We start from the raw sequence: 70978 nt of genomic DNA, 5'->3' as shown, positions 1-70978 counted from the left end.
TTAAAGGTGCCACAGGACTCTCTGTTGCTATAATCAGTAAGTGCATTAATTGATGCAGGCTTCCCAAATGTACATTTCTTAAGCTTCCAGGTCTTTTTGATCATCTCTAGACTTAAAACAGGAATTTAGTCCACAATATGGGATGAGAGACTTGCAATGTGCTTAAAAATAAGCGGTCTGAAGTGTAACCAGGGAAGAGTATTTCTGCTGTGCAGTTTCACACTTCTGTATGGTGTTAGAGGTAAATATGCTAAGTACCGTAGGGGACAGATTCGGCCCCCCTCCTCTGTAAGTGTAGTGGGTCTCAGAAGCAAAGAACCCAGGGCAGTTTGATTCTGTGGAGGGCAAGATCTGGACAACACCACACAACAAACGTGCCCCATGCATACAGTGGAACCCAGCTCTATAGGAGCTCCGTCCACTTCCCTGAGCAGCTGAGTTAAGGGATGTGAGGAGCATGGTGAGGCCAGTGGATCTGCCACGATGCCATTGGCCATTCAATCTCATGGAGCAATGGGAACTACTGCAACCTCAGGGCAGCAGTAGTGGCCATGGTTGGCTCTGCTGCAGCTTTGCAGCAAAGGGGGAGGCAGGGAATTGCAACTCTGCCCCCCTGGGTGGGCTTGGGGAGAGGTTTAACCCATAGGCTGAGTTGCCTCTGCCCTATTGACTTCAGCGTGCCTTCGCAGCATAAGAATAATTCTCAACGATTTTGCAGGCTTACTATTATTTCTAGAAAGCACATAGATAATGCAGCGATAGATACTTTCAACAGATTTAATTCATTAAATAGTCTAGAAGGGAGAAACTTGTCTGCAAAGAATAAGTCACCAATCACCTGTAAACCCCCACCCCCCCCCACACACACACAAACAACACAAGCGTATTTCATGCTGTTTGGGATATTTTCTTAGCATAGAGTAAGGGAATCTGCTTCAGTCTGCTTTACATTGATAGACTTGATGCTGGCACAACCAGTGCCTCCGTCAAATGCAGTACTATGAGCGTAATGCCACTGAAGTCAATGGGACTTCGTAAGTGTGGAATCTGACTCACTCTCCTCAGATGATTCTAAGTTCATACTGGAGTGCTCGTCTGCTAAATCTTCCCCATTACTGTTTGTATTTCAGCCTCGGTGTTATATTGCTGGCTCATATCTACTTTATTTTGCAAATAATACCAAAACACACATTATTTGGCAATCTTGGGATCCTTCCGTTGTTATATATTTGTAAGATTTTGTAAGGATGTGTGCCTTCTTACTGATCATAAAATATAGAGCCTTGCATTAGTTCAGTTTGCATCCTAAATCATGCAGCAAAATAATAATCTGTTTCTCTAAATTAATTTGGATCATGTGTCAAGAGCAGGGAGGGGTTCAAGCTAAAATCATGTATTCAGACACTGCAGAAAAATCCCCAATTTTTGCAGCTTGGGCCCAACTCTAGCTATGAATTTTGCTCCCAGCAAACTTTTAGCATTGCCATTATCATGGTCAAAAAAACCAACAAGATTTGTATAGAACAGTAAGAACAGAATTTAAAGGGAAATATTTTAAGCCCATTGTAATGTGACTACAGCTGAGTTTCCATGAAAGCCAAGGTAATTTTTTTATTAGAGACCCCTGCAAAAATGCAAAATCTGTTAACTACCAACTTTGGAAGTTTAGGAACAGAAAAGGTCAAAAAGTCAAAGTTCCTCTGAGCCAATGGCTCAGCAAGTTGACATGGTTGAGGGAGAGCAGTTTCATAGCCAACGGTACACAAGAGAATGATGTGGCCAGCAGCACATCAGCCCGCCTCTGACTGCCTTAACACGATGGATCTGGTGCCCATTTTGCAGTTGGGTGAACTGAAGGTGGCCTTTCAGTGTGAGATCAAGCAAAGTTCTTCTGAACTTCAGGATTGGTATGAGAGAACTTTAGGAAAGCTCAGAATCTGAACTCACATCTAGAATCAAATGTTGCATCTGGTTACCATACTGTTACCCTGGGCTGAACCAAAATCCCAGACCTGAACACCTTCGAGCTTTGGGAGGGAAAGTTTTTGAAAACCTTATATGAATGTTATGGTTTGCGCCTATCTCTGAAGTTCACGAAAAGAAATAAAGGGCACAATGCATGCATATATTGACTTCAAAAAGATGTTCATCTGCCTAAAATTGAGGAGCGAATGAATCTCATTCCCATTGATTGTTGAATTCTGCCAATGCTGAACAACTTCTATGTAGAACAAATGGGTAAGGTCACAAGCTCTGTGTGTGGAGACTCAAAGATGAGTAGACACCTATCTTTGGATGTTTAGTCCAGGAATGGAGTTAGCCACGCACAGTGATTGTCAGAGCCTGAATTATAAATAGTTAAGAGACAACGTCCCTTCCTTCCTCTTCTTTCCTTTCCTTCTTCCTTTATTTTAACTAAAGGAATTTTGTTCTTTCTCTTCCCTGTCAATCTTTTCTCAGTTCCAACCTTGAACTGGGTGGTGGACAAAAATTCAACGTAATTGATTTGCCGTCTGAAGGGCATTTTAGGCACTCAGACATCTGCACAGATTCAATGCAAGGCAGCTTGCGCAGCAAACACACAGACACATAAAATGACATTTCTACTAAAAGGGGGCTTTGAACGCTTGGGGCATTCATCCCAGGCTCCGAGACCAAATTCTCCCCTTGGATAACTCCAAGAGCTCCAAACAATTTCTACATCACAAGATTCATCTGAATAAAGTCTCGATATTTTTTCAATATATAGGAGTCTTTCAGAGGTATATTTTTCAAAGCACAGCGTAGGAGAAGCACACATTTACCGTTGTTATTACATTAACAGATTCGCATTCCGTTATCTCTCACACGCTGTATGGTAATGTACGTTCTTCCAGGTCCATTATGAGCACTGTTCAGAGATATACATGTGTATCTCCCATCAGTCGTGACAGCCATCACACACCAATTTTCACCAGCTGAGGAACTGGTGTATCTTCCCACCAATCAATGGAGCTGTGCTGATTTACAGCGTCTGAGGGTTTGGCAGTGCGTGCCACATTTCCTGCATGCTGCACTGAAAATGTATCCAGACGTGTGGTGTTTAGTGTCGTCTGATAGCTTTTAAATTCCACCCTGTCATGGGTTTGATTTAACTTTCTGAAATTTCTTCAGCATAATTGTAGTCATTGCCCCCTCCCTGTAGTTTTCTTCTGTGTAGTGTCTGTGTATTCTTATCTCCATTCTAGCACACCCTGTGTCTGCTTTCAAGAGCTTTGTCTCTTCATGTGCCGCATATGTATGCCTATCTTAGCTGGTAAATTATATACATCCTGCTAAATACATTAGATACCCTAAAATTGGGTTCCCATTCGCTTCGTCCCTGGACAACTTCAAGTTGCACACAAGTGTGCATTTTATGTGACTGTCCATAAACTTTCCATTAGCAGACAACTCATACATGCAGTAGGGCCAACAAATGCGTTTTTAACTTAATAACTATTACCAAATCCTTGGAATGTTGGCTATTAGCCACTTTTAAACCTGCACTGTGAGGGAACAGCGAGGTTCTCCAGCCACATGCTGCCAAATCAGCCATTTCCCCTTTAAAGCTTCTGTTAGCTGCACAGAGCTTGACAAGGAGTGACTGTATCTTTCACTGAAGTTTCTTTTGGGCCATACATTATTTAGGGACGTTTTGAATGGAGACGATGATGCCGCTACTAAAAATATTTTTAGTGTGAATTTAGGTTCATTGCCATTTGTAGAAGAAGCTGCAAGTCTCGTGATGTTTCTAAAGGGTGTGTGCGTACCGAGAGACAACTCTGACTTTCTACCATTTGATAAGCTGGTCAATTGCATTTATTTATAATCAAATGTTGTTTTGGGAAAATCCTTTTTATTTTTTATTATTATTTAAAAACAAATTAAAGACATATTTTATTTTTGATACAGACACAGCCGTTGAAGTAGCAGTAAAAAACATCTCCACAGAGAGGCACATGGCTTTGAAATGTTTTGGTATGTAACATAACTGCATTGTTATCAGGTCTTAACTTTTGCACAGAGAATATTTCTTGTTGTTTTAAAAGCAAAACCACTGTCAGTTTTGAAAAGGTTTTCGGAAATGTCCAGTATTCACATAAGATGGTAACAAAGGGTAAAAAAAAAATTAAATGTTTTAATTCATTTAACAAGCAACATTGTTTTATCTCTCTTCTTAACCAAACAAGAGTTTCTTTGATTTTTTTTTTTAAGTCAAATTTAGGATTCTGCTGTTCAGAGCAGGGAGGTCACAAGGCCCTAATGCATTTAGCATTGACTGCCCTCTCTTGTAGTGCGTCTATTAGTCAGTAATTTGATTTGTACCTATTCATTTGCAGTCCCTGCAGGAGCTCTGAGCTGGCCCCAAGTATAATTGGTGCTGTCTCTATTTTTACATCATTAGATTAGCCCCGACTCCTGGCCACTTGTTGTCTGCGCTTGTCTGTCCATTTATACAACCTAATGTAACACAAAATTCATTACTGATCACATTACTTTCAACTCTGAAGCCAGCCTTGTGATAAACATTTTGTTAACCCTTTCTTGCCAGTGTGCCGGTTTAGAGGACAAATGCACTTTCTCTAGGCAGGAAAATCAATATAATAATAAAACAAAGTGGAATCACATTTCTAGATTTGTCATTCCTCCTGGAGAAAGAAATGGAAAAAATGTAGGAGGTGATTAAATGATTACCGTATCCATGCATCACCTGCTAGCATATGTGAAATGAGCCCAGCAACATCCTTCCTGTCATAATATGAAGAAGTGGCACGCTGTAGGGCCAGCACTTAATTTGAAACTTAATTTCTTACTCATTGTTCTCCAAGTGTTTTAGGTCTTCTGTGCAGACTATAATCAAGTTATGACATTATTGGAACTGGACATTTTCCTTCCATTGCTTTGTCTCAAAGCAGTTAGCAGGAAAACAATTGACTTTCTCCTTAGAGATTTGTTGTTGTTGTTCAAATGATTAAGTAGATTAATTCTCTTACCGCAGTACATTGGTGTTCCACATGAAATTCTGAACAACCCTTCTTTTTCGTGTGGCTTCGTTCATGTTTGTCTGTCCTATACACTCTTATCCTTTTAAAGCAGTAGCCTTTTGGATCACTGGGGCTTTTGCCATTGATTTCAATGGGAATGGGAGCAGGCCATTGGAGGGATTCGTTTGGGCCTGATCCTTCAAGGAGCTGAGCATCTTTTTGGCTTCTATGCTTGGGGGTGCTCAGTACCTTGCAGTGTCAATCCCTCAAGATGGCATTTGCTACTTAATGAAATATAGGTTGGTACCCGCAAAATCTATTGATTTTAACAAGTTTCTAAAGTCATTTTCTAATTGCATTGCGTGGTTTGGAGCACCGTCCATTTGGCTTTTTTACATGTTTATTCCTTTATTAAATCTTCCTTTTAAAAGACAAAGACAAAGCTCTAGAGAGTCTACTAGAGGGAACAATCCTGCACTGGCCAGGGGGTAGAAGACTGGGTAGCCTAGTAGGACTTCCCCATCTCTAACTCCAATAATTCTGTGGTTCTTTTTAGTGGCGCTTGCAGCTATTTGTATGTAGGCTGCAGCTTGGGGTCTGAGTATTTCTGGGTAGGGGTAAATGGCTCCCACCATCCAGCAGTTGAGACAGATTGATGTTTTGTTAGCCAAATCCTGCTCTGACTAGTGGTATGATAGCAGAGCGAGGATGAAGGCATGTGCACAGATCTGGCAGGCCAGGGCTGCATTCCGTGAGATGGGTACATGTGTACTTTGCAGGTTTCAACATCTCTGCATCCACCATCTGCTGGCTAGCGCCCGCCGCTGATAGCACCACGGCCCAATGCACTGGGGGTCAGAAGACCTGGGTTCCAATTTCAGCTGTGCTACAGACTTATTTTGGGCAAACAGCTGTGCCTCAGTGTCCCCATCTGCAGAATGGGGATAATAATACCCACTTAGTAAAGTCCTTTGAGCGCAATGGATGAAATGTGCTACGTAAGTGCTAGAGGACTGATTCACCACTCCAGTTTTACACCAGTGTAAATACACAGAACTCATTACATCAGCCTAAAACTGGAGTCCAGCAGTGAAGAATAAGGCTGAAAGTATTCATTGGTATTAACAGTAGCCAGCTTGGGGACAGAAGGTACAGGCTAGTGTGCTATCTTAGCACAGGCCTGTGCTTTATGGAGGGATCCTGCCCTCTTGCTTGAACAGTGTAAAGAAGATCCCAGAGCCCTCTCACCTACCTCCTTAGACACCAGCTCAAGGTATTTGAGCCTTAAAGGGCAAATCCCTTGCACAGATGCACGAAGTCCCCGGAGTAGCAGGACTGAATGTAGTTCTGCTGCATAGGGGGCAGGTCACAAAGAGGCCACACCAGGAGACTGTACATCCCCTCCAGGCTGCAGAGCACTGCTGCAGACTTAAGGGAAGGGTGATATTAGCAAGTGAGTCCAGATCACGCCGATCCCCTGGCCAAAGCCCTTGTGCAGTGAGTCTGTAGCAGGCCACCAGTGTTGTTATAGTCTGGCTGGTAGGAGAGGAAGGATGGTCCAGCAGTTAAGGTGGTACCTGCACTTCAGTTCCCTGCTCCACTTTGGGCAAGTCATTTAGTCCTTCTGGGTATGTCTACCGTGCAATTAAACCCCTGTGGCTGGCCCATGTCAGCTGACTCCGGGTCTCAGGCTGAGGGGCAGTTAAATTGCTGACCCCCAACTCTGGAACCCTCCCCCTCCCTCATGGGGTCCCAGAGCCCCGCCTCCAGCCCAAGCCCCAAAGTCTACACCACAGTTAAACAGCCCCTTTGCCTGAGTCCCGCAAGCCTGAGTCAACTGATATGGGCCAGCTGCAGTTTTTAATTGCAGTGTAGACATACCCTCTGCGCCTCAACTGTAAACTGGGTATAATAGCCCTGCTCTTCTTCACAGGGTGTTATGGGGATAAATATGTTAAAGATTGTGAAGCATGAATGGAGGGAAGGGCCTATAAGTATTTTAGATAGATGGATGGATGCTGAAGTAATGGTTGTAGAATGTGGGGGGGGAGGCTGGCCAGATTCCAGGTTGGTGAGGGGAGAGGATTACATCTATCTATCTATCTATCTATCTATCTATCTATCTATCTAATCATCTCAGTGTTTTATACTGTTGCCTATCGCCATAGTATCTGAGCATCTTCCATTAATGTAGATTCCCAGCTCATATTTTATACACGCTTTGAAAATCGGTCCCTTTGCTTAACTTGAAACAATATGCTAACAGTAGCTAAATCCCCGTTCTGGCCTCTGTGTAGCATCTACGCCAGCCTCTGGTCATTAATGTACTGTTCTCTGTATCGTGAAAAGGAAAAGACCCAAAGTTATTGAAAAGCCCTCATAAAGTATGCATTGTGCTCATTAGGGAAAATAGGAGAGAAGGAAATAGAATGGAAACCATTTAAGCAATGCATTGTTAAGCAGGAGAACTTTGAAATGAACACTTCTTATTAGAAAGATACAATAAAGTATGAGTCACATTAGACAACAAAATAAACATTAACACGGCGAAATCCTTGTCAATAAATGGAAGGTCAAAGACCAAAACAGTTAAAATGCACCAGTAGGGGCCAACCTCTTGGCCCTGTGGTTTTTGTTTCATGCAGCCACAGAGGCCCGTGTTCCGCCGCTGCGTCCGGTCTCTTGTTCCTCAGACCTGCAGCCACCGGGAGTGCCGCGGAAACAGCTCAGCTCCTGAGATAACGGAAGTACTGCACATTTAGGAACAGCATTGATGGGCAGCTCTGAAGTGCCATCTGAGCCTCCTAAACCAAAGGAGGGCAGCATCAGTCTGTGGCATGGAGAGAAATAACAGGACTTTTCATAGAAGACCCCACTTTCCAGTCATAGGTGTGCAGACCCTTTTCTACTACGGTTTCATAGCGTTTGCTGCCTGACTTTGAATTAGGACACCAGTCATTTCCCTAATATGTTTCTTGAAAAGGATATCAGATAAATAATAACCTGAACTTTCTGAAAATCTGGATTTGCTATCCAAGCTTGGCATTTAACATAGAGTCTAAGGACCCTCGCTGTCTTGGGCCCACAGCCCCATCTGATGACCCATATTTTTTCACCCCTCCTCTGGCACACTGGCTCAGCAGGCATAGCTAGCAGTGATACTGCCATTGTAGTGCTTAGAGGGGAACTAATCAGGAGGAGAGTGGGAGGTGGCCAGGGAAGTAAGGAAGGATTGACCACCAAATGAGGACAGCGACAACGGGGAGGAAAGAAGAAAGTGATTTACCTTAACAGAAGGCCTTATTGTAGATCAGCTGATCCAGCCCTTGCCTATCACTTCAGCTACTTCCTAATGCTTGGAATTGTCTTTTCTAGAGGCAACACTTCCGTCTGTAACCAGCAGGAGGTGATGTCTCTAAGTCAGACCCTGGGAGGTGCTAAGCACCGTTAGCTCCCTGGAAGTCAAAGAGCGTTGCAGTCATGGTATGAAAATATTATCCTTCCCTCCATTCCTACCCTCTGCCATGTATCATAAATAAAACAATAGACTTTTATTCATTAACATTTATGGGAAAATGTTAATATTAAACTGTAAGTGAAAAGCCATATCTTACTGAATTCTTCTGCTGTGTTATTGAGAGTCTAATTACATTTTGCATTTAAATAAAAACCAGATGACTTTCAGGACACTCAGGCGAGCATTCTGTAAGTGAGAATTTATCTTGCGATCTAGGTAAACAATGTCTCATCATTTAACAGTTATTATAAATAATGGGGTTTTAAGCACTTTGCTGGGAGTTCATATTGGCTCCATACGGGTTGCACTAAGAGAGAGAGAATTCAGTGACATCTTGCAGGCATCCGGTCAGAAGAGATTATATCCTGAGCTCTCTTCTCATGCTGTAGCATTTTTCATCCTACTCTGTTTATAGTTGCTAAATGTTCTATGCTACTATCCTTGGACAAAAATAATGCAGATATAGTTTTGCAGGCACTATTCGTTGCAAATGGAAAAATCTGCCAAGCCAAAGTGACACTCAGCAAAAATGAAATTTGTTTAGGTCTATAGCATAATTCCATACAATTGCTTTAGGGAGTCATCAAAAGAAATATTCTTTTTAAAAGTTGGTTAGATCAGAGATCTTCAACTTTTCTGCCCAGGTTAGAGAGGCACAAGGTAAAATAGATCTGTTTTATAAAATAATCTTGGCCTTTTTTGCTAGCACCTCCTTAAATTACACCAAATTCCATGACGATACAAGGAATAGATTAGAGAGAGATTAAAACCTTTAACAAAATTTAAAATCTAAATGACTTCCCCCCGTTTCTGCTCTTTATTTCCTTTTTACACTTCATCTTAAACAATGAAAATAGACAGGTCTGTTTTTCTTTCGTTGCGAGCCAACTCTTAATGCTTCACTTTATGGTTCTCATACATTAGCAGGATTTTGATTCATTAACATTCAGTTACCAGTGGTACTTTTTCCTCATAAATTGCAAAATCTTCTGCTTTACCATGTCACTTTTCATATTGTGTCCCCCAGTAGAGAGGGAATTGGTTTTCCCCTGCTGATAGAACTAGGTAGGACAGTGGAGGGACATTTTAAAACAATCACTCACAGCTGTTAGATAAGGAGAGTAGGGGTGAAATCATGCCCCTTTGAAGTCAATGGGAGTTTTCTCATTTACCTCAGTGGGGCCAAGATTTCATCCTATAGGCCTGATCCAAAGCCCTTTGAATGTAATGAAAAGACTCCCATTGACTTCAGTGGCCTTTGTATGAGGCCTAGGTTTGTATCCATGCATCTCTACCAATATTAATCCTAATTGGGGCCTTTTTGTCAGTGCTGCTTTATAGGCTGACCAGCAAGGAGAGTAATACTACAGCAGTTTCAATTCTGGAAAAGTTAGAGAAGGCCCTCTCAGCAAGTGCATTCATAGTTCAGTGTATGGGATTTCCCAAAACCTCTTAATCAAAGCCATATGATTTCCAGCAAACTTAGTAGCCATGTGAATCTAACACAGCATCTAGAATTGGCTAGACTGGTTATTTTAGAACACGGAAATTCCATTAATGCCATTGGCACAGGCAGCATTTGGAAATGCATGCTTGTTAGAAAGGTCTCTTTCCACCAAGGAAGTTGTTTGTAGTGTTTTTCCTCCAAAGGCATGTGAGCCCTTCTCCCAGGAGCACTCCCATAGTAAATGGCTTATTGGCTTTTCCATTGTTCAATAAGTGTTTTCAAGATCTGCTCAATAGTTGAACTTTGACTGTTATATTGTATACTGTGGTCTTTAAAGGGCCGCTGGGGTGGGACACTGCACCTACAGCTGTTCCTGTTGGCGCGTTTTGTCTGGGAAAACTCCAGGCAGGAAGAATGCGCCCAAGGGGCCACTACGGGAGAGAACACCGAATTAGCAACTGTTCCCACCCATTGCAAAGATGTGTGCTCCCTCAGCTCGGCCCACATGCTCCACTGTGGCATGTGGTGGTGGAGGGAGGGGTATGAAAAGACTTCAGCGGGAGCTATAAAAGCAGAGTACATTACAGAACTTCAGTCCAGAGGAGACCAAGATGTGGGTGACTGTTTCAAGAGAGAGATAATGGCAGCCTGCTAGCCAGCTTGAGATAATGGAAAGCCTTTGAGCTCTCATGCCTACCTCAGAATCCAGATGTGGCCTTCTCCCATGTGCTGAATAGGAAGTCCCACAGAGTCCCTCCTTGAAAGGCTCCTTATGCCCCCAGTGCTGTTCCAATTCAGACCACAAAACACACCCCACAGCTTCCTCTTTCTACTGCCAGAACACCTGGTGCATGCTTTAGTCTGGTCAGGGAGATCTTCCCAGAGAGTTCCCTGTTCACGTAGAGAAATTCCCTGGTCTTACATGAATTCTTCTAGACTTCAGCCAAGAGTTATTCTCAGCGACATGCTTGTTCAGGCTGCAGTACATTCACACATTTGGCCAGGTTTTAAAATGTGGAACTTCTTTAAAAAAAGCCTAAAATGTTAAAATTGATATTTTAATGATTTATAAAATAAGATTTTTCTAATTAAAATGGATCCTTATTTTAAGCAGTTGACAGCTGCTCTCTGCTCTCATGAGAACAAATATGAATATGCTGCGCAGATGCATCTAAGTTAACTGAGGGCCAAATTATGCCTTCAGATTTAGCTTCCGTCAGAGCTCCTTTGCACGTGTATTTCCAAAGGTCAGAGTTTGGTACTATATGGGTAAGACATTCTGCAACCAATAATAAAAAGATAGGGCCTGGTTTGGATTTTAAAAGAGTCTTGAGACATCTTTTAGTTTGTGCCTAAAATAACTGAATCCACAGGGTGTTTGTTGGTTTGTTTGTTTTGACAGGCACAATTAAACAGGGAAACTAATTAAATAGTTTATTGTGGGTGCAATTATTTGTGGGCCTGCAAAAATTAAAGGGCATTTCTGAAAATCAGGCCAAGGTTGAAAAACTCAAGCTGCTTAAAGCAACGCCATCAACTTTAATCTGTAAAAACTGACTAATTTGAAAAATGTTGAGCTCCTGGTGGAGCAGGCAGCCCAGGTGTTCACCCCTCTTCTGCCATTTCTCTTCCCCCCAACCCCAATGACTCATCTTCACTTTCTAGCAATGGGGAAACTTGTTTGAACTAAGTATGTTCGTACACTCCACCTTTCCAGCCCTCTCTGCCTCTAGGCCCCTCTTTAGAACCAATCTCAAACAGAGTCCCTTTTGAGGTGTTCGTGAAATATTTGGATACACATTTGGGGTTTTCTGAACCTCCAGTTCCTGGGTGGGACTGGAACTAGGATGGTGGACATACTATAAAAAACAAAAAACCTCTCATGAGATTTCTATCTTAATTTTTTAGATTCAAGAGGCTCAGATAGTTTAAATAAGCATCTGGGACCAGATCCTCAGCTGGTGTGAATTGTTGTGACTCCGTTGACTTCAAGAACTATTCTGAGTTTCACCAGTTTGTCATCTGGCCTCCAAACTTTCGTCTGCTTCTCCAAACCAAAGCCACACTCTGAATCATTTGAGCTTTCGCCATCAGGGCATCCTTCTCCCTCAGGAGAAGAGCACAGAGTCCTTCTATAGCTCTCCTTACAGAAGGGTCACTGTGTCATAGGTGTTCTGTTATTGGAATCTATACCAGGATGATTTTGCTCTGCAGTACTCCAAAATGAATTGCAAAGATGAGGGACTCAACAGTACTGTTTTTGGCAGAGGTACACACTTTAACATACACACACACACACACACACAGAGAAAACAAAACTGTAACAGCACAAAATGTGTCCATTTCCTGAGTTATACAGTACCTTCTTTTTCTAAATTAGGATAGTTAGGGGATCCAATCAGACAATCAGACGGGGGGGGGGGGGGGTGAAGCAAGTTTTAGACATGAAAGAAATTGCAATGGTTTTGAGGTTTAGGCATGTCTGAAATCTCTCGTTCAGCGTATCAGTGAAATGATGCCCAGACTGTGAGGTAATCACCATATTTATTATGTTGACATTCAGGAAGCTTTTCCATGATCAGATTGTTTCCTAGGACTGTTGAGTTGGGGATGGAAAAGCAGGCAGTGCTCATCTTCTCACTCGTTGATTGTCTTGAGCTGCTGTGATCAGATGAAAATAAGATGTGCTGTCGTATTGTGGGGGACACAGGGTCCCAGTGCCACAAGGGGCTGAGTGCGTTCAGCTCCTGTTGACTTTAGTGGGAATTGAGGGTGCCCTGCGCTTTTCAGGATCACGATCGTACTGAATAGACATGCTTTGGGCCACAAGAAGTAGGGGTAAGCCTGTATATTTTCTCCAAGACTTTTGGGCAGGACCAGGCAACCTGGAGCTCTGTTTCCAGCAAAGTGGCAGAACAAAGTTTAACAGCATGGAGTTGTTAAGGGTTGTGAACATACAGAATAACGTTTGAATTTGAATTTCCCTGGTAGAGGGGTCTCTAATGAGCAATCAGAGGCACTCCCACAACCCTAGAACAAGAGACCAGAACCAGCGATTTTAATATAGTGTTTTCTCTGTAAATGCTTTTTGGTCTCAAATACACAGATGGGCTGCTTGTGTAATTGAAGATAAAAGATAATTCTGCTTAAATACATGAAAAACATATATGCACACTGGCTGGCAGCAGGAAAACATATATTAAATATGAGAAGGTACATTGTAGATCTCAAGATTTGAAAGCAAATGAAACCAGTTGGGATATTGAAGAGTAAACTTTTAGTAGCAGCATATTGTGACTTTGAAGTTTGGGGTTGTTTTTTTCCCTCCTCTTAAATCAAAACAATTACATCTGCTTCTTCATTTACAGGGGGGAGAACACACACTTTTGGAAATCTTACATGAACAGTTAGTACATTTCACACTGTGTACTTCGGCTACAGAAATCTGTTTTCGATAACTTTTAGATTGTTCTTTTAGCTTTTGAAACTTCACATACTAGCTAAAATGAGCAACTTGTCTTCTGAAAGTGCCATTTAAGTAGCAAAATGTCCTAAACCTCTTTATAAAAATATACAGCTGTATGAAACTTGAGATTAGTTTTTAAAGCACTGCAGTCATCGTGAAAGTGCCTATCATGAAGAATATTGTCTCTCTAAATGCTTAGTTCTTTATCTGGTGCACTTTTAACCTTCCATAAAATGTTCAGAGCCTGGCTGTATGCCAAAGATTTGGGAATCTTACTGTTTATGTACCTAGTTGTTGGGGGTGTTTGGGGTTTTTCTTTTTAAAGAAAACACAACAAGCTCCATTTATTTTTGCAGACAGAATGCTTTAAAGGTGCACACATGAAAATGTTTTATTCTTGTCTCAACCATCTCATCTTGCTTAAAGTCAGTCCAGACATTTATGTAAATGCAGATGTCCTCTTAATTTTTGTAACTGTTATTCATTTGGCATTTTAGCATTGAAATAATGCACTACAGAGTAAATGCACAATCTCAGTTGACTTTTGATGTTCAAAAGACTTTGTCTTCAGCCTTTGGGGTACGTGTTATCTTCTATATCCCCTCCTCCAAGTCGTTAGACCCTACCACCTTTTTTTCCTGACACGCCAGCTTTCATCTCCAATGCGTTACATTATAGAGAATTCTATGTGGATTCAGCCTTAGAGTTGTTGTAAGATAATTTGACAGTCGCTAATATTTTGCAAAGGCCACTGATTTCCAATTTCATAGGCAGTGTTTGCATGTCTTTTGTATTCTAAAAATGTAATGTAGCCCCTTCTTTTGGGTCTCAGCATCTTTCCTGTTGGAATGGTGTGAAACAAATTCAATACAGCGATTGATTTTCAGTATTAAAATACCATATCTCTGCATTTACTCTTTTCAAAGTTGTCTACGGTCCGTTTACTCAAACAGCTGGTAAAAACAAAATTGCTACAGTTCTTACTGCTTCTGGGAACTTCAAATTTGTCACAACCGACTGGAGCATCTTTAAATCAGAAATTAACAGTCAGATTATGGTTCTGCTGTTCCCAAAGCACAGCTCCTACCACATGAGCTCAAGGAGAATCTTCATTAGCTCTGATCAGGCCTCTGACACACATCTAAGCATTTCTTAATTCTGTCCAATAGAGGGCAATGGTGCATCTATATGCTACCCATTTCATTGCCGTGAGGAAAAATTTTAACACCTGAGAAGGACACCAAGTTTACCTACTTTCAAACTTTATAATCTGATGCGAAACATCCTTCCATTTGCTTAATTGCTGATAAATTTAAGACAAAACAGCTCTTTTTATTACTGGGTCTGAAAAAAGGGTATGCCCCCAACTGGCTGTGTAGCAGCTGTACAAACACAGAAGTGAAACAAGCCTTCTAATTTCCAGATAGAGGAGACATACATGCCACTAAAAAGAGCAGTGTAGAGGTGGCGACATGAGCAGCTGGAGGAGCTAAGTGCCCAAGTATGTACCTAGTGTCTTGGACAGGATCCTGCTTGGGGCAGCGACACGTCTATTTTTAGCACACCAGCTCAGTCCAAGCTAGCGCCAGTATGTTTCATTGAGATGGAAATTGCACCTCCTGCTTGAGGTGTAGACATCCCCTTCAAGTAGATATCCCTGAAAATGAGAGCAGACTCTGGTCTTTGGAGTTTCATGAAAGTTCTCGCGTGTGAACATATCCTGGTCAGTTCATTAACTGTAGCAACATTACAATAAAAATGCTTTACTAATCCTTGTGTTAGGAAGAGTCACGTAGTTCATAAACATCTGCAAAAGCAGGTCCTCAAGACTTCCGCTGTGTTAGCATAAGTTCATGTACATGGGAACCCTTTTGGAGGCGAATCCAGATGGCAGAATCTGCATAATGACTATTTATTATTTGTAATAAACAGTGCTTAGAATTCAGATAGCGGAGACCGATTGTGGCAGACACTGTACACACACGCATTAAAACAGTCCCTGCCCCAAAGATTTTACAATCTAGGTTAATAACAAGAAGATATAGAGCATCCCTACTCTCTAATACCTGGATATTCTAAGCAAGAGGACATATACAGTGCTTTGATTCTGAATAGTGTAGCTGCAGGGGGGACTATTTGCTTTTCTTCAAAACAAAAGAAAGTTGCTTTGGTTGTTAAATGAGGTTCTAATTTTTGCCTCTGAACTGTTCTTCCAAAAGTTGCTCGTGTCTCCAGTGAAGTGTCATCTAACCTGGCCTTTTTAAAGAGAGACATCTCATTTCTCTTATCCTATGGTAAACCAAATACCAGGTTTGCATCCTAGTTTCACAAAAAGGCAGAGAGTACATTCCAGTGCTTCTAAGCACTTTCCATTTAAATTTGGATTGTAAAGGACCCTGTGCAGTAATCGTGGTGAATGACAGAAATGGAACTCAGAGCTTCAAACATGAGTTGCTAATATGCCTTGCCACTTCCTTGATTCCTAGCTATTAATGGAGTAATTCCTAATGAATCATCAGATGTCTGATAGACTTTCCAATGTGCACTAATTCTTACACTTCCCTCCCTTCCCCCACAACTCAGACCCTTGCCGGAACCCTGGTTCCTTTAAAAATGCCGTCGATATAACTCAAAAATATTCAGCACAGAAAAAGAAAAAGGGAACTTGACATTAGTTGAGCTTGAAAGGTTTGGTGCTGTGAAAAGTGACTGACGTGTGAAAAGAGGCTACAATTAGTTCTTTCCCCAAGCACTCTTCCATTCAGTCCAGGGTCACTCCTTCAGCAAGCTGAGGGCTTGAGTGTAATGTGTTGTGACAGTTTGAGATGATGAAGAATAATTCTTGTATTCAGAGTTGCGGCTGCTTCCCCACTACCCTGACACATCAGGCTGGCTGTCATTGTATCATTTATCCCGGCTGCATCTCTGCCATGCTGTACAGGAGTTTGTACAATTCTCAGTAGGTAGAGTAAAGGGTCAGCTCTTCCAGCAAATGGTTTTTGAGGATATTTTGAAACTGTGCTTAACAGCCTGCTGTAGGGGAAGTCAAACAGAGAGAAAGGAAAAACCATTAGAAGAAATAATGCACTAGAGATGAGATTTTTGAGTAGCCATAAAGGAGATACCATGGCTTCAAGTGGACCACTACAGAGAGAGCACAAATAAGAAAGGCAGCATAATTTATGAGTGTTCCGGGCAAAAGAGGGCTATATAGATTTTCTTCAGGCATTGAATTAATGTGCCATATAAAATGGCTTCACATTTAGGCTTGGCAGGGCTTTATACCTTTCTAGATTTGCTGTGGTCCTTTGACAGTTCCTGAAGCTTTTTCGAATTGAATGTACAGCAACCTGGCTTGGACTGGTGCCTGATGTAGCTTGTTCTGCTCCGACACATACCTGATGATCACGAGCTTTGAGATAGGGCCATGTCCCCTCCCCCCACCCCTCGTTTGTCACAAAGCTTAATAAAAGCAGAGGATTATTTTTGCAGTATGATGGGCCTGCACGGTAGGATCAGGCTTGGTATTTGAAAACTGAAGGTAAATATTAACAGAAATAAGTGCTTCCTACCAGTTTCTCGCAATTAGCTCACTAATGCAACAGAATACAGCATGTGAAGGAAATATATCACTGATGCTGTTTTCAGCCTTTGGCGGGGATGAAAACAGGACAGCATGGGGAGGGAGTTAATGGAACACACAGAGCCATGCATTTGAGTTCCTATTGCTCTGTTAATCAGGTTTAAATTGCAGTAGTACCTGAAATGTGCTCCGCACTTTCCAAGCACAGAGGAAGACATGCCGACTGTCTAACCCTGGATCACTCCCTGCAGCTGTCACTCGGTGGTCATCCTCTCCCTACACATTCCACAGCTCTGATTACAGGTCCCCAGTTTACCCCAGGTCTCTGATTCAGCACAGCCACAGATTGACAACAGGAGTGAAAGGATGATGGATGAAAAAAACTGGGACCTAGAGAAGGCTGAAAGAAAATCATTATTATTATAGTTACATGCCTCTCTGGGGCACCCATCATTGTGCTGTTATCTCTGTGTATACGTGTCCATGCATGGAGACAGCGACTTGGTGAGTGCCTGCACCCCCTGGCAGGGCTGGGCCTTAATCTAGGTGGCCTGTGTATAAATGAGAGTGGGGAGGTCATTTGGTTTACATGTGGGATAGAGGCCAAGATTTTCAAAAGTGACTCTCGCCCAACGTGAAACACCTTAAAGGGGCTTGATTTCCAGGAAGTGCTGGGCCCCCACCCTTTGGAAATCAGGCCCCCTTAAGATGTCTTCCTAAACTCTTTGTCACTTTTGAAAAGAGTGGCCAAAGTGAAAGCAGAAAGAAGCCTCTTCTATCAAAACAAATGACCAGGCTTTGTACCATGTACCCTGGGGATAGAGGAATATCCTCTCAGCATAGATATACAGTACGGTCAGAGGCGGAGGGTTGTGTAGTGCTGTAGACACAGTGTACATCTGTGTGTAGTGCTTTATGAGTGTATGAGCACAAGCCCTCTTTCCCGAGGAACTTATAACCTGTTATAAACACCCACTGATAAAATGAGTGTCATCTCGGTGGGCATCCAGACTTTACACCTCATCCCACTGTGTTAGTGAGTCGTTGCCAACTCTGGTAAATTATCTGCTATTTCAATGTGTCTGTTGTTCTTCAGGTCCAAATCTTGCTGTCAGCGTTTTGGGTGAACCTCATCTGCAAGGCTTAGAATGGCTGCAATAGTATCGGTATAAGGAGTGGGGTCTAACTTTCTATGTTGTTAGCTGAGCATGAGGAAATATAATAGGGTTCTTCTCTGAAATTTACAGTGAAATAAGTATTGCAAACTAGTCACCTCCCTACTCTAGCCACTAGAAACACTGCTTCCTGCAGCATTTCCACTCATGCCTTTTCTGTCCTGTCGACTTTTTTTCAGGAGAAACGAATTCTCTCACTCCTTCTGTACTGGGAGATATTGGTCCTTGCTCTGGTCTGTTCTACACTGGCATGCCTCCACTGATTTAAGAGGAGCTTAATCCTGATTTGCACCAGCAATAGATGAGAATCAGTGCCACAGCCTCCCAGGGCCACGAAGCCACATTGACACAAATCCGCACATTAGCTGGTAGAGAATAATTGTTGACAGTTATTTCTTTCCTGCCTTATTTTTAGAGCCCCATGGAGCCTGTTTCCTTTGAAATCTGGTAGATGTGCAGCACTGGAGATTAGTTTTTTGTTGTTGTTTCTTTCCTCAACACAGTTCAACTCACATGTGCCCTGAAGCCCTCTATTATTCTGTGATTCCCATTTACTCTGCTGGTGGCGGTTACAGTGAGCATCAAAAGTGAGGAGAGGGCTGCTCTGTGCTCTCCTGAACTGGCTCCCTTCTCATCTCTTCAGCAGATGTTTCTGCCTATTTCTTTTTCTAGGCCAATCGGAACTTTGAGTCATTTCCCCTAGGGATGCGGGCAGGTTTTAGTATTTATGTCTCCAGTATTAGTGTTTGTTTATATTTGTGTTTATTTTTCACAGGCTTTTTAATGCCTCAGGGAGCCATTTAGGGGGCCAAAGTAATGCAAGTGCTGGTCTTCTCACAGTATTTCATTTCCTTGATAGTGGAAATGCGATGAGAAGAACAGGTTTTGTGTTATTTTGACCCCATAAATAACTCCCGGAGGCCCCCTTCTTCCTTCTCCTCTCCACTTTGCAGACCCTGAAGACTCAACCCCGGTTTTCTTGCCTCAGCAGAAACAAATTGAAGTTATCGCAAATAGCCAGCAAATCTACAAGACGGAATGTGTTTTATGTGAGATGCGATTTGTTGGCTAGTATACAGGCCCCTTAAAGTGTATCATCAGAAGTTGTTTTACTGCTACATTTAAGGAAGTTAATACATCTTGGCAGTATATACCTGTGGAAATGTAGATGAAATAACCTGCAGACAACCTAGGGCCAAGTCCATTCCTGTCTTAACTCACCATGGAAGCCAACAGAATTACACCAGGGACAGATCCGTCTCCCAGTATTTGAGCACCGCTAAACTTGTGACCTCCCACAGCCAACATAACCAAGGACGTTCCAAGCTGAGGCTACCATTCTGCCTTTCACTCACTTCCTTCTGCAGGTGGATTTTGATTTTGAGTGAACTTAGCCCTCTGTTTATCCACAGAACAGGTACAGCACAGGCAGCAGCCTTGCAAGCTTCCTTACAGCCATGCCAATGACCTGGAGGCTTCACCTCTGGGGTTGAGAAGGTTCTAGAACAATAATACGTTACACTTCCATAGCGCTGGGCAGTCAAGGATCTTGGAGTGCTTTCCAAAGTTGGGTTAGTAGAATTATCCCCTTTTTACAGACGAGGAAGCAGACATGGCAAGATTAAGGACTTGTCTACACTTAAAACACTGCAGCTATGCAACAGCACCGTTGTAGCATTTCAGTGAAGACACGACCTACACTGATCAGTGAAGCTGTCCCATTGGCAAACGTGCTCCACCTCCCCGAGAGGCAGTAGCTAGGTCGACCCATTGCCTTAGAGCTGTGCGCACCAGGGGTTAGGTCGGCTTAGGGGTGTGGATGTTTCACACCCCTAAGCGATGTAGATATACACCTAACTTCCGAGTGTAGACTAGGCCTCAGACTTGCCCAGGGTCACAGAGGAAGGCAGTGGCTGAGTAAGGAATAGAACAGAGGTCTCCTGACTCCCAGTCCATTAATAGTCCTCTTTCTTCAGCATTTAGGCTTACACTCATTCAATCCTTCATCTGCCTGCTGAAATTGCCAGTGAGATCCACATGTGAAAATGGGTGTTTTTATGTGAGCAACCACAGTATGATTGCCAGATACACTTCACATGGGCCATACGATGGTAAAGACCGTTGTGCTTTGCCATCCTGGGCTGGATTTGAATTCTCAACCTACCAAAAAGGCTCATTATCCCCTGAGCCATCCATGCCCCCAACATGATGTCACTTTTGAGGTCCATGCATATTTTAGAGGTGTGCTGCCCCTCCCCCTTCCCCACTGTATAAACGGAATAGTTAAGAACAGAACTTTTAAGAGGGAGATTTTCAAAGGTACAAAAGTATCCAGTTCCCATCTGTGCCTTTGGAAATCTCCCCCAAATTCACTGGCTTTGCTTGGTTTATGTCACAACCTTAACATTACTTAAAGGAGCTTTTTGTTTTAATTCCTTTATATTATTTTAAAACGGTAGATTTTAAAAATATGGAAAAGGGAAGAAGTAGGAAGGTAAACCTCCACCATTTAACATTTTCCCCTGTTTTAATCATGATCATATTATAATTTTTGAGAGTGTTTAACAATATCGGACTGGGAACCTTTTATTTTCTTTAAAAGACGTATCATTTAAAAATCTGTCTGTCCTTTGATAAATTAAGTCCCAGACTAATGCCTCATTTCAAGGGTTTCAATTGGCAGAGATTTTTTTTCCCCTCTGAACTGTACATACATGAAAGAAAGAAGTGATTTAAAATGGAAATGCTGAAATGTATTTAAATAGACACCTCTTAAGGATTGTTTGAAAATCATTCGAAGGAGGATTTTTGTGTGCTCATGATAGTTCATAATATTCTCCTTGGAAGCTTAAGTGGTTGTCTTACCAAATTTGGATTTCATCTCTAGCACACATGCACGTTGCTTTGTTACTGCGGGGTTCTTAATAAGTGCTGCTGGAATTGATTTGCCTTTAAGGAAAACAATATTGAAAAAACTGCTGTGAGGAAGATAGACATATTGAAAGGCTTTTGCACAGACTGCAATGAGATATAAGAGAAAGAAAGATGGCCAAATGTCAGGAATGGTCTAGTTATTACATAGTCCTGCCTTGAGTGCAGGGGACTGGACTAAATGACCTCCCAAGGTCCCTTCCAGCCCTACATGTCTATGATTTTATCCCCCTTTAAAATGCTTCCTTATCTGATTGACATTCAGGGATGTAATGACCATGCTGACTTTGTCTATTGATGTAATAGCCATGAGCCTGACGGCCATATTTACAATGGGGTTGGTCTCTGGTGACCATGAAATGCCTATGCCTACATTGTATAGCTGCTCTGAGGGGCGGAATAGGGAGCAGCCTTCCCAGGTGCCTGCAGGGGTAGAGAGCCTGGGTTCCTCTTAGTGGTGCTTTATAATATAGCACTTGGGATTTGAGCAATGGTACCTTACATATCAAAGTATGTTGCACCTCTGTCTTGCTGTGTAACTGGCTCCACACAGAGCAGAATGTCCGTAGGCTTTAGGCCTCGTTGGTCCCTGTGTTCTGGATGGATCCCTAAAGGGAATCATCTATGAAACCAAAAACACCTCCCCCTCTGTAGAGGGAAAGGGCCAGAAACAAACAAGGGGATCAGCTAAACCTAGGAGACAACAAATGAAAATACAGGAAGGTAGCGTAGGTCATAGGTTTAAAATCAGGGCTTCCAAGGGGAACACAGAGCAAAGAACCCCAGACAGTGCCCACTGCTCCTCAAAGGAGTCCAGGGAGCTGCTCAGAGGAACTCTGCCAAGAGACACACACAGGCTTTGGGGTGAGAACTTCCACCCAAGGCCTGTTGGTTTTCTGATGTGTTCCTACATGCAGCCAGAACTTGGGTCTTTGTTTCTACTTTAACCGTTAACCTAGTCATACTTTGTTCATTCTCATTTTTAACTTGATTTGTGTAGTGTTGCGTTACAGTAGCATGTAGAGGCCTGAGCTGAGAGTGAGGCCCCATTGTGATGGGCATTGTACAAACACTTAGCAAGCCTGGCCCTGCTGCAAAGAGGTTACCGTCTAAACAGACAAGACAAAGGATGGGATGGAGAACGGAGGCAGAGAGAGGTGGAGCAGCTTGCCCAAGGATCACACAAAGAGCTCAGTGTCTCCTGACTCCCAGTCCAGTACCCCATCCATTAAACCTCAACTCCTCTCCAATTTTCTTATGCTTTTCTCAGTGCTGTTTTACTCTCCTTGGCACTAGCCCCCATGGCGCCCCTAGTGGTGGCGAGAAGTAATGCAGGCAGTCTCCCACAGAGAGCGTTCTTCTTCAATGACTATCTACTGGTTTGTAATGGAAAGATTTTCCATTTCATAGCGCAGTAAAATACATACAGATGAGTGGCCTAATTTGCAGAGGTGCTGAGCACTGTCACCTTGCACTGAGAGGAACAGGAGCTACCATTGCTTAGCGCCCCTGAAAACCCTTAAGGCTTTGATTCTCAGGAAAAAAATCCCACTTTAAGATACTACGTAAATCACTGAGGAATGGCAAATATAAAGGCACTGTTACTAAAAAAGGCTGGAGTTATGTAACGCCTCTGCCAGAATCTCATGCACTCTTCCCCCCACCTATAAGCTGGCATTTTGCTGCTCAGCATTTGGGCTTTTGGGCTTTGGGACTCTACAGTACTGAGGAAAAATAAATGCTGCTTCTTCCTCCTCTTTTTTAATGGTACTGAAAATGCAGCACTTGCCTGAAAATCAATTATGGTTTTTAAAAAAATGAGAGAGCGAGAGAGAGAGGAAAGTAACCTCGTAAGGAGTTCAACAGCCCTAATGATGTTTGATTGGAGCCTACCCATGTTCTGTCTTATTGGTGATGGCTACACAGTGGGTGAAAGCTCTGACGTGAGACATTTAACCAAAGCCAGCTGTGTGCAAGGGGAGATAAAAGCACAAAATCAGCCAGGATCAGCACAGTGTTCGTGTGGGATACACCGCTCATTTCTGATTTAAATGACTGTTTTTACTTCCTGAACTCCTGGGACAGTTAGGATGTGAAGGAATATGAAGACATTAACAAAACGCTGTCAAGAAAACCATGATTCGGGCATTGTCACTGCTTCTTACAGGTTGACAGACTTCCTAGAGGTTTGTTTTTTCGTGTAACCTATGCCAATTATCTCCCTTGCAAACTACTTCCATGATCAAGTACTAAATTTGCCATGTCTTACTAGATGAGGTGTGAATTCAAATGGATCTATGAGCCCATCTATGCACGTGTACCTCGTATTAATGCTAAGAGGAACTGTTAGAAAGGTACTTGGGTGGGGTGTTTTTTGTTTTAGAGACGACGCTTGTCGCTGGGGCAGTGCATTTTACTTACATGCTTGTCCTTATCTCTGAGTCGCAGCGTAATAAAGGGACTGTCATCATGTTTATAAATGAGGTCGAATCCCATTGTGAGAGTGAACTCCGAGAACGGCAGCGATACAGTCAAATTCGGCGGCGAACAACATTTAGAATCATTCACCCAAATCCTGCCATCCTTGACTCGCTTCCTAGCCAGTCCTTGTTCACGAAAAACTCCCATTGAAGTCAATAGGGAAAACCCTTTGTCTGTCTGTCAATCTGTGTGCTCCATGTGTTTATCCTGTACCCTTCACCATGGTACCACAAGTGCCTTTCAACATTATACCAATCCGGTCAATGGCCTACAGATAGACTCTCCCCCCCTTTCCCATAGCAGAATTATTAGGGGCTTCACATCATAGGTCTTACCCCTTTTTATCCAGACAGCTTTGAGTAGAAACAGAGTACGGAGCGTGGGCTTTGGCCCTCACTTTGCAACTCACCAGAATATGTGTTGTAATCTGTCACTGAGTGGCTGGGAGAGGATGCTTGTGCTCTACGTGGGGTCCTGCCTAATATCACCGCTGAGTGCTGGAGAGTGTGAGACTGCCCAGTCGCATTGCCCGCACGCTGCCGCTGAGTCAACGTTTGGAGTCAAGTGGCTCACGCAGAGTCCGAGTTAGAAACAATGTTCTTTCCACACAAAAATCTGAGTGTTTCAAGAGTTAAGACCAGCCCGGGAAGGAATGATGCGTGTGTGATTGCAAGAGGGGAATAAATCCTGTGCAAATGTAGTAACCTTAGACCCCTGGGCCTGTTTACAGACTCCTCCAGCCCTCTGCAATCTCTACAGTTTCGTCACCTTTTAGTGATGTAAATGGACGCTAACCATGATCATTTCTGCTTTCTTCTTTTGCTTTGAGATAGTAGCCTGAGCAGACAAGCACCCAGGAAAGTTTATTGTTTCTGTTTGCCTCAGAAACCACAAAGATGCTTTCCGCTGTATGTACAGCACAAAGAAGTTGTGGAAAATCCTTTTTTAAATAGGCTGTTGAACGGCATTGGTTGAGTGCAGTTGTTGCAAGTCACAGTTAGCGAGTATCACAACTGAACTCTTTTTCTAGTCTGGTCATATCACCAGCTCTGCCTGTTAAGTGAAGTGATGCCATTGTTTGTCAATAGGACTTCTATAATTCTGCTTAGTTCAATCTTGCAAATCTCCGATTTGGAATCTTAATATATTGCAAATCAATGTACTCGTCCCCAAGGAAGTGATTACACACCGCATCTGAAATTGAAATACAGGGTTTAGATGTCTTAATCAAACTCCATTTTTATTCAGACTGAAATATAAACCTAGCAAAGAAGTAGATATGATGCCTCTGGAGTGTTTCGTCAAATCACCCAGTAAAAGGTGGATGACGAGTGAATGCAATGTTAGAACAGCAATACAATAAACAGATTTGTCAGTAAAATGGCCTTCTAATGGCAAACGTCCTTCTTTTATCTGAAACATTAACCAGGGCCTGTTTTCTCGTTCTATTTCAGAGCTTCAGCGAGAAGGAAGCATAGAGACTCTCAGTAACAGTTCTGGTTCCACCAGCGGAAGCATTCCACGCAATTTTGATGGTTACAGATCACCTCTCCCGACAAACGAAAACCAGCCTCTAAGTCTTTTCCCTACAGGATTCCCTTAAATTAGCCAAACATACGAGGAGAAATTCAGACTGGCTAACCAAATGTCTCTCCAGCTAAACAGTTTTGATGTGTATTTCACCCACGCGTTAGCTGCACCACTGGATGGTTCTCATTACACTAATAAATATTGACAACTCTCCTGCTTAAAGTCTTCTTAAAATATATTGACAATTTATTGAGTTTGTTTTCCTGTGCAATATTGATAAGAAGAGACTCTTTCTTCAATCCTTACAGCTTGGTGGCTTCGTTTTGGTGTGTTCAGGAAGAGACCGTTGAGAGGAGAAATACTTTTAAAACCATTTTTTGGTTGAGCCCATGATTTTACAACCATTACTTGCTTTTTCGTGTTTAAAAAAAGGGCATCTGCGTAACTTGAGTGGTGAATTAGCCATCCAGCCGGTGAATTCTAGCTGTTTGCAAAATTGAGGAGCATTGAAGAATGAACTGATGGGAGTGAAAACTTGAGGACTGTCTACGAGACAGATGGCGAATAGGACTGATATGTTATTACTTCGTTTATGCATCTCTTTGCTGTCCTCCTTTGGTTCCCTGCTGATATTAATTGATGCCAGGAGTATTACAAATGAAGAAGTTTCTTTTTGTTCTTGGGAAGAATTATCTTTATTGCTCCAGTTTTATTCTAGTCATGTGTTTTAGAAATGTTCTTAATTGACTAACAGAAGTCATAAATATCTCATATTCAGTTATAAAAATTGTTCACTGGAACTCTACTAGCTGTCCAAATGTGCATGTGTCATTGAATAAATCTAAGTTTAACCAAATCTGCTTTAGTGTCCGTGTTCCTGTCGTGTTAGTACAGGGGTTCTCAAACTGGGGGTCGTGACCCCTCGGGTCACGAGGTTATTACATGGGGGGGTCGCGATCTGCCAGCCTCCACCCCAAACCCCGCTTCGCCTCCAGCATTTATAACAATGTTATATATAAAAAAGGTGTTTTAAATTTAAAAGGGGGGTTGCACTCAGAGGCTTGTTGTGTGAAAGGAGTCACCAGGACAAAAGTTTGAGAATCACTGTGTTAGTAGGATGTGTGTATGCTCCATATATATTACTGTATCAAATAGTATGTGCTTATTTCCCAATATTAAGACCTTCCAGGCCTTAATTAAACCCACCTAAGAGCACCAAACTAGGTCTGTTGCATCCTTAACTGTCAGCCATTTATGCCAGGCCAAACTTTTCAAAATGGATGGCTTAAATTAGGCACCTTGCATCAAAAGAAATGGATGTCAGCACTTCAGAAAATCAGGCCAATTATTTAAATGCCTAAATAGGGGTTTAGGTGCCTAACTTTAGAGTCCCAAGTAAGAACATTTTGGCCACAGTTCTTTGCAAGTTCATTTTTCTGTTCTTTTTTTTTTTTTTTATAAAGTAGTTATTTTTAAAAAATAATCTCAGTGGACGCATGTTCCAACCTGATAATCTGTTATTCATGGAGATAACATCCAGCACTGGCTACTTGTACCTCTTTTACACTACAGACACAGAGCCCAGGAAACTCCATGACGAGACCTTTGTGGAGTCTCCATTGAATTGGAAGAAGTCGCAGGGTGAATGATCCTGCCAGTTTTCACGGACTGTAGTGACAAGAACCTTCCACAAGAGACAGGAGATCATTGCGAGGAGCCTCTGCTCTCTCCTCTACTGATTTCTGCTGGCTTCAGTGTAGGAGCTATGACTTTTATACCAGTTGAGGATTCAGCCCATTGACTTCAATGGAGCTAAGCTGATTAACATTAGCTGCGAGGGCCTGACCCTCTGGTTTTGGCCTATTGACAGCCTGGCCATCCATTAACATCTCTTGCATTGGATAAAGTGTTAAGTATAAAATGAAAGAAGCTGCAAACCCATATAATACACAGATATTAGTAGGAAACAATTCTAGTGACGGCTCACTCCCAGTAGCCACATAAACCTCAGTATTTCAGCTCCTTTTTTTTTTTTTTAAGAAGGAGAAACCCAGAAGGGACTAACAGCTTATGAAATTTCCTTCTGACTTCTTTTTAATATAACCCATTTTGAGTCATGGAAATGAAAGGAAACTATCTAAACCCACAAAGCTTTTTGCACTCTTATAGCTTAAAAACAACCACATCGACTGATGCGAAATTGACCGTCTTCTTCCTTCGCCCCAGTCCCCAAATGCCAAAAATCAAATTCACGCTCAGGCTCAATTTTTTTTTCCCCTGACTGCCAAACCTCTGATTCTCAGAAGATTTTTTTTTTCTGTCTGTCTTAGAAACCACTAAACAATGGGAGTTGGTGGGAGAATTTCAGGTGTTGATCCAGTCTTTAATCAGTCCTTTTGCAGGCAAAAACTCTCTTTTGAAATCAATAGGTATTTGCCTGTTGTTTTGGGGGAGGAAGTCCTTGCAGATCTGGCCCAATGGCTAGAGCTGTGCTAACAGGCTGTGCTGTAATGCTGCATTTCTTTTATGTCTGTAAAATAATGGATTGAACTAAGCGAATTAGGCTAGGCAAATGGAACCACAAGGTCAAGTCAGTCCACACCAGTTAGGATTTTTAACACAGTTCACGCCAAGGTCAGTTCCAGACGTTCAAACAAAATCCAGATTAACACATACAGAAGGGATTGTGTTGTCACCGTGATTCTTGTTTCCTTTCAGTCTTTCCAAAGAACGGCCATAAGGGACGAGGTTCTTTTAAGGAAGACAACTGCTATTCTTCGTATTAGCAGAGCCTCCCCCAGCTTGGTTGCCAGCTCTGTCTGAACACACAAAGTAGGCGAGTGCATAATGCAGACTGGTGTCACTGGAAATGTGTTTGTTGTTGGCAGGCATTAAATCCCTTTTTCTAAGTGCTGCGATACAGCCAGGTGGAAATCCCCAGGCTGTAAGACACGCCTTTGAATCAGGATGTTTTGTTTAAAGGGCGGGGGGGTGGTTACAGATTGGGGCCGTGTCCGTTTTGTTTATCGAAAAGGTTGCTGTGACTGTCCCATTGGAGCTAGCCCCTTCCCTAGCCTGGGAAGAAGGGCTAGATCTCTAAAATTCCCAACATGCATTGCAGCTGAGGTGGCTTGTTTCCTCTAGTCATTTAGGATTAAATTGATACATTCATAGATGACCTAGCAGAGTAGCCACCAAGCTCCAGTTCTCCAGGTAGGTGCCATAGAAAGCTAAGTACTTTGTAAGGGGAACGCCTTAGGCCCTGACTCAACAAGGTACTTCAGCATATGCCTAATTTTAAGCACATGAGTAGTTCCCATTGAGGTCACGGGCTTAAGTACCTTGCTTAATGAGGGTTATAAAGAATATCCCCTTTGAAAAAGGGGCCAAGTGTTTTAATGGCACAACACCTTTCCTCCCCTCTCCTCCCTCATTTACCCTTGGAGGAGTATTCGGGTTCTAGCCAAGAAGGAAGCATATTGCTAGAAGTCCACATTGCATCCTATCGACGTGGCTCTTCCATTCTCATGTGCACTGGTGTAGCCACATTGAATTTGAGCACGAGCCATTGTAAATGAGAACAGAATTCAGCCCGTGGGGCCAGTCCTTTCAGTGAAGAGGCTACTGACAACCCTATATGATTGTGTCTACACTACCATGGCACAGGGCTGCAGCTACACCGCTGTAGTGTAGATGTTTCCTACATGGTTTTTTCCCATCACTATAGTTCATCTACCTCTCTGAGAGGCAGTAGCTAAGTGGATGGAAGAATTCTTGCATCGACCAGCTGCAACTATACCAGGGGTTAGGTCAACCTCAGTGTGAAATTGCTCACGGCCCTTTATGAGCCCTTAGCTAGGCCCATCTAATTTTTAAATGTAGATCAGGCCCAAGAGTTTTCCAGATCGGGCTCTTAGACTGTAAGCACTTAAGGACAGGGACTCTTATTGGCTGGCACATTTGATCCATTGGACAACTGAGCCCGTGAATTGAAATCCTGGCCCCATCAACGTCAATGGGAGCTTTGCCATTAACTTCAGTGGAGTCAGAATTTCACTTTTTGGGCCTTCTCAGGAAAGTGGAAAGACTCCCATCAACTTCAATGGGTTTTGGATCAGAGCCTTACAGCGCAAATAGAAATAATCTAAGGCATGTTTCAGAAGGGCTGTATTGTCAGACAATGCAGCTTGTAACATGCAGAAATGCCGTGCCACGATATAAAATGCTGTCTCTAAAGGAGTCCCAAAGACCTGCTGGACTTGCAGGTTTTTAAACTGCTTCCAGTAGTAGTAACTAGTGGCCCTCCTGCTGAGTTCAAAAGGCAAAATGTCTCATTTAAAGCAGGACTGACTGTATATCATCCTTAGTATAAAGTGAAGTCCTTCTATTAAAGTTGGGGTTGAATTTCATGAATTAACATGAAAAATGGCTTTCTTATTCTACCCTGGTTTCTGTAATAAACACAATCGTGTATTGCACATAAATCATATCAGGGGATCATTTCACTGCAGACATAGTGGAAAGAAAAAGATCCTCCAAATGTGGCAGTTTGAAGTTCATATTCACATTGTTTTAGAGTTAATGAGAGACTGAGGCCTGGGCATAACCAGCAGAGCGAGTGCTGCAAACTGTAGGATTTCAAAACGCAGCCAATAGTTACAGAAAATGGTTTCTTAGAATAGACAATAGTTTGGGCTAGATTCGCCGTTTTGCTTTGGCTGTTTTACACTGCTCTGGCACAGGGAAGCAGGCATAAACCCAGCTTAATTGGGTGGTGAAACCATGTTTACGGCTGCTTGCGTTGCTGGAATGGCACAATGCTGCCCAAGCGAACCAGTAACTCTGGCCCTTAATATTCAACTCTGAGAAATGGTGATCTCCAAATACATTGCTCCAAGCACAATTAATGAAGCTGAGCTAAACACAAAGTTCGTTGGTATTGGAGCTTCAAGTAGCTCAGACAACAAAATGAACTGACCACTTACCAAAGATCTAAAAACCGTGTACACCACAAGTCGTGACTAGCCCATCAAAAGGCATCCTGAAGATGGATCTTTTCTTTTAGGGGAAAAAAAGCTGTGAAATAAATGAAGACACACCCCACGCTCATAAGCACCCTGATAAATGTGTATGTTGATAACCATTTCATTAGGTTGTGATTTGTGTTTTTAGGAGTATCAAAACTATGCATGTGACTATTTCACTGATTTCTTATATCCCTGCTTTGGAAAGTGGAGAGACTGTGGCTTGTTATCTTGCAGGGTTTGCACTATTTCCTGTTGTCTTTCCCTTATGCTCCTGAGCTATTGTAAAAATGTTTGGTATCTTCCTCTAGGTTGTAATCATGTCACCTTAATATTTCACAGCTGCTAAGGGTAACTTTAAACTGAACCATTTGAACACTTACAATTAGCAAGCAAAACGGAGTTTTGAGACCACAGCTGGTTTTGAGTGTTAAAACAACAACAACAACAACAACAAAAGTTGCTTTTAACTTTGTCCAAAATTGGAATAAAGTTCTAGGGCTGAAATTCCATTTGCTTTGTTAGTCCACTAAAATGATTGAAATTGTATGTCATAGGAAACAAAACAAAAAAACACAAACAAAAATATCCAAACAAAATTCACAGTTTGTTTATTTACGCAAATGAAAAAGAAAAAAGACTTTTGGTTAAGTCTGTGTGTATCTAGCTGCAGATTCTCACCTTCATTGACCGTGCACTAAAATTATGCTTTCCAACCAGTGTTGCTTTCAATCTACATCACTGTCACCAAGTGTAATTAAAAGCCGAGGAGACGACTTAGTCCCTGTTTTCAGTTGTACTTGTCATATGCCCCTTCCTCAGCGTGTTTTTGATCCCATGATTAATAATACTGAGGGGCAGAGACTGTTGGATTGCATTTTTCATGCCACTGTTACACCAGTTACAGGCTAGTACAGTGTTAGGCTGGTTTTTCTCTTGCTGCAGTACCAGACCACAGAAGTGTTGTTAAATCCTGTCCCTAATGCATAAGAATAAGGAATTAGGAAATCAAGGTGCTACATTCCGATGGCACTGCCAGTTCTCTGGGGAAAGAGGGTACAAGAAATGCATGCATCACATTGCCAGAAAAAAGCTCTTCACCCAGCAAAGTGGCACCCATGTCTAATGAATCTGATTGCTGGGGCAAATGAGACAGACAGGGATCAAGTTTAGTTTGACACCTCCCGAGGCTGAGGGCTGGTTTAGTCTGTGTACATTCGCACCCTCTGAATAATCTATACAGTGTGCAAGCTAAGCCTGAACCTTGCAGATTTACTTATCAATCAGGTCATTGTTCTGGAAAGTCTCCAAGCTGCCCCACGGTTAAAATGAAGTAAAAAGTGTACTGTCTGTCTGTATGTCTGACCCGTGATTGGGGGATGGATTTTATGCAAAGCTGTTTGTAAATTCATCCTAACCCTTTTAGAAAACTGCACGTGGTCAGTACATTCAATGTTACTCCTTAAACATTAATTGAATAAAGGCGAAAGCTGTGGCCAGAACTCCAGCGAGATGATTCATCACTTCTCTAAATCAAGTAGCCCAGCCTGTACTTTTCCAAACCTAAGGCTAAGAGATAAACGTATGTATTTAACTGATGCTAATTCTGTCTCTTCCTGCCCAACAGGTTGGTCTTGTGGAGATGTTTAAGGCGAGCAGGTTACAATAATGTCAGAAAATAACATTACCCCAACGAACACTAAGTGTTCATGTTAAAAATGGGTCCAAACTGCAAACCTCTGAGCTGGATTGTGACCCTGTCAGAGTGTGGGAATGTTTTGGTTGGGGCACTCTACAAATATATGGATCAGCCTCCGAATTCTGCTAGAGATGGGTTGGGGAAATTCAGATCTGGGATATTGATTCACGTCCATTTCTCATTGAAAGTGATGGCTCTGTTAACATTGCACATTTACAGCACCTGTCATCCTCCCGTTATTTTACAACTATCCATTAATAAAGCTTGAGCCAGACCCTGATGAGATAGGTAAGTATTATTCCCATTTTACAGATGAGTAAACTGAGGCATAGTAATGTTGTGACTTGCCCAAAGTCACACTGGAAGTCAGTAGCAGAATCAGGATTAGAACCCAGCAGCCCTCACTCCCAGGCCTATTATATAAGACCTAGACCAGTCGCTCACTAATTACTGAGAGTGGTACAGGGCACTGGAGGATTGTTTTGTTTTATTGTCTGTCTTGATAGCATTTGGTAAGAAAATGTAGCGTGTTGCCATTGCAATTTGGGACCTGAGCTTACATATCAGTCTCTGTTCATCATTGATCTGTTACTTTCACTGACATTTAATGCATCATTAAAAATCCCAGGTTATTTTTCTGCTTAGAGTGTTAGAGGCATCAAACTGCATAAATCACAATGACTGTGTTTGTGACAAAACCAACCAACCAAAAATCCCCTGGATTTAATGTTATGTTAATTCCTGGGTGCACCTCTCTGTAGGTTCCTGGGCAGATAATTTTCACTTTGATGATGTTCCCTGTAGAAAAAGTAGGGCCCGTAGATAACCCTGATACATTGAAAATTGTGGTTTGTTCTGGTATCTGTGTGAGAAACAGGGCGAGATTTAAACAAGGACCAGCAGAAAGTGGAAATGAATTATTTTCTTTTCTTTTTGTCTTATAAAACGTATTGTCAGACATGGCAGAGTTCCTAAGCAGCAGATTATGACTGTTTCTTATTTAGTTAATATTTATCTTGCTGGATCTAAATCTCATTGAAATCAATGGGGGTCCTTCAATGGGCTTTGGATCAAGGCTTAGGGGCGGATCTATCTGGATTCAGTCATACACTCCACAGCTCAAGAGACTCAAGTCCTCTCTCCACAGAACAAGTGCAACACAGCAAGAACTGATGCAAGTTCCCTGATCTCTGGTTCCTTAACAATGTATCTCAGCCCTGTCCTGGAGAGACCACCTCTAGGGAGTGTAATCTGGAAGGCATATTTAATCCCTAGCTCCTCTGCTGAGAATGCGAACACAGGTGCCAGCTAAAACCATTTGTAATAGTTGATTTTGTGATGCGAACACATGTCCGCCAAGAAGTGCACTGTAGCCCCCTACCAGGGTTGGGCTGGGGTTAATTTTTCCAGGGCATTTGCTAATTAATAACCATGTAACACATGAGGATAACAGTCCAGCCTAAGCGAAGTCAAATCCATATTGCACCAAGACACTAAAACCACCCTGCAGATTGGAGGGAGAGAGAGAGGAGGGATGTGGACAGCACAGGAAGAACTTCTGCTCTAATCAGCCAAGAGCTAAGGCAAGCAAGTGGAGGACCAGATCCTCCAAGTCAATGGAGCATGGTCCAGCAGCTGAAGATCTGGCCCAGTGTATTTAATAATCAGTGGACTTTCCAGCACAAGCAATACAGGTGATTGCCTAGGTGCTTGTGCAGACTTATAACTCATTTGTCAGACCAGTCTCGTCCTCCTCCTGGAAGAGCAGGTGAAGTTATTGCAGTGGGATGAAAGGCGGTAAATCTCCTGGCAATGGGGCTGGTTGGGAAGGGAACTCATGACCTGAATTCCTTTCTTCCATCCCACTTCTGGCAGCTGAAGGCCTCACTTTTGCTGGAAGCCATGCGTAGTATAAGGCCTGCTCTGCAACGTTCCATGGCAAACCTTGGACCCAGGGTGCCGAGCGTCTCCGAAGTCACTGGAAGCTGTGAATGCTCAACACTTCATAGGAGGCACTCGGTACCTTGCAGAATCCAGCTCTTTATGTGAAAAAAAGGCTTCCATAGTCAGACAATATAGCAGATACAAGTCCTAAGGCCACCTCTAAACTTGAGATAGAGCTACATGTCATCAGGGTATGGCAAGGCACCAGGGAACAAATCCAATCTCGGCCTAAGTGGCTAAAACACCCATTGAAGTTAATGAGCGTTGTGCCCCTTTGACCAGGACTGCATTTGGCCCATCAGAAAGACAGTTGTTCATACCAAAAAATACCCTGCTGTCTTGTAATGGATCAGCTGTTTAACAGGCAGCCAACATAAAGCTTTCATCACAGGGGATACATACTGTGAAAATTTTGTCTGAGTGATAAACCTTGCTCCATGGAGAGCCTTCTGGAGCCTGGGTTATCTGAATCCTGCAAGCACAGAATAGCTTAGAAGTGACAGCCCATGCCCTTGTAATCAGTGAAGTAACAGCAATCACAGCCAAGCAATGGGCCTCAAATAGTAAAGGGTGGAGTTATATTAACCATGGAAAGAAAGCTTGGGAAATGGATAAGGCCACTGAACAATGTCCGCAAATAACCATTTGTTCTCATCAAAGGAAACAAACGTAACTATCTCCACTGCATTTATCTTCCAAAGGTTCTGACCCATCAGTCAGCCTGGATACCTGGGCTGTTATTGCTACTAATCGAGCCCTGCGAATGACCAGGGGTTTGGGGGGTCAGTGGTCAAACCAAAAAATAATATTTTTTTAATTGTTTCAGGTCGAGCTGAAATAAAAAAATTTCAACAAAATGAAAACGTTGAAAAAATTTAGTTTGGGGTTGAACAAAACATTTTGTTTCGATTTTGAAGTTCTTACAATGTTTTTAATCATTTTTTAAATCAAATTGGGAGAAATTTCAACATAATACATCTTTCTGAAATGAAAAGTTGCAACATTTCATTTTGGAAATGTCGAAATGAACCAGTACCAATTTTTTTGTTTTCAAATGAAACACTTGGCCAACATCGACCTAAGTTCACAAGTGGATTCCGTTAACCCAACTCTGCAATTACGTTTTTTGTCAAAAAAAAAAAAAAAAAAAAAGGCATTAAAAATGTTGCCTAGCTCCAGCTCCAGTTTAGTTTTGCGTGAAAGATCAGCGAATCTGGCTATTGCGTGTGCATGATTATTATTGCTCATGGTATAAACGATGCATATCAGAATGACGATGCAACATAATTTACTTTACTGGTACCTTGTGCTCCCTGCCCCTCTCCCTCATTTGTTTTTTTCACCCACCTGCTATACTTTCTCATAACCTAGATTGGGGACAATCTTCTTCCTATATGTCTGTACAGCACCTAGCACAATGGGGTGATCCTTAACTAGGGCCCCTGGCTGCCAGTGCCATGTAATAATAACTAATAAAGGCCCACATAAATCAGCGAGGAGATTTTGAATTTTCTAAGGCATTTCATGATAACAAAGTTGTTTTTAATGTTCCTAAGTACAAATACTAAGACGAGCCACAGGCTAGTTATATGGTTTAACAGTAATTTGAAATTAATTTCTAATTAATGCAATTTAACAAAAAAAACTAAGTATCATCACATTAAAACCCAATCTATAAACAGGAGAAGAAATTATTTTTTTTAAATTAGCGCTCGTAAAACATGAACTGGTAATGGCTCAAACCACAATAGTTTTTTCTTTGTATAGTATCTAAGTGCTTTCAAGCAGGTAGTTACTATTGCTAGAAATGTAATGAAAACAATTTGCCAACAGCACACCAGCCCCATTATAGTAGCTGATTCACTGCTTGGCATGCATCTATAACCAATTTTAAAACAGATGTAGAATGCTAGAGTGATGGGAGGGCTGAACATAGGTCTGGATGCCAGGAACTCCTGGCTCCTAGATCTCTGCCCTGGGGCAAGTCACTTAATCTCTCTCCTCCATCTCCTCATGGGTAACCTGTGAAAAATGCTGGCTTGTGTCTACTTCCTCATTGTGTCATAAAATAACCAGAACACCTTGTGCAAATGAGACAATGGTATTTTCAATTTTGATCCAGGCATTGTACAAAATCATTAAAATACCTGCTTCTCTTTTCTCTGAAAATTCCACTTAGACGTTTTAAAAGAGAAGGCCTGTGTCCCTGAATTCCCCTCGCAAAGTCATTAATAACCCCAGGAAAAGATCCTGGACGTATAAAGGCCAATAGTTACATTACATTAATCTCGGTATTTCCCATGATATTTGATATTTGACGGATTAAGCCAATATGCTAAAAAGAAAAAAAAAAGTAAGTGAGCGCATTAACTTTCAGACAATCTGGGAAATGACTTTGGCAAGACTTAGCTGCAGTCTGAAGGTTCTGAGCCAGATTCTGACGGGTGACTGCAGCACCTGCAATGCATAGCAGAAAACAGGTTCCCCTGATCCTGCTTCCTCCCCAGGTTGTGGAGGAAACGCCTCTGTGGGTATTCCATGGCGCAGTCATGGAAGGGACTGGACCATGATGAAACTGAGCCTTTTCTGCTCCTTCACGTCCCTCACCTTTCTAAACAAACCACCCCTGAACTTTGGTTTACATGGAACTCCCTTATACTGAAAGCCCAGCAGCTTAACCAATGAAGGGCGAAAGTCATTTCCCCACATATACAATTGCCTGGGGCATGCAACTGCTCCTTCAATTATTCCTACTCCTAGCATTGCAGTGTTCAAGTGAGCTTTGTGTCGGGCTGGGCCAATAGTGCCAACCCCAAATATACACACATCATAAGTCACCCGCCTTAAAATCATGAGAATGGCATAAAATTCATGCATTTTAAAAAAAAACAACAGGTTCTTTTTATTTGCCTGCTAGATTGCAAGCCTTTTAGATGCACTTGGGTCATATTTTCAAACTGTTCTGCACAAACCCGAGAGCTAGAAATGTGCTTTGATTTTTTTAATGAACGTTTAACCCCAGGATTCCAGAAGCTGGAGCTTCAAGACAAAGACGAACCATTGTGACACACGTGTTAAAACCATGAGCGTTGGTGACATCGTAGCAGGTGAACACACGATGTTGTCACTTTTGCAACGTGTGTGCCAGGAACTCAGCTGGGCTGGGCCCAATAAACCTGCACTAAGTGACTGTGCTTCCTGGTTGTTCAAAAGAGCCAACAGATCACCATATAAACACTGTAGCAACAACAACACAGTGGCTGCTCAACGTGTCCCATGCCTGCAGCTGCACCAGACCTGCTTCCTGTCTAGTCCATCCTCCCCCCTTTGCCTGCTCTGCTCCTGCCTAGTCCCTGCCTGCCTCCTGGTTCTGACCACTGGCTTGCCTCCTGACCACAGCTCAGGCTATCCCGTTTGGTTCTGTTCTGACATCTAGCTCCAACCATTGGCTTGCCTGGCTCTGCCCGCTGACTCTACTCTGACCACTAGGTTGCACTGCCTACACCTTAGTGTGTGCGCGTGGCGATTTAGGGGAGGTTAGCCAACATGAGCCAGTATTTATTACATTATCCCTCCATGTATGTCCAGGAGGGACCATTAGCATCATCGAATCAGACCTGCGTAATTCAGGCCATAAAATTCCACCCAGGAACGTGTGGCTGAACAAGAGCAAAGCTTTTAGAAAGATGTCCACAGTAGCTAACGAAGAAGCTTGAACCTGCTGGTGTGAAGCAATTCTTCCAGCCCAGAGCAGATGGGATGTACATTGCTTCCAAGATGCATCAAAGGGGAAAATAAACCCTATTGTCCTTAGTGCCTCGTGGGATAGAAATGTCTTTGACCCCAGAGCTGGGCAGATTATTTCTTGCTGTGTCATATGGCTGCTGAGGCCAAGTGACTCTGCATGCGTTCACATGTGAGGAGCCCCAAGGAACTTCTGAGAGCATCTCAACAGGAAAGTCATGTTACTGTGGCCTTTTCTCAGCCCTTTCATCAAGAAATCCCTTCATCTCAAGAGGCATCGGGGATCCTTGCAGTATCAGGTCCTGTGTAAGACAAGACAGTGCTCAGACAAATGGAGGAGGGATTTCCTGACTAGGTAGTGTCCAAAGGTGAGATTTGAAGCATATGAGACAGATACTGGTAACTAGAGAGGCCAACTAAAGCAAGGGCCGGGTTTGTTTTCAACACAGAGGAAGAGAATAATAGGGAGGCCAATTATTGTTGGTTATAAAACTGGGGCTATTACTACGTGCCATGTTTAGAGGGTTCCCTTAACCCCAGTGAGACCCGAGTCCATGTCAGAATCAGTGGCAGACACTGGGCCTTTTACAGCGTGTGGCTGTATTTTCTCTGTGGAGATGAGTTGATCTTTGTCTGGTGCTGAGTGTGTGCAGAGAAAGCAGCGTGGAGGGTTATGAACTGACTGACCGCTTTGCCATTGTGCTCACTGGCTTTTCTTCCCTTTCAGCTTTTCTTTCCTTGATACAGGTTTTAAAGTCCCATGTGCCCAAGAGATTAGCAACCTAGCGGGAAGGCAAGCCCTTGATTTGTGCGTAGTGCATGGTATGGCATTACCTGGATTTTGATGTCCAAAGGAAATGAACCCTGAGCGCTACCTTGCCACGCTGCTCAACACAGAAGGACAAAACATTCAGAGGTGAGATACTTGGAGTGAAGTTCTCCTTAGTGCAGCGGGAATGTTAATGCCAATATTGTTCTCTGGAAGATCCATGTACATACAAGGAAGCTGAGAAAAAAACAGGAAGAAAACATAGTGAAACACAATGTACCTAGTTCACTCACCTTTATCTTGCTTTCCATACTCTCGTGTGACTAATAGAATCATAGACTACCAGGGTTGGAAGGGACCTCAGGGGGTCATCTAGTCCAACCCGCTGCTCAAAGCAGGGTCAATCCCTAAATGGCCCCCTCAAGGATTGAACTCACAACCCTGGGTTTAGCAGACCAATGCTCAAACCACTTGGGACAGGTAATGGGAAGTGCACCTAACTCATGGAGGTGCTTTTGAAAACGCCACTGGTAGAAAACAGCCAGCAGCAGTAATAATGCTCTGTAGCAGTTGTATAGTGAAAATTCCCCCCAGGCAGAGGGGCTTTTAAGATGTAAATCGCTAGCTAACAAAAGACATAAAATGAACTATTCTATAAATGATAAGACACTTCCTCTATATCTTCCCATCTCTCTGGATGGCGGTTAGAATGTAAGCTCTTTCAGGCCGGGACTGTCTTTATTTCTGTTTGTCCAGCGATCTGACGCGGTTTGCTGTGTGCAAAATCCAGATCAGGGATGGTTCAAATTCAGGTTTCATTTCTTCCAGATAAACAATGTTTGTTAACAGATAAGCGAGGCAGGGAGTGAGCCAATGACTAGTGCACTGGACTGGGAGTCAGGAGATCTGGGTTCTAGTTGCTGACTTGGCCACTGACCAAGTTTCTGATCTTGGTCAAGCCACTTCACCTCTCTGCGTTCCCCTGGCCTCATCCTTCCTCTGTTTAGCCTGTAAGCTGTTCAGAGCAGGGGGTGTCTCTCAGCAGGCCTTTGGACAGTCCCTATTACAATGGGTCCCTAATCTCAGTGGGAGTTTGTAGGCATTTAAACACAAACAACAGCCACTACTGGGAGATGGAAGGGGGCCTTATCCCAGCTCTAGACTGGTGGCGTTTGGGGTTTGCAAAACCTCATGATGAAATGCCAGACCAGGGAAGCACTGGCATTTGCAAGAAGTGGGCATAAAAATGCAAGCCCTGGTACCAATTAAGCACTGCCTTGCTCCCTCTGTTACCCTCACCCTGTGGATCAGGGAGGCGGGAGTCTGATCCTAAAGGAGGAAGGAAAGGAAACCTTGATCTTGGGAGTGGTAGGGCAGGACAGCTGGCAAACCCTGGCTCCCCTTGCAGCCTGAGTAGCTTTTTAAACACACTCTTTGGTATGGGGGTTCATGGAACAGACCCCTGCAGGAGGCCAGGGAGCACTTGCACCCCCTTGGCTAGCTGTGCTTGCAGCAGTATTAGCCATTTGCATTCAGGAGCCAGAGTTTGTCAGTGAGCTGAACTTGGGGCACGGGATGGGCACATGGAGGGCACTCCTGTAGTCTCAAACCTACCCACTGGTATTGGATTCGCCTCAGAGTCTCCATCCCCTGCACACACTCTGCACCAGCCCAGCGCATTGCTGACAGCGGTGTCGCCCTGTGTTCACACTGCAGCGCCATGATCCGGAGCGAGTGTCTCGCCTTTGCTTTTAGACCCGCCAAGTTTGACTTGCGCCCTCTCTTTGCCTTGGGAGCGCGGCTAACCGTGAAGCCTGGTTTGTAGAAAGGGGGGTTAATTTCCTTGAGCTCAGATAATTCACACCGAATAATCGATCCCATGAATTAAGCCTCTTGTTCTGCTCACACTGTCTCTAGGAGCGGGTCATTATTTCCTCACATGGATTTGTGGTTTGAAATTCGGATTGTTACAGGGCTTGATCACGGGCGCTTCGCGAGTGTTTGATACCGACGCGTGCGATCTGCGCGGCTTCGCTTGGCCAGAGGTGCCATATGGGTGACTTCTGTTCCCGGACTGGATGCGTGGGGCAAACACACCCGTGCGAGGAAATGTTTGTGGGGGAGCGAATGCAAAAGGGGCTGGAGTGAAACCCAATCTAAAAATCCGGCAACGGGCACAGAGAAAGTTGCCCGGTATTTTCCTGGCACTTTTCAAATTCCCGTATTAACCATTATTAAAGTTGGGCCACAAAATCTGATGTGTGCCCGTTTGGAAAATGATTTCAGCGCGGCAGGGTCTGCGCACCCCTCTCCCCCGCATTCCCAGGATCTAGTTTGCTGACACGATTATTGGTGGAAATCAAATTGAAAGCGAATTTTATGCGCTTAGCCGGTCAGGGACCAGGGTGCTTTCTCTGACCTCTGACAACAAAGCAACGCAACTGGCATGTCAAATGTTCCCGATCAATTCACAGAACGAGGAGATCCACTGAGAGACTCGCCTAACGAAATCGTTACCGAACTGGTGAGCTTTAGAACTGAACCGAATTCATTGCTCAGCCCCGGGATCCGAATTTCGGATCTATCCCCCTTACTCTCAGGTGCTCGCCTTCCGTCTCCTCTAGAAGCGGATTTAAACTCTGAAATCAACAAGGGCAAAAGTAACTCGCTGGTACTTCTCCACCGAAGCATACATTTCAACCGGCCAAGGGCCATTTCCCCCACACTGTCTGAGGGTTTTTTTTAGTTTGCAACCTCTCCAGCCCTGTCCCGGGCTCCTGAGAAGTCCCTTGCACAAAACTTGCCGGATTCCTCTCTGCGAAGTTAGCTAAATCCGGCAGATGTAGGTGGCTTCTCGGTGCCCTGTTGCTGCATCGAGTAGCCCGCTCTGTACACGGTACAACTCCCAGCTCTATTCCTGTATCCCCCTCTCCCAGACTGGTCAAACAAACACACACAAATAGCTCGCTACGAGTTTTCCTGTGGGCTCCATATTTTCCCTATCAACTGTTTCAATCACCTGTGGATTGTATCCTCCGCGGGGGCACTGTGGTGCTTTTTGGTTTACACGGCTTCTTTCATTCTGTTGGAGAAAAGGAAAAGGGGAGCGGGCATATCCCAGAAAAAGGGAAAGACGGTGACTAAAGTGACCCTGGGAGGCAGCGATCACCCCGGAATCTAGTTTACCTGCTTCTTTATTCTCCGTGGGAGCAGCCTGCCCATCTGGAACCGCTTCTGCCCACCCTCCGAATTAGAAAAAGGGGAGAGTTCAGATGCACCAGGTTCCGATTTTCCTGATTAGGAGGAGCAGGGAGAGAGGCCGCACTCGCTGGCTTTGTAGATCCCCGGCCGCGGAATGAGAGACCCACCCGGCACATAGGTATCTGTGTGAGCTGTGTCCTTTGGGGGAGGTGAGCCCCAGGGTCTTTGCACCATGAACTCTGCTGGGGTTTGGGCTTGGCTTCAGAAGACAGGTGTGTTTAAAGGGCCGAGTGTGTGGGGTCTGTATCTGTAGGCACCAATTTTCAGAGGGTCTTTTACAAATGAATAATAAAGAGAATTGATCTCGGGCAGCCGGGCATCCAGCGGCTGCTTCCTGGCCAGCGATCGCATTTGTGTATTGCAAAAAATGCTGGGAATGGTTGTTTTTTGTTTCTCGTTTCATTTCGCTCAAAACACGCCCCCACCCCCTTCCCCGGTCATTCATGAATTTGATCACATCCAAAAGATGCTTTCAGAAACTTCACCGCTTGTTAAGTCTCCTCTCCCGATACTTCCTATTCATTCTAGCGAGCTATCGGGCTTACATGATTGTGTGGGAGGGGTGGGGGGGTCCCCTGCTGTTATTGTAACGATCCAGGTCAGACTGTTTTACAGTCTCAAATCCTCACTTTTAATCCCGAAAAGGAGGGGAGGGGAGAGCGCCCAACAGCACGGTTTTAGCAAATCGCGTCGTTTGTTAATCTCTTTTATTTAAACGATGGACTAGCAACAAATACAAGCTCTGGCTTTAGTGATTCTGGCACTAGATTGTACATCAATTCCCAAGAGCAACTGGGGAGATTGTCCCGTGTCCTCTTTTCCCCCGAGAGGGCTTTTTCCCTACTCCAAACTCAGCGGTTCACGGGAACAATTCTTGAGACAATAATCTGTAGTTTACTTCTTTAACTTCCCGAAAAGAAAGGAATGCTAACAATCAAAGGGTTATTAGCCCCAGACAAGACACACTGTCGAGAAAGTCTATGTATCCAGGTCTACCTAGATCTCAAGAGCTGTATCTACTAGATAGAATAGCTTCGTTTATGTATGTTGCTCTATTGATGAATACACATCGATCCAGCTCTCTGTATGATAACTCTACATAAACATAGTGGTCTACCTGGCGCCGTCCCTGTGTATGTGTGCAGAGGGGTGCACAGGCAGAAAAGACTGGCTAAAGGGTGAAATGTACTATTCGGCTGTTCTTACGTATACAATAATTTGGAGCCGATGGTTCTTTTATCACTACTATGTTGTTGGAAGCCAGTGGGCGTTTTCTGTTTATTGTAACTTACACGCACAAGTAAGTTGCATGTTTGGGTGTGTGTGTGTGTGTGTGTGTGTGTGTGTGTGTGTGTGTGTGTGTGTGTGTGTGTGTGTGTGTGTGTGTGTGTGTGTGTGTGTGTGTGTGTCGCAAACCGGTGCCGTTGCTAAGGAACCGATGTCTAAACATTTATCCAAAGCACTCCATCAGACTCCCCAAATGACTCCACTTGTTTTTCCCCCCTGACTCCAACAAAATCTTGGTAATCGTTAGCGTCAGCAACATCGTGTTTATGTCTGGGTGTAAATACATTGAGAGGAGCTGGTGTCAATGGAAGAAAAGAGGGTGAAACTGAATGTTTTAAAACGGGCTGTTTCTGTGCAGGTCTGGTGTCTCCACAAAATATACAGACTACACACAGATATCGGTGTGTACAAACGACACTGTATACACCTAGATTTTAATGAGCTATGGGCATAGGGTATATGTGGATAGGTTCACACGTGTATGGTTTAGGGCGAGGTTACTGCCTGAGTTTTGCCCAGATCCCATTAGAATAATGAAGTGAAGGGTAATGCCATTATCCCTTGTCTGATTATGCTGCACATCCCCGTGTCCTGGGATCTGACATACTTTTTCAAATGGAATTTTTAAACACTGGGATTGAAACGATTTTTAAATACCAGCTCCAGTTTCACACAGGGCTGGTCCCCCAGCCCCGAGCCTTGGGAGCATTTCGAAAAAGCTGCCATTGGAAATTCGTGTCTGTCCTTTTAAGGAAACGGAACAGGAGCCAGATCGGGGTGTGTGGCTGAGGGCCGGGTTTTTGACAGCCAGTGGGGAATAGATCGATTTGGCTTTTATACGTCAGTCTAGTTTCTGAAGTGTGAGCACAGCAAGGGTTAATGAAGTCTCAAAGCTGGAGTCCCCTGGGGGAGGGGAGGAGACACACAGTAAAAAGGGTTAATTTCGTCCCAACTCAGTGAAGACTTTTGTAATTGAAAATCAATCAACCTGCTGGACTGTTGAGAACAAGGTCAGAGCTCAATGATCAAAGCGTTAGAAAATAGTGGAGGTAAAAGGGGGGGAGGGCTTTGTACAGGGTGGACAAAAAATATCTCCTCTGACCATTACATCCAGTCTGTCTACATGGCTAGATCTGGATACACACCGCCTCACACGCGCGCTTCAGGCCAGAAAGAATCCAGAGAATGTGCGTGGCTGTTGTAAAGGCTGATCTGAGTTTTGTACACACCGTGTGATTGGGGGAGATGGTGGGGGGGTGTCTTTCCCTTTGACTCCCGCCCTCACCGCCTTATAACACCCTAACGTAGCCTTGTTACTAACCAAGTGTTTCCTGGGGACATTTTTCCCCTCCAGGAATGGCAGAGAACTTCCCTCCAGAGGGTCAAGCATCGGTGCCCATCTCTGATTGCGCCTTTAGACTTGTATGGTGCTGCTGGCTCTGTGTCCCTCTCTTCTCCTGCCCTTGTGTAGGCTCTCGCGTCTCTCCTGGCAGGATTTAGAGCCCTAACATATGAGCATGTCAGTAGTCATTGTTACTTCGAGTCTAAGGTAAGCCAGACGTGATGTATAAATCTCGCATGGTAGTGCCCGAAATGCGGGCTGACAATGCCAACACTACTGCACCGTACATGTGAGGTTCCGAAGTTTTCTTTTCCCGGGGGATAAGCTCTAAAGGAATAGGTTTACATGCAACTTTTCCTGACAAACAGTCTGGAAACTGTGTTTATACGTCGCTCCACTCTGGGTAAATAAAGTTCAGTGGAGTTTGCGTCTCTGTCTCCCCGCGTGTTGTTATTTTCCAGAAATCTGGATTACTGGAAATATTTTCTTTAAAGGCGGAGAGAAATCTAAACAGTCTGAAAAGCTTGGTGGGAAAATGGTCGTGGAAGTCGGCAAAGGGGCTAGAGACCCCGGATTAAAAACGTGAGGCGTTTTAAAGGGATTCCTCGCAGTTTTTCCCGAAAAGATGCTAAGAAAAGGTGGACGGGTCAATTTTCTATGTGGCCCTAAAATAGATCTCGAGGTAGGTCAGTGTGAAATCTCCGGCTGCTAACTGGGCGTGGATACGTTTATAAAAGCATCTGGATTCGTATCTCGTAAGGTGTGTGTCAAACAGCGGTGTTTCTGGATGTCTCTTAGGGCGTAACTGACATAAAATAGAGAGTTAAACTCTAAAGGGAAAATAAAGAATATAGGTTCATGGCTCTAAGCAAAGGAGGGGGGATACGTACGTGTCAAAAGTGCATAGTTCACTATAGTATGTGCGTGCTTCTAACCGGCAGCACCCCTTCAACCCAGACTGTTCAGTGCTGGGGCTGCAGAAAGGACCCTGGAAGCTGCTGAGAGCATGAATCTCTTCCAGTCCACCTGCAAAGTCAGGGGGGGGGGGGGCTTCTGGTCGGAAGCAAATAGCCGGTGCTGCTGTTTAAATACCCGCCCCTTAGGGATGAGGAATCGCCCTTCCAGGATCTTGCCTTGATTGCTGGAGGGTGGCACATGAAGCCGTGTCCCTGCCGGTCCAAGGCCCAGAGCCCCCGCCTGACAGGCGGCAGGAGAAGCGGCCGGGGCAGGAGACCGAGAGCGCTCGGGAGGCCGGAGTGAAACTGGAATGTAAGGGTGGTAATTGGATTTCCAACTCCGTCGCCTCGGCAGGGATGGGAGGGGAGGGCGTTTGCCAGGCCAAGCGCTGCAGAGAAGGGAGGCGGCCCAGTGGGAAGGGGGCAGTTCTCGGAACACGTCAAGAGAGAAGAATAAGGGTGAGGGTGAACCCCAGGGTCTGGGATTTTGTAGACTGACCGTAAAGCGTGTGTGTGTGTGTGTGCGTGTGTAAATATGGATATAGTGTGTGTGTGTAGATATGGATATAGTGTTTGTGTGTGTGTGTAAATATGGATATATGGCAAAGGGTGTTTCTCATGGACACTTTCCACACTCATTCTTCCCTGGATCTAAATCTGATCCGAGTTACACCCGCTGTTGTCACCTCTTGAGGGAGGAAAAAAAAGACAAAAATGTATAGGCCACTCTGTCCCAACTTCTCTGGTCCCCATTAAGTTTGCCTTGACAGCATCTTCTGGGGTGGTTTTTCCTACCCTTTTGCCGTCCCTTCTTTCAGATGCCGCTGTATCTCTGCTCCCCCCGCTCCCTTTCTTTGATTGCTGTGGGCTAGACACTGACTTCCAGAACACCCTGGGCCCAGGGGCTATCCCCGGTGCGGTAGGAGGGTAACAACTTGTGCGCGGTCAAATCCTGGCCATGGCCAAGCTAAAAGGCGTGTTGTAGAGACAATCAACTTTACAACCAACCCTGGCCATTCTGGGGAGTGATCCTTGAGGAACTAGACTTTTCTCCTGCCTGGAGCGGATTGCCTGACTCCTGGCAAATAACGGGAGCGCTTTCCGCGGCGTGTGCCAGTATAAAATAACATATGTTGCAAAGAAGTGACAAATCAAGTGGCAAACCCATCTGCTAGGCAGAAACGAGGGAGGCTGCTGCATCTCAGGTTATTAATCCGATTGTTGAAAAGCAACCGTACGGTGTTCAGAGAGAGACAGAGACAAAGGCGATGAATAAAATATTAGACATGTTTCATAATGAATAATAAAAGTTCTCGCCCGCCTGAGTTAGCAAGGGGCTGCGTGAATCTCTGCAGCAGGAGGGCGAGGGAAATTCTGTCCTGTCTCCAGGCAGGGCAAACCACCGCAGCGCTTCCCTGAGAAGGAGGCGTTTGCACCCAGTAATGTCCTGCCCCGTGACAGAGAATGGTGCCACGGGCAGGGGAAGGGGCTGGGACAAGGGTGGTCCATTGCACGGCCGGTGTTGCATGAGGCGCATGGCAGCTTTGCTAGCTGGATCCCAGGGGGGCACACCGCATTAATTCCCGAGAATCTCTAGTCTAAGCGGTTGGGCTCTAGGACAACATTGAATCAAGTGACCCATTTCGTGTCACTCGCCCCGACCGAGGTTGCAGAGAAATGAATTTTCTAAGCTGGTCGCTCTCTTGGGGCACACCCGTGTCTTCTCCACGGCAGCTCAGCTGGTGAATCTTTCCTCACCTGCCACGGGTTCGCGGCTTGGCTTTTTGCGAAGCGAAGCCACAGTGCGAAACCTTTATTGTTCCTTCGATGGAATTATCGCCTCAAAATAAAATATACATGGCGTGGGGTTGGGCCCTGTGTATGTTCCCGGAGGGCATCTTGGGTAATAAACAGCCCTTGAACTGAGATGTATCATTAATATAGATTAAATTCTAATCTACCTAGAAGTAGATCTCTCTCCCTCTGTAGGTATGCGTGTGTCTATATAAATCTCTCTACCTCTGTGTGTGCATATATATATCAATCTACCTCTGTATATGTGTGTATGATCACTGAGGAAATAGACTTGTCTCTATTTTCTCTATAAACACACACTAATTATACTCCTAGTGTGTGTGTGTGTGTGTGTGTGTGTGTGTGTGTGTAGAGAAAATATATATATAGGAGTATAGGATCGATTTATAGTTCATTCCAGATGTGTTTCCAATGTACCTTTTCACGGACAGTTTGCCAGATGAAATATCTCCTATTATTTTAGGAAGTGGCCCGGTGTCATTAAAATCCAACCGAAAAGAAAGCGCGAGGTGGAGAAACCGCACAAAGAGACAGACGGTGATTTTTTAATGTTTATTTGACGGAACAATCTGACATTAGCTGCTGAGCGGACAATGTCTCCCCCACGCTGGCTCCAGGCCGTTCGTGTCTCTAGGAAGGGGGGGGGCTCTAGACCCAGCGGGGAGGGGGGGGTTAACTCTGCGCACCTGTTGGTCGTTGCCAAATGGTTCCCATTTTCTTCCCTGGCTCCTTTTGGGGGCCGCCCCTGAGGGTCAATCCCACGTGCTCCTCTTTTCTCACGGTCCCGCCGCAGGCTGCGGAGCAGAGAGCAGGAGTCACTCCGGCGGGACCCGGAAAGTGGCTTTTGCTTGCCCCTGAGCAGATGCGGCTCCCCAACCAGCCCCCCCCCCCCCCCCCAACAGCCTGGCCACCGATTTAAAAGCAAACAAACAAAACCACCCGCAGCTCTGTGCCGGTCACCTCCGCAGCAAAACCCGCTAATCGGTATGGGATTGGTGGGACCCTGAAGAGGCCGCGTAGACAGGTGAAGCGAAGGTGGCCGAGTATCCCCTCCCCGCCAGGAGCCCCGTGTGCACGGGATGCAGGTACCCCAGACATCCATGCCGCCTGCTCATTTCTTCTGGCTCGCAACATTGGAGCCAGGCGTGTGACGGGGCCAAACCCGGCTCTCCTCCCTACAGACAGAAAGACACAATTCCCATTGAAGCCAAAGGGCCTCGCCTGCCTCGGGATCCGGCCCAGTCCGGGTCTGGCGTGCGATTGCCCTGGATTCCCTGCTGCGGATTTAGCCCTCGGAGGAGCTGCTACTCACGGTGTTACTAACAACACTTCACTGCAGCGTCTCCTATGCTACTGGGGTGCCGGGGAGCGGGATGTTGGGGGGGGGCAGGCGTGTATTTCAAGCCCCCTCCCACCTGACTCTTTCTCGCCTCCCGCCCCAAGCCATGCGGGGAAGAACTTGTACTTCCCGCCCCTCCCCCCCTTCTGCTTTTGGAGGATTGACATGGCCCTTCCCTGAGGGCGAAGTGTCAGCAGAAGCTCGGTTTTCAGCCCAGGCGCTGATGGCACCCAGATTTATCTTCAAATTAGCCATGGCAATCCCTCAGCTGTCTCCACCTGATCTGTTTTCTTCCCGATCCTGCGATTCAGGCAGAAAGGGCAGCTCTCTCCTTCCTGGGCCAATACAGGAAGGACACCACCCTCGAGTCTGCTTTGGGGTAAGGGATAGGAGATTGCCCCTAGTGGAAGTTCAGATCGATTCTTGCTGACATCTCAGGCCAGGACCCCCGGCTGTCTGAAGTTTTGGCCCCTTAGATCACATGCCTCCAGTTGAGGTGGTTACACGTTGGGTCTCTTTGTCCTGGAGAACAGATACTACGTTTGCGCCACAGCTCAGAGAGCCGAGAAGCGATTTCTGTCGCCGTGGAGCTCCTGGGCTATTTGGGGAAAGCAACGCTGCCAATTTTCCTTTTCAAAAACCTTTCCTGAACACTGATGTCTCTCTCTCTCTCAACAATAATTAAATGGCTGTCTGTGCCTCGCTCTCCTTTAGAGAGGCTGATGAAATGCACGCCACGGGTTGAAACGAACAAGCAGAGTAGATCGAGGTAGTGACAGGACCTACCTCTATCTCCACTGTTTGTTGGTTTCAACCCGTGGCGTGCATTTGTGTTCTGCTCCGAGCTCAGTGTGTCTGGTTTGCTACATGTGAGCTGTCCATTCATTTCCTAGCGAGCCCGGGCTGAAGCGGGGAGGAGGGAAAGGGAGAGGGGAATTGCTGCTTGTGAGAATTGTTATTTTTCATCAATCACTCGCAATTTGTCTAAGTGCACAGGACAGGACACCAGCAGCCCTGCTGACTGAGGTCACAGAGACAACACAGCCGTGGAGAAGAGCAAATTGCATTCGCTCACGAACTCCCAGATCCAAATGACTGGCTTTGCATGAAGAGGGGAGAGAGCGAAAGGTCCATGTGACATGAGGGAAATATGAAGGACTTTGACAGGTCTTAAACGGCCTGGCGCCAAGGCCTGCGTCTACGAGCTAAAAATAGAAAGGGGGCGAGGAGCGGAGATGGGCAAAGATGAAAGAGGGGAAGAGAGAAAACGGAATGGGAAATTCGGTTGAAAGTTTAGATGTTTGCTTAAACTTTTGGGGGGAGGGCTTTGTCCGGGCTAACTGGGGGCACCGGGGAGGAATCGCCTTAAAAGACTCTGTTGCAAGACAAACCCTGGGACTCAGGCAGAGGGTTTTCAAGCAGACACACTGTATGGAAGCTCAACATATTGTTTTATATTGATAGCAGTAATCTATTGTAATGAGCGATTCCTTCTCCTCTTCCTCCCTGGCCTCTCCTCTTTGAAATGAACCCCCAGCGGTTGGTGATCTAAGCTACGCCTCCCTTAATGCTGGGAGTCTGTTTCATGTTTCATAAAGTGTCACGTTTTAGCTCCCCGATCTGCAATCCTGATGGTAAAGCCCAAGGCTAAGAGGGAGAGGGGGAACTACAAACAGAAGACGCGCAAAGAAACCCATGCCTTGTAAACAACTGTAAGTGGCCCTTTCCCATCCTGATTCCCCCTCCCTCACCACTGTTTCACCTCGAGGACAGGGGTTATTGTTAGGAAATCGTCTCTATTTATATAAGATAAGTCATCATTAAAACGAGAGCTAGACCCAGAAGGTTACAGGAGAAGGAAATGGCAGAGAAATGATTAGATCAAAACGCAGAGGACAAAATGAAGAATGTTCTTGCGTATTTGTGGAGCAGAGAGAATCCAAATCTTTCCCCTGGCTTCAGGGTGAACTTCGTGCAGTGTGATACTAAACATGTAACCCCCATACAGTGCTCCATTAACCCCATTCCACGTGAGTTGTCCTATGTAAGATAAAGGACACCTCCACGTACACTTTCACAACCTCACCGCTCTACATTTAGTAGAAGGCCTTCATTATTATAAAATCAAGTAGGCCAAAAAAACTCACACAATCACAAGAGGGGAGATTTTTTGTAATTACTTTGTAGAGGGGATCTCAACTGCCTTACAACCTCCCCCCCACACACACATCTCAGTAGTTCCACTGTCTTTGGGATACGCATTTGTATTGCCTCAGTCTTTGTATTCACACTGATTTTTTTACAAATTATTTTCAGAAGAGTTTTTCTCCCTCCGTTTACATTTAGCAAGGTTAGCAATTCCTACTGCTCTGTCCTGTATAGGTAGCCCTGCAGTTTGATCCACCTAAGAAGGGTAATAGGGAATATAAACCCCCCTTTTGTGTGTGGGATTTTAGCAGCTAACAAAGTCAGTCATGCAATCGAATTTTTATAGGAATACAAAGGGAGTAAGTAACTCTGGGTCTTAAGGAGGACGGGGTGTATTAACATATTTAATGAATACGGTGATTGTTAATTACGACTCACTAGGTGATAAGGAGAAAGGTATTTTTGATCAAACAAGATCTGAATCTGTTTAGGCACGGTGTAGGTATATACATCCACCCCTTTCTTTGCCTTGTTCCTAATCTGTAATTATATAACATAGTGGCTTGGATATGGTGGTGGTGGTGGAGTGGGCGGAAGAGGAGAGATTAATTATTATTATTATTATTATTTATTATTTATCCTGTTCAAACGAATTAGGAGACTGTGGAGAACCGGAGCAGCCTGCTTTCTGGAAAACTTAGTAGAAGTGTTGTTGCAAATAGATTTTTCTAACACTTGCCCCCACACACATACTAGAAGTAATTAAAAATACGGAGTAAATTGTTCTGGGTGATATCGGGGGGAACTGTGATTTTTTTCTCGATCTGAGACTGACTTGTTGCGTGTGCAACTTTATCAGCCTGGGATTCATAAGGCCAGGACACTCGGTGTCCCGTGAAAAAGGATCCTGGATTTATTCAAGTTAATGTCCTCAATACACCCAGTGCGAAATATTATTATCACGCCGAATTTCAGTGAGGCGACTGGCTTTTCGTTTGTGTTTGTAGCCTCTTGACTGCGGCATGCAGCCGCCCCTGAACTCTTTCAGGCAGCAGAGAAGAATATATATTGATGTCTCCCCAAAACAATCCTCTGTAGGATTTTCAGAGATGAAGTAAGAGGATGATTCAGATGATTTATTTATTGCACGGTAGCTGCTTTTTAAAGGGGTCGGCATTAATTCACAACAGCTGCGTTTATTATCCGCCAGATTTGAAGTTTGCATTTTGCTCCTTCAGACCAGATCTGAAAGTCGCCAGGACGTCCAGCACCAGAGCGGCCCGTCGAGTGACGGGCTGGTTGCATGTCCCCGGGACTAAAACGCACCGATTTTGCTTTGCGGCAAAAGCCCCGTTTGGTTTGGATTCGAATGCCGCTGCCGTCAGCACATTTCCGCCGAGGCGAAAATCCAAAGTCCAAATTGTGTCTAAATGTCAACACATCCTGACCCCCCCCCCTCCCATCCTAACACCTTCCCCTGCAGCTTTTAACAATGCCCCGTGCTCTGGTGAGTTCAAACGACCTCCCGAACCCCTCTGAGCACTCCCTTCTCCCTACTGCCGCTCGTTCTGGGCCCCAGCAGCGGAGGGTGAGTTTGGCTTTTGTAAGGGGCTGCCAGCCAGAAGACGCCAATCTGGGCTCTTATCCTAGCCCATCAAGCAGCAAGGAAGGGAGCGATAAAACCACCCTCGACAATGGCCAGGGGTGAACCTGCCGCAGGACAATGGCAGGTTGTGAAGTGTCCTGGAGAACAAGTGTTGGGCTTTGATTCGGTTTCCCCTGTGGCGCCAGGGGCTGCCCTCGGCAACCCAGCAAAATGTAACAACAACCAGGGGGCAAAGGGGGAGCTGACCCTTGTTTGGCTTTAGGTTCCTGCTGCTCCAACTCGCCATCAGCCCCACGCCTGTGTCCTCACCTGGCTGGCCTAAGGGAGAACAGACCAGTATCAAAACCCCAGCAGTGAATTCGCCCCCAGCCCTGAAGGAAGGGGGGGTGCAGGGAAGTGACAGGGAGCACGGGGGGGGGGGAGGCAGACAGGGCAGCGCAAGTGTCAGCGAAACTGCTGACAAGCCGGGCCTAGGTTCGCCGCGGGCCAGAGGTTGCAGGCGGCCGGGGGTGTCTGGATGATGCAGAGCCAGGCATGGCCGTGTGGACGGGCTGGTGCCCAGGAACCTTGGGTGTTCATTACACGCACCGCGCCTTAAGGACAGCAGGGCCAGCCCTTGCTCTGGAGGACGAGATCTGTTTCCCGGCGCACAAGGCGAGTGAGACGGACCCATCCCTCCCCTCCAGTCTGCAGCCATCCCAGATGGCCGCGGCTGGAGGAAGCTCCCTCTAGCCTGCCTGCTCTTTGCTGTGCGCCGCGGAGGAACGGCGTAAAAAGCTGGAGCTGGGAACAACCCCGGGCTGGGCGGAATCTCGCTCCCCCTCCGGGCTCTCCCCGCGCAGGGGCACACATAGGCTGCCTTGGCGGCCATCTAGGGGTCACACGCTTCTATTCACCAGCCTGGTGCGTGCAGGGGAGGGGAAGGGGAGAGGCATTTCTCTGGAGGGGGAAGGAGGGGACCAGCGTTTGCATTGCGCCCCATCGGGATTATTGGGGGCTTGGGACAGTTCCTTCGGGTGGGAGGGGGGGGGCGATCTCCCGGCGCCCCCCTCCCCAATCTCCCAGGGAAGCGTCTGGGCCGACGATCAGGCGGCAGGGACAGGAGCCTTGGGAGGATTGCAGGGCGCTGTTTGAAGATTTTTGGGTAAATATGAAGTGACAAGAGACGGGTCTTTATTGTGGAGTCTCAGCCGCCTGGCGCCAAGCCCCTCTTCAGCAAACGGAGCCCCCAGTTAATCAGAACAGATCTCCAAATGGACCTCTTAAAAAGGACACACACACACCCTCCCCACCCCCAAACAATAGCTCCTGCGCCTTTAACCCCTCCGGGTGACACCCCCTAGCAGACTATCTATCAAGGGGAAGGGGGGGGGGATGCCCGGCCATAATCCCTTTGCAAACAGACTCAGGATTTTCCTTCAAGATTATCTGCATCCAGGCGCCCAGTAAACAAACCCTCCGGATCAGTCTTCCCGGGGAGGGAAGAACCAACCTTGAAGCAGGCAGACCAGGGGGGCTTTTTAACGCGCCAAGCTGATGAATAACTTGTCAAGAGATTAGTTCAAATCCTGTGTAAAACTCAGCCGTCAGCAGGATGCGGGAATTTTTTTAAGGGACTATCGCTGTCTCTCTGCAGCACCCTAAATTTCCTCTGTTATCAACCCAACCTCTCCTGCTGGCGGCTTTGCCATCCCCCCCACCCACATCGCTAGGAGAAACAGCAGACGGGGCCTTGAGATCGCAACCCCCCCCCTCCCTCCGCCTGACTGACTCCCCCAGAACTGCCTGGGTCCCCTTCAAAGTTTGATCCTCGTCAGCCGCACCCCCAGGCACAAAGCAGCGCCTTCCCCCCAGTGTCACTTCCCCAGAAAACCCAGCGAGTTGCAAAACAACCCCCCCGGTGCCGCGGTCCAGGCTGGCCAGCACTCACCCCGGGGCGCTTGGCGTGTGATTCTGGAGCTCCATCCCCCGCTGAACGCTGCCTGGCCAACCGCGCCGCCAGTGACCTCGGCCAGGGATTTAAAACGGCGATGTGCCGCGCGGCCGCCCCCAAATAGTTCAAGCCTCCCCGTGCCTCGCCGTTGCCTGCTCTGACGCCCTTCGCGGTCTGCTACGGTCCAGGAGCGTTTCGCAGTTGCATCGATTGGCAGGCACCGCGCGCGGTGGTGGGCCCCACCTAGATTCAGTGTCCAGTATCTGGCGTAGGGCTGGAGTCATACAGTTTATCTTCCCCCTCCCCCTTCTCCCCTCTACTTCTTATAAAATTAGGGGGTTGCAAAGAAGAGTCCGGGCTTTGAACTGCTAGTCAAAAGCCACTTTAGAGTACAGAGCCAGCGCGCCCTTTGCAAGGCACGTTAAATCAATACAACTTGATCACAGCATTGTATTGGGGGCTTTCAGATTTCTCTCTCATTGTACACACAACTTGCGAGCACACACAGGCGTATATGCACCCACACTATCTTAGCACAGAGGTATGCGCACACCGCCCTCTCGGTGCACACAAAAAACACACGGGCACACTCCCGCTTGTAGATGCCTACGGCGCATTTACACGTAATATCCCCCCCGCGCCACATCTAGGACTTGTTCATCTGTGCAACTCCTGCCCTACTCCCGCCCAGGCGAAGCTGGTGTGTGTGCGTGAGTGTGTGTGTGTGTGTGTGCGCGCGCGCGCTCTGCTTTGCACTTCTGATGTGGGCTAGCTCTTGTCTCTCCTGAGGTTTCCACACGACTCTCCGGGCTGCCCCGGTGCCTCTGTCAGCAGTTCCCCGCCTGCGAAGCGCTCCCCGCCGGCAGCAAATTCAGCGCTGACCCGGTATGCGGAAAGGAGCTGGGGGTGGGATTTCGAGCACTTTTCTCTGTCATTGGTTAATATTTTATTCTGTTGACATGTTTTCTTACTGCCGGTGCTTCCGACACCTTCTTTTTTTTCTTCCTTTCCTCCCTCCCTCCTTTCCCTTCCCTTCCCTCCCCCCTTACCCCAGATCTTGGCCGGAGCTGTCAAAACCACGCCTATGGAGATCCACAATTGGTCTGAAACGCGTAAAATCAGCAATCAAGGGGGCTTGGCTCATTAGCGAGGGGATCAGCGCAGGAAGGACATGTGAGATAGTCACAGTTTTACAGAGATCAGGACAAGATCTAACCATTCCACTCCGGGTCCTTTCGCCCGGCGCAGCCTGGCCAGAGGCGGATCCGGATCGCACGCCTTCCTGACTCTCCGGGGGCGCCGTGGTGGCCGCTCCCCCCAGACTCGCTGCGGTGGGGAGCCCTTTGAAAGCCCCGCGTGGTTCCTGGGCACCGCCGCGGTTCGGCTTTTGTTTCTATTTTAGTCCGGCGAAGGACTTTACTGCGCCCAGCGCCCGCTCGCCTCGCTGCAACGACAACAACAACAAAAAAAATATCAGGAGCTACCACTATCTCCAACTGCCACCGGGGAGTGTCCGCCGCCGGGAGCTGTTCTGACCCAGCTCTGCCTTTTCCTCCTCCAGAGACTTGGAAGGAGCTCGCCGGGCCAAAACCAGGGCCAGGGGTCCCCTCTTTTCTCCTGGCTTTGTGGATGCACCGATGAGAGATCCAGCCTTCCCAGGGACTGCAATGGCTTATCACCCGTTCCACGCTCCCAGACCAGCCGATTTCCCCATGTCCGCTTTCCTAGCGGCCGCCCAGCCGTCTTTTTTCCCGGCTCTAGCTCTGCCTCCGGCGGCGCTGGCTAAACCCATCCCGGATCCTACTTTGGCTGGAGCCGCAGAAGCTGGTCTGCACGTCTCGGCCCTGGGGCACCATCACCAGGCAGCCCATCTGCGGTCTCTCAAGAGCCTGGAACCGGAGGAGGAGGTCGAGGACGACCCCAAAGTGACTCTGGAAGCCAAAGAGCTTTGGGACCAGTTTCACAAGTTGGGGACAGAGATGGTGATCACCAAGTCAGGAAGGTATGAACACTCCCCCCCCCCACACACACACCCCGCTTGGTAGCTGCACAAGGGCCACTAAAAGTGATACACCCCCCACCATTCTTCCACCCCCTCCTTCCACCTGTGACTTAGATAATTTTTAAAAGAATGCACATTCAGGAAGAGTCGGTTTCACTGATTCAGGGGCCCGCAAACCGGATTGGGGATTTTTCTTTCTTTTTTTATTTTGATTTATTTACCAATGTTTTTTTTTTTTTCCCGAGGGTGGGAGGAAGCTGCTGATGGGAAAATCTGATTCAGTGAATGAAATACAAATAAGAAATAGAGGGCTAGTGGATGGTTTGGGCTTTGTGGATTTTCTCCCCCACTTTCATTTTTTAAAAGAAAGAAGCCAGATTCCAAATTAAATATGTATGCAGTAATTAACACCTTGACCTCAGATTAAATTGGTGTAGTTTGTACTTGTTTAATTTCGTAAAATGGAAACGATTTGGTATATGTAGAACTCCTGCACTTTCGTCACTGCATGACTGGCCAATATTGAGAGTTGGCTTTTTCCCCTCCATATACCTGTATTTAAATATTAACAGCCCTTTTGAAAAATAATCATTAAAAAAATAGGTTTGCAATAGCCCATCTCCCCACCCACCCACTCCAGGTATCTCTGGCTTTAATCTTTTTCTTTGCATTAGCTCTCTTTTCTTTTACATGTAGGATATTTATAAATTCAGCGTTGGTATTGTTTTCGCAAATGATTAGAAACTTGCTCCGTGAAAATATTTGGGTTGGGTTTTTTTTAGGGGAAGGAAATTGCTTTAACATGTATCAGGAATGAAATTTTATCTCTAGTCTCAATGTCCTGAGAAATCCACGCTGAGATTTCGACCTTTTTGCTCGTTTTCTGTCATGCGAATGAAGCGAAATGTAAAGAAGCGGCTGGTTAGATTAAAGGGGGGGGGGAGACAAACCCACTGTGTGCACTTTTTAAAAACATGGCAAAACGCAAAAGAGCCCAGGACGTAGAATTCGGACCTGAACCAGGATTTAATCTCTACAAGAAGGTTTGATTTGCATAGTAGTTCTGAGACCACAGACCTGTTCCGAATTGCTAGTTCGGTGTGAGCTGATTTTTAAAAATTCACTTCGTTTTGAAAGCGGAGGCCCAGGGTCTAGACTTTACAATGTAACAACATGGCTCTAATGCACATTTCCAGTTTACTTAGCAGTGGGCACACGATGGATGCAAGCCCAGAGAGAGAGACAGGGCTGGGGGTACGCAGTGCCCGCAGTCTGCAGTTGAATAGATCTCAGACACCCCCCTGCTTCTTTTCTTTTCATATTTTGTAACAAAAGCGAGCCAACTCTATAGTGCTTCGGATTATTTTTAATACGAAACTATTCTCTTTCTCCTATTGTTTTTTATTCCCTTAGGAGAATGTTCCCCCCGTTTAAAGTGCGTGTGAACGGCCTGGACAAGAAGGCCAAGTACATTTTATTAATGGATATAGTGGCTGCGGATGATTGCCGGTATAAATTCCACAATTCTCGCTGGATGGTAGCCGGGAAGGCGGATCCCGAGATGCCCAAGCGTATGTACATCCACCCGGACAGCCCTGCTACAGGGGAGCAGTGGATGGCGAAACCTGTTGCCTTTCACAAACTCAAGCTCACTAACAACATCTCGGACAAGCACGGATTTGTAAGTATCACCTCGACAAGCGATTGTGGGGGTCATTTGTCGTGCGGGCTGTGATGGTAAAGGAAGTTTTTTTGCATTGCCACCAATGTCTCGCTAGCTGCCCGTTAAGTGTTGTGTGTTTGTGCATCTGAAGGACAGATGGAAAGCTAGGCATGGGGGAGACAGAAACGGCATCTTAATACATGGATTGTTTAAAAAAAAAACCCGAACAGCTGCTATCTTCACCAAGGAGCAAAGGGAAACAAACATAGCTCTGGTGGGCACATTTCAAAAGACATCTCCTGATCACCGGGGTTTGTTTGAAAAAACCAACAAGCGTCAAAATTCTGGGAACGTAGTCGTCAGGTACTGTGGTTTACGAGGTTCCTATGTACTCGCTAAAAATAGACCCAGAAGAACCCACCTATTACCAAAACGGAGGAAAACATGGGTGCTTGTCCATGAATTTAACTGCCCCCGTTAGAAATAGGCAACATATTTCCCCCCAGCAGACAGCGCAGTTTGAATGTGCGCTTATCATCTGTAAATAGTAAATCACCAGCTCTTATCACGACATTTTAATTCATAACACACATAGCGGGCCTTAAAATGCATGGGATCCATCACTCTTAATTAAGATTAATCGCCTTGTCGATTATGTGTGTGTGTGTGTACACCCCCCCCCCCAACATGTTCACTTGGGCCTTTGAGTCAGTATGAATTGCGAATTTCAGACACATGGTGTAGGCACATGCTAACTTAACCGCCTCAAATGTCTAGGGTTGGGCGGAGGGTAAATGGAAGTGGTTGCACGTTCTAGATGTCATGGGTTTTGTAATTTGGAGAGGACCCTGACATATTCCCTATTTCAATTCCAGGGTGAGTTATTGAAAACCATGTAGTAAAATCCATTAAACAGTGGGGAGCAGGGAGATACAGGCTCTGCGCCATAACAATAAGTGGAAAACTTTTTTTTTTTAATCAGGTTTGGAAGGAAGAACGCTTAAGAACATGGCATTGTGGGTTTAAATCCTTACACCATTTGCTTCATGTTTGAGTCACGCGGGTGATTGCCAATGCATAACTCATTTTCCTCCCTTAAAATATGTCAGATCAGTTTCCTTCACTGGGCCTGATCCTGCCAGTCCTCACTCACTGTAAACCCTCCTGGATTTAAACGTGAGCTGGAATTGCTAGGAGATTGCCTGCCCTGTAATAATTAGAAACTCAGGTAATTGCATAATTGCTCTAACATTTGTAACTGCAGGACTACAGGGCAATCTACTTGGCAGACCAGTCACCAGAACCTGGGAAAGATTGGGACGGTGTGTATGAGAAAGTGTGTGTGTGTGTGTGCGGGTTACATCTGTAAAAATGATTTGGGATTAAATACAGTTGCCGAAATGAGATGGGGGAGACTGTGATCTCTGAGAGGATTTCAGTGTGAATGGGCAAGTCCTGAATGACCAGTTTGATCACTTGACTTTTTGGTGGAGCAATAAAGGAAAATAGAGGGTCATTTCATAAGGTTTGTTGTTTGGTTTGGTTTTGGCTGCAGAATCTCCTCCCTTTAAATGAAAGGTAAGAGGTGTCTGAGGGCAACAGGGTAGAGTGGGGAGCACACTAAGAAGCCATGCTCTCTACAGGTGCAACTGAAGGAGATGCCAGCCCGCATATGGGCAAGGCTGGGTGTCCGCTGCAAAATTCAATATCTCGGGGATCTTGGTTAAAACCGGTCTTGGTATATTTCAGCTGGTAGATGGCTGAAGTGACCCACCTGTCTTAGTTTCACTGGGAGTATGGAAAGCTTATTTTGTTATTCCAGGAAGCAGAAGTCTCCTTGCAGAGAAGGATTTTTGTAAAGTCTATCAAACGTCCCTATTTATTTTTTTATTGATCGCCTAGTGAACAAAAAAATCGAAGTGTCTTAGCAATTTGCAAATATCCACAGCATAGAGCGGATCTGAACTAGGGAGAGAGATGTTTATTCTTCCATTAATGCCCGGTGAAGGGGGGCGCGAAGGGAGGGAATCAGAGCTCACAAACAAGCTGTCTTTAGCCTTTGGCCAAGCATTTGGGGCGATAAAGAGAAAGTTCATCGTCCTATGTTTTTGATATGGTAATTAACTGGGATTTGGAGATGGTGGTTTGTCAGTCAATCCATGCCACAGGCAGTCAGCGCCCACTCAAGGGTGGGTGGGGGCTGCACCCAACAGCAGTATGGGCAATAGAAGGCATGAAAAATCTCTCAGGTGAGGAGATTACTTTGTCTAGATAGGAAAAGAACTGGCCCGTTCGATAATACATCGCGCTGTTTCGAGAATGCAATGTGTAAATCAATAGCAAGAGAGTATTAGAAATAGCTTTTTATTATTCAAGGAAAGCTAGTGGGATCTAACATTTTGAACGGTTCCTCTTCATCAATTCGATATTTGTGGTGTGTGTTGTTCTCAAAAGGCCGGCGTGTATTAAATCGGAAAGATCAGGGTTTAGTCTGTACCATCTGGTCATGGAAGGGATGAATTTTTTTTAAAGGAATGCAGATTTACAGCCTGAATGGGAATTTTTGCACCATTTCCTTTATAAATCCCGCCTAGATTACATCGATATAATATTGATCTGACAGGTCACCAGCAGGTGACTATTTTGGGGTTAAAATAGTTTTTTTTTAATTGCCTTCTACAGCAAAATGAAGTGACAATTATTTAGCCACTTGGGCAATAGTATTTTACAATAATTAAGAATTCACCAGCCAGCAACAATTTTGTTTCGGTAATATTGCATTTAATCCTGAACACATCAGGTTACCGAATTATTAAATCGAGAACAGGCAAGAAAATACTTCAGTTGTGTGATTTGAAAGGGGGGGGGGAAGGAATTTAGAATTCGCAACAATTGTGTTCTTTTTCAGAGCAATTTAAGCTAATTAAAATGTGTATTTGACTCTTCTTTCAAATTGTGGTTCTGGTTTAGAAATATTTCCAAATGCTCTAAAATTAAAAAAATAAGGAATACAGAATTGCTTTGACTGCTGGCGACAGTTTCAGACACCTGATTAGGGAGCAAATGCTTGTTCATCTGTAATATCTTCATCTAAAACATAAAATCCACGTGGATCGTGGCGTGAAACAATCCTTTCACTATTCCAGTAGTTTACTTGGGAACATATTTTTCTGTGGCAGTCAACTGCGGTGAGATAACCCACTTCTGCGCTGTGTGTGATAATTTTATATAGATATAGATTGCTAGAAAATATGCAATGGAGCTGGGCTCTCCCTTCATTCTCAGGATTGTAACAATCTGGGGAGAGATATTTTCCCTCCTTATCATTATAGTCATCAGCCTGCATTTTTAAAGAGCATTTACAAAGAAATTTCAACAAGCCTTTTTCTTCCAAGAGACCTGATCAGTAGAGGCCAGATTGTAAAAAATGACTTATTATAAGAGGGGGGAAAACCCTCCTTTTGGTATGAATGGGGGAATCCTGCTTAGCAGGCTCTGAGTCTAGGAATTCTACAGGGGAGATTGGTTTGTATTTGCTCGATTTCAGTCATTCGCTCATTTCCTAACCCACAGACCATATTGAACTCCATGCACAAGTACCAGCCCAGGTTTCATATAGTGCGAGCCAATGACATCCTAAAGCTTCCCTACAGCACCTTCCGGACGTATGTGTTCCCTGAAACAGACTTCATAGCAGTCACCGCATATCAGAACGACAAGGTAAGGGGACGAGGGTTTTTTTTTTTTAAATGAACCTTTTCTTCTTGAGCAGATGTAGGGATCCGATCCTGCTTCCCCTGAAATCCCTGACTTCAGGATGGGATCAGGATCGGTCCCCCGGGGAGGAATCCAAGCAATGGGAATTGGACAAGGACTCCGATGCCCTTATAAGTCTCCTGTTCTGCTGCCACCTACTAATATTAGCCTGTTTCGCTCGCGGTTGTTAGTTTTAAAGAGTCCAACTATTTGGAAATCGAGTTTGCTAACTCGGGGGAGATAAAAATCAAAGCAGAGAGTTAATTGTGTGTGTGTGTTTTCTGATTCTGCCTGAGCCAGCCGGATGAAACATGCCTTGGGCTTAAGACAAGTCGAGGGGCAGCGCTTGGGGGAGTGGGAGCGAAGGGAGAGATTGCAGACAGGTGCCCCCACATGAGGAGGCAGTACCCCACTTTCCCCCTCCCGGGAGCCTGGTTTTTCTTTTCTTTTCTTTTGGGTTCTTTGGCACGGGGGCCGGACATTTTTGCTCAGTAGCTTTCAGATACTAAGGAGATAGAAATGCTGAAGCATGAGGAGCGTTTGGAGGGAATTACCTCTAAAGGCAGCTTTTGATGAGGAGCCCAGTAAAATGACCAAGAAGATAGGCTAACTCAATAGCTTTCAAGATTAACCAGGGTTAGCCTTTCACTTGGGGGGGTGGGGGTGCCGGAGAACAGCAAGCAAAGCTTTGGAGATGGGCGGGAAATCTTGGATTCTCGTGGTGCTTTAGCTGGGTTTTGTTCTTCAGACCTGACCGGTTTTTAGCGCCTCCCCCCCCCCAAGAGGTTTCACACACCCCCACCCAAAAGCTGACCGGCACCTCCACTCCTGGCTGCTGATGTTAATTGACAGGTCTGTCTGAGGGTCCTGGTGGGCTTGTTTCCCTCGTAAAGTTTATGGCAAAGAGTCACAATCGATTAAAGAACACTTAGCATCGCCGCAAGCTACCGCAACGCAACTCAGCACTTGTTCCAGCCTGGGTCTTTCTGATGGGCTGCTCCACACACACACACACACACACACACACACACACACACACACACACACACACACACACACACACACACACACACACACACACACACACACACACACACACACACACACACACACACACACCCTGCAGGCATCTCTTCAGACTAAACCCCTGCTTTGGGGCGGGATTTCTGATCAGTGCAGTTTAAGGGAGATGGATGAGTGGAGTGAGGGGCAGTTTAGGGCTGGAAAGGGACAGATCTATTATACCTGCTTTGCTAGGTATGCACTGCCTCTTCCCCGCTGTCTATATTGGCACAAAATAAAACCTGCTGGGTGGAAAAGCTGGGAAGTAAAAGGGGGGTTAAGCAATTTGTTTTTACAGAAATAATGTGGAGCAGATCAAACATGCATTTTTAAAGCAACCATCGAGGGGACATATTTCAAAAGCATGAATTATTGAATGCCCTCATGTCGCCAGCACCATAAGTTAGTCTCTGGGAGAGATAAGAATAGCTTTTAACCAACACAGCAATGTTTAGTCGCCATCTTCCCTCCAGGGGGCCGTGAAAAATAACTTCCTATCATTAAAACTCTATTAATAATTCAGGCCAAACCTCAGCATCATTTTTAATAACGCATGCGGTGTGTTAAACCGGGGATTGTGTGTGTTTCAAACCGTTTGAAACAGAACCTAAATAGGACACTGACATTCTGCACCGTTGAACTTTGGAGGTTAGCACAGGTCAAGCGACCAAGCTACAAGGTTGCTCTTTATTTTTATTTCCCATCACTTTTTAATGACTAATATTTGTCTCATCGTTGCTGTTTTAAAGGGCAATTTTACATGTATTTCCACACAGTCCAAAAATGTGTGTGTGTGTGTGTGTGAGAGAGAGAGAGAGAGAGAGAGAGAGAGAATATTTTAACCCTTTCTGCATAAAACCTTGTCTCTAGGATAATTTACGCAGTTAATTGTTGTTGTTGTTTTCAGATCACCCAGCTTAAAATCGATAATAACCCATTTGCAAAAGGATTCAGAGATACCGGGAATGGAAGGCGAGAAAAGAGGTAAAATTGTTATCCGAGCTAGAATGTTTTAGTCTCGTGGTAACATGGATATTTCCTTCTTCCTTCCCTTTGTTTTTGATCTCCAAAAGTTACTTGAGAGATTTCAGTGGGGATTTTAGTTTAGCCCAAAGTAATATTTACAACGGGTGTTGTAAAGCGATTCCACCTTCCCCTGTCCCCATTAACAAGGTGGAACCATGAGTGTATCTATTGGGATGCACCACAGAGATAATGTTTAGTAATGGCTTGTTCTTTTTGAAGGAAACAGCTCACTCTCCCCTCCCTGCGGATGTATGAGGAGCAGTGCAAACCTGACCGAGATGGGGGCGAATCCGATGCTTCCTCGTGTGATCCTGCCCCAGTGCGTGATACACTTCACTCCCCATTGGGTACAGCCCCTAGTCCCCTGAGACTCAACCGCAGCAGCAGAGGTAATTAGACAGTTCACTCCAGAACTCAGCATGAACGTCTGTTAAAAAAGGAAAGAGGTGATTTTTCTCTCTTGCCTTCTCTGAACAAAAATCGTCAGACTCGAATCTGATTTACATCCTAAAGCCTTCCTACGAATGGCTTCGAATTAACAGAGGTGTAACTCAGATCCCAAGGTTGTTAACTGGAAAATTACTTTTTTCCACCCACTAGAACTGAGAGGTATTTGTAAGTCAAATCCAAATGGGAAGATGAGGAAGAAAAGAATAGATTAAAAAATTGTAATTTAAGTAACTTTCCTGAGGAGTCGGATTTCAGGTATGTCTTGGCTCCTCATCCGGCAATGATATAGGTGCCACTTTTAAATACAGATTAAAAACAGGCTGGAGTGAATTTTATCCCACTTCCGACTGATTGCAAATTCGGGGTTCAGACCAGTGGGAAGAAAAATGTGCACAACCCAAAGGAGAAGGAGGTAGAGAGGCTGATCAAATGTTACCACTGAAGAAATGTAGCTGAGGAGGGGGGAATGCAAACCTTATTTACAGCTTCTAACATTTTCCTGTTGTAAATTTGTGTAACAACAGGCTGCATAAACGTAATTATGATGTTACATAAGCCTTACTGGCTTCCAGAACTCCTTTCTGGAGCGTTTCTCTGGTTGCAAAAGGTAAATTAAACTAAACTCCCCTCCACAACAATCCCTATTTTTTAAGAGGAGAGAACTTGGAGGCTCACATCTAGTAAACGGAAATAAAACTCAGCAGCTCTCTCATTGTAGTTTTCAGCTACCATGTTTGGCACTGACACAGTGTCAGTGGATTTGCTGCTTTAAAAAAAAAATCCTTTTCCTCTATTTTAGGCCTGCCTCTTTGGCTTGCAAAAATTAATGAAATTGCAGAAATATTATTTACCTAATACCCAGTCTTATGATACACCTGGCCCTTTTAAGAGCTTTTCAGCTAAATCCATTAAACCTGCAATGAATATATACCTCAAACTAATTTAACTTAAGCTGCCTCAAACTTTTTGCTCTCTGAATCACAACTAGTCCGATATTACTTAAATCCGGATGTGTGAAGTTACCTGCCGAGATGGGATCTTTGCTACCTCAGACTACAGAGATGCTTGTATGCATGATCTATTCTGTTGCGAAATATGGTTCAATTCACTATTTTCCCTCTGCACAATGATGTGTATTTTGATCAGTGCTTTTTCAGAACAGATCATGACATACTTATTTCATGGTGATTTAATCTGAACAACCCCCTGCCTTTCTAATCGGACCATAAGGTGCATTTACACTTAATCTAGCTATACAATAAATGAATCGATTATTTTCCAATACTGCACATACTCCTTCCTTTCTCGATGGCTTTTGCTTTGTTTGAACCCGCGGAGCACGTCATGAACTAGGCAGACCAGGGTGAAGATGAAGCTAATTGATAGGATGCTCTCATATATTTTGGTGCCCTTAGCAAATATGTTCTTCCTGTTTGGCAAAGCGGTGCTAATCCCCTGTGCCTCACAATTACCAGTTTATAAAGGTCTAATTCTCTCCTCCCCCCCCCGAAAAATAGATTGAATTTCTTCAATGAATAACCAGTTTTTCCCCCCAAAACGGTTGATTGCTGAGTTTAAATAGAGCCAGGCAGACAGGGCCAGTTGGGGAAGGCAGGTTGCTATGGGTGTGTGATACAAGGGGGGAGAAGGAGGTTGACAGCCTGCACCGGGGCTGCTGATTGCAGCAGAAGGCCGGGGGGTGATTCCCGTTGCCCCCCAGCTGTGCGAGCCCCCCGGGGCACGGGATGGGCCAGCGTTTCACCCCCACCCCCCTTTCCTTGCAGAGGAGAAATCCTGCCCGGAGAGCGACCCGGAGCTGGAGAAGCTGCCCGAGGAGCGGCCGGCCCGCGGGCCCAGCCCCGGCCCGGAGGAGGCCAGCCCACGCAGCAGCCCGCGGCTGCCGGAGGAGCGCAGCCGGGAGCGACCCAGCCCGGAGAAGCCCAAGGGGCTGGAGAAGGACAAGCCCGAGGGGCGGCGGAAAGAGCCGGACGCCTCCAAGAAGGAGGCGGAGGGCGGCGGGCTGAGCAAAGAGTCCTTCGCCCCCCTGATGGTGCAGACGGACAGTCCCCCGCACCTGAGCGCCGGTCACCTGCAGAGCCTGGCGCTCTCCGGCCTGCACGGGCAGCAGTTCTTCAACCCGCTGGGCGCCGGGCAGCCCCTCTTCCTGCACCCGGGGCAGTTCGCCATGGCCCCCGGGGCCTTCTCCGCCATGGGCATGGGACACTTGCTGGCCTCGGTGGCCGGCGGGGGCCTGGAGAACGGAGCCCTGGCTTCGACTCAGGGGGCGGCCGGGACCGCCACCCCCTTCCCCTTCCACCTCTCCCAGCACATGCTGGCCTCTCAGGTAAGCGGGGCTCGCCGGAAGGGGCTGGGACAAGCCGCGGTCCCCCCCCCCCATACTCAATCTGGACCCCGATTTACTCCCTTCCCTTTTCCCTCCCCACGAATGTATCCCCCCATTTCACCCCCCTTATCCCGCATCTGCTTTAATTCCCCCCTTCATTGCCCTAGTTAACCCCCTTCTTTCTCTTCTTACCCCCCCATCTCCTGCTTAGAATTGGGGGGGTCCGGGGCCCGGGGTCCCCGCACGGCTGAATTCGTGCCAGGGCAGAGCCCAGCACCTCTGGGCTGGCTGCATCACTCGCAATGGAAAACAATGGCTCTTTCATTGTGTCCCCAGGCCATCCCATCCCCCCTCCCCCCTCTCCTGGCTCCCCGGGCAGCGGGAGGCTGGGTTGTTACCGGTCACTATCCCAGTCCCCTTCGCTGATTGAATCGGATACCACGTTGCTTGCTTCAAATACCCCTCGGCTGTTTCACCGCCGGAGAAATGCGGCGGGTTGAAGCTGGGTCACGTTTCGGATCGGGCTATCCGGAGAGCAATTCGGTGCGGTTCCCTCGCCAGCCTGGGACTTTTGAAAACAAAATCAATTAACCCATCCGGGAGACAGGCGAGACCGAGTGCCTGATAGCGGCATTATCGCCTGATTTCTTCTGCAGAAGCAATGCTATTCGGCTCCCCACCCGAGGGTCCCTTTATTTCTATCCGTGACATTTGTCTCCGGCCAATAATTGCTTATATCCTCCTCCCTTTGGTCCTGTAACACTTTAATTCGTTTAGAGGCAGCCAGATCTGAAGGGTAACAAATCAGCCCGCGGAGATGCTCGGCCCTGACCCCGTTTTCAAAACCCCAGTTACAGGGGTATTGAATTGATACAGAATAAAACGTGTCTAGCTCCAGTCTCTCCTTGAGTGGGAGTGTGTGTAATTTGCAGAAGCCAGGACTGTCCTTCCATTCCTACAGAGCTTTACCAGGCGAACCCGGGCGAACCTTTCAGACCGGGTACAGTCCTTATTACTTTCCAGCGGCTTGCTTGTTGCTAATGCAAACAGGAGATACATGGGAATTATGGCCGCGCCTATCCACTTCTGTGCCTGTCCCTAGCTTTGAACCGGGTGCTCAGCGCCAGGGCGAATCCTGAGTCAAACCCAGCAGGCTGGCGCTCCTGGAGCCTGTAAGGATCAGTGCTAGAGGGGGTAGCTGCGTTCAAGGCTCATTGTGTCCCCCCCAAATCAGAGGGGCCCCTAAGGAGCATGTCTAGTAGGTGGAAAGGGCCCGATTCTGCCCACTGACTTCAATGGGAGAAAGATCCAGCCTATTTCCATTGGCCAAAACTAGGGTTGTGCCATCTTCAGAATGGGTGTGTGTGTGTGTGTGTGTGTCCCAACCCAACTACACCAAGATGTCATTTAAGCCGTCTAATTTATCGATCCTACTTAACTATGTGTCTTAATGTGATTAAACTTGTGTGAGGATGCACAGACCTGGGCGACAGGCTGGAGCAGAGAGGGAAGATGTTGCTTTTTTATGTCCTAGTGGAGACCTGTTCAAGGCAGAGCCTTATTGTGGTGTACTGCACTAGCTTTCAACAGGCGTGTCTCTGGTAGCGGTTTCAGGCTGCCCAGCAGACCTGCTAGTTAACTTTATTTCTATTTATCAGGTCTGATCCTCTCCCCATTTCTTACAAAACCCTTTCGGAACTCAACAGGTTACCTTCATCCCTACCTATTCCTTGAGCAGTGCCCCAGCCTAATTAAGAGGGCATTGCATCTGTGCCCGGGACTGTTTCAGCAGGTTGATTCCTTTCACGGTTCCCTGATGTTTAAATCTCTTTTGCTGCATACGGGGTGTATTGTTTCAGTGGGAAATTCGGAATAAAAGGGTGCAGGATCTGATATGTGGCATATATTTATTAGTAGAGAGGAGGCACAAATTTGTGGCATCTCTCTTGCCCCAGAGGGATGGACAGTGCTGAGCTGGGTGGGTGAGCGCGTTGGAAGAAAATATTCCATTTCCATTAGTTAATGAGTTTGACTTGATTTTGTGCTGCTGGTGGAAGGTCATTTGTGCTCCCAGAGGACAGAGAAGCTCACCCAATGCAGAGACAATTGACAGACAAGCCTCTGTCTCTTGGGCTCTGTGTTTGAAGTGATACACAGGAGCTTGGCTACTTCGACTTCCTCCTGGGTCCCCGGGATGAAATGCCCTGGTCCCAGGCCCGCCGTCCTTTCTCTGGGGCATTGGTTGGTTCCCCATCCCTGGTCCCCAGCTTCCTTCCAATGAACCGGACGCAGGTGCCAACCCCTTTCACCTGGAGTCTGCTCTCCTGGCCTCTTCCCTGGGCAGTAGATTCTCTCCTAATCCCTTGATTTCAAAGATATCAGGGTGGCTCACCTGGATTTTCTGGTTGCCTGGCATTCTTCCCCCTGCCCCTCAGCTTGCGATGTGGCCAGTTCCCACCACCAGGCGCTCTTAAAACTCTCCTGCTTTGTCTCTCTTGCAGGGAATTCCGATGCCCACCTTTGGCGGACTCTTCCCTTATCCGTACACCTACATGGCAGCTGCGGCCGCCGCCGCCTCAGCGCTGCCAGCGACCAGTGCGGCTGCGGCCAGCTCCCTGTCCCGGAACCCCTTCCTGAGCAGCACCCGCCCTCGCCTGCGCTTCAGCCCGTACCAGATCCCCGTCACCATCCCACCCAGCACCAACCTCCTGACCACCGGTCTGCCCACCAGCCTGAACCCAGGCTCGGAAGGCTCCAAGCCCAGCAGCAGCAGGGAATCCAGCCCCCTCCCAGACCTCCCTTTGCACAAATCCAGCAGCCAGAGGGGCTCCCTCTCTCCCAAAAGCTCCCTGAAAGATTCCATCAATGAACTGCAGAATATCCAGAGACTGGTCAGTTGCTTGGAGAGCCAAAGGGAGGTGTCACCCGGCAGGGAGTCCCCCAAGTGACTGGCTGTGCTGCCAACACGCCAGCCCGAAGGGCTGAGAAGCACTGGGATTTTGTACAGCACAGTATAAATATTTATTTAAAAATAAACACAAGGGAAAAAAAGGGGAGGGGGACAGGCAGTTAAAGACAGGGATACAAGTGTGATCCATACAGATACCCAGACAAAGCAGAGGCCAAGTGAATGATCCGCAAGCAAAATATCCCGTAGCCAGGGGTAATTATGGGAGACTATTCCTCCCTCCCTCCCCACCACTCTCCACTCAGACCCAGGAGAATATAATGGATAGGATCTCCCCTCCCTAAACCCAAATCAGGAGAAAATACGGCAAGTATCCTTCCCTCCCCTCCTCAGTCCCACTGGTTTGGACTCCAAATACATCTGGAAAAGCAGAAGGATTCCAATCTGCAGCGTAACTTTCTTGATCAATGGATTACCCAGAACACATGCAATTTCCGGGATGGCGAAAGAATGTACCAGTCATTCCCTTAAAGAGACTGCGGGAAAGGTGACTGATGTTTTCTGTAGCGACTGATTTCTGAAGGGAGGAAGATGCTTTCAACCCCCCCGCCCTCACCTAAAACAGACAATTTTAAGAGGAAAATAATAACTCTGGGTGAGCCTAGTGACTATGAACATGTGTGTAACCTGATTTGTCAGGGGGAAAATGGAAATAAACTGTCGTCAGCTCTATTGCATCCACCACTGATTTCAAAGGCCACCAACACGCAGAACTGGTACAGGCAGTGTGACATGGTGGTTTTGGAATCTACCTGTGTACCAGAAAAAAATATTTATGAAATAAATGAAAATTTGTGTAAATAAGCTATAAGGATCCCAGAATATGCAAATTGGTATTAATTTATTCAGTTGTACATTGGTGTGTACATAATATTTAGAGTTTAACTCATCGCATTTAATTTTTTTTTCATTTTACATGAACATATATATTGTAAATGAAAAAAATATTTAGCTCTTTGTGATTGAAGGAGAACTTGGTTTCTTTAACTGTGTTTTAAAATGTTTTTTATCCCGCCTGTTCTCTAGGACAATCATGTGCCATCAGTATACACCTTTCAGTCATTAAAATCAGAGTTCAATTCTTTAAGGAACTCTTACAAGGAAAAAAAATCCAATGAAAATATCTTTACAGTGCGGGGTACAGGAAATGCAGGAATAAACCTCAGGTTTTTATTTTTCACTCCAGAACAAAAAAAGAAATATAATAAATTTAAATATCACATGGACTGTGCGCTATATTTGTTTTAAAATAAAAATATACAGGATTTGAAATGTGCTGGTTATTCGGGTATCTATCTGTTCATTTTTTGATGAATTCTCTCACATCTTTCAATAAAAAATATTCTAAGAAGCTTTGCAAGTTTGGTGTTTTTCATCTCTCCTAGCATTTCAGAATGATTCTATGTGGGTTATTTACTTTATTCTAACGTTTGGGAGTAGGGAATTTCGACACCCCCCCCCTCGAAATTTGAATAGCCCAGCATGCACGTCGAGTTCTGAGTGGAGATTTTGATCACCCTAAGAAATTAAAACCACTAACAATTTTTTTTGATGTCAGGGCTAACTACAACTGGGATGACATCATTCTTACCAAGAGTAAGTCTGAGAGCCTTCAGTTAACTACAGTAATGCAGGTTCATGCAGTGAACTTGCAGTTAGCCACGTGCTTAACTTTAGCACGTGAACAGTGCTGACAAGTCACGT

At 45.5% G+C, this 70978-nt stretch overlaps 2 protein-coding genes and 1 long non-coding RNA gene across 11 annotated transcripts in view; 2 read left to right on the top strand and 1 right to left on the bottom strand.

Moving 5' to 3' along the window:
- BCAS3 (BCAS3 microtubule associated cell migration factor) overlaps nucleotides 1-25992 on the top strand; it is a 483012-nt gene extending 457020 nt beyond the window's left edge. For 3 of the 7 annotated variants that reach the window (XM_054008054.1, XM_054008052.1, XM_054008053.1), the window contains 2 exons: nucleotides 3934-3999; nucleotides 25061-25992. In XM_054008054.1, the coding sequence (XP_053864029.1) occupies nucleotides 3934-3999; nucleotides 25061-25209 (215 nt within the window). In that variant the 3' untranslated portion in view covers nucleotides 25210-25992. The remainder of the gene's footprint in view (nucleotides 1-3933; nucleotides 4000-25060) is intronic. The other 4 variants (XM_054008056.1, XM_054008055.1, XM_054008058.1 and 1 more) reach the window with 3 other exon arrangements.
- Nucleotides 25993-34739: 8747 nt separating this feature from the next.
- Nucleotides 34740-54545, bottom strand: LOC128825662 (uncharacterized). 2 transcript variants are annotated; one of them, XR_008442702.1, is made up of 4 exons: nucleotides 54001-54545; nucleotides 52317-52388; nucleotides 39931-40130; nucleotides 34740-38553 (listed from the first exon to the last, which is right to left on the bottom strand). It is a non-coding gene; the product is annotated as an uncharacterized LOC128825662 (long non-coding RNA). The 2 variants fall into 2 exon arrangements; XR_008442701.1 differs by lacking the exons at nucleotides 39931-40130; nucleotides 52317-52388 and having other exon boundaries at nucleotides 34742-37849; nucleotides 38382-38553.
- On the top strand, nucleotides 51325-70618 carry TBX2 (T-box transcription factor 2). 2 transcript variants are annotated; one of them, XM_054008359.1, is made up of 8 exons: nucleotides 51325-52052; nucleotides 55058-56005; nucleotides 57419-57686; nucleotides 61242-61388; nucleotides 63394-63470; nucleotides 63732-63901; nucleotides 65747-66306; nucleotides 68808-70618. In XM_054008359.1, the coding sequence occupies exons 2-8, from the start codon at nucleotides 55641-55643 to the stop codon at nucleotides 69252-69254; spliced, it is 2034 nt and encodes a 677-aa protein (XP_053864334.1). In that variant the 5' UTR covers nucleotides 51325-52052; nucleotides 55058-55640; the 3' UTR covers nucleotides 69255-70618. The 2 variants fall into 2 exon arrangements, with proteins under 2 accessions (XP_053864334.1, XP_053864333.1); XM_054008358.1 differs by lacking the exon at nucleotides 51325-52052 and adding an exon at nucleotides 54798-54888.
- Nucleotides 70619-70978: the final 360 nt, after the last annotated feature.

Source organism: Malaclemys terrapin, chromosome 18 (assembly GCF_027887155.1).
Source record: "Malaclemys terrapin pileata isolate rMalTer1 chromosome 18, rMalTer1.hap1, whole genome shotgun sequence".
Lineage (NCBI taxonomy): Eukaryota > Metazoa > Chordata > Testudines > Emydidae > Malaclemys > Malaclemys terrapin.
The sequence above is the reverse complement of the archived record's forward strand: the minus strand, read 5'-3'. Positions and strand labels throughout refer to the sequence as shown.

What these genes read in the sequence shown, in the direction of transcription:
- TBX2 (XM_054008359.1), top strand. Translation starts at nt 55,641, where the DNA reads ATGAGAGATCCAGCCTTCCCAGGGACTGCAATGGCTTATCACCCGTTC. An exon ending in TCTCGGACAAGCACGGATTT is followed by an intron (nt 57,687 to 61,241) that starts GTAAGTATCACC and finishes CCTAACCCACAG; the next exon opens with ACCATATTGAACTCCATGCA. An exon ending in CCGCATATCAGAACGACAAG is followed by an intron (nt 61,389 to 63,393) that starts GTAAGGGGACGA and finishes TGTTGTTTTCAG; the next exon opens with ATCACCCAGCTTAAAATCGA.